Source organism: Apium graveolens, chromosome 2, assembly GCF_009905375.1.
Source record: "Apium graveolens cultivar Ventura chromosome 2, ASM990537v1, whole genome shotgun sequence".
Classification (NCBI taxonomy): domain Eukaryota; kingdom Viridiplantae; phylum Streptophyta; class Magnoliopsida; order Apiales; family Apiaceae; genus Apium; species Apium graveolens.
This window is the reverse complement of record NC_133648.1, coordinates 320460833-320530726: the sequence shown is the minus strand read 5'-3', so window position 1 is coordinate 320530726 and position 69894 is coordinate 320460833. Positions and strand designations below refer to the sequence as shown.

At 35.1% G+C, this 69894-nt stretch overlaps 10 protein-coding genes and 1 non-coding gene across 11 annotated transcripts; 5 read left to right on the top strand and 6 right to left on the bottom strand.

Moving 5' to 3' along the window:
- Window positions 1–14710: 14710 nt before the first annotated feature.
- On the bottom strand, window positions 14711–17810 carry LOC141709061 (F-box/kelch-repeat protein At5g42350-like). Its single transcript, XM_074512955.1, has 2 exons — window positions 17527–17810; window positions 14711–16791 (listed from the first exon to the last, which is right to left on the bottom strand). The coding sequence occupies exon 2, from the start codon at window positions 16712–16714 to the stop codon at window positions 14978–14980; it is 1737 nt and encodes a 578-aa protein (XP_074369056.1). The 5' UTR covers window positions 16715–16791; window positions 17527–17810; the 3' UTR covers window positions 14711–14977.
- A 465-nt stretch (window positions 17811–18275) lies between these two features.
- Window positions 18276–23564, bottom strand: LOC141709060 (putative protein phosphatase 2C 27). The gene is made up of 4 exons (XM_074512953.1): window positions 22741–23564; window positions 21561–21761; window positions 19513–19718; window positions 18276–19161 (listed from the first exon to the last, which is right to left on the bottom strand). The coding sequence occupies exons 1-4, from the start codon at window positions 22921–22923 to the stop codon at window positions 18603–18605; spliced, it is 1149 nt and encodes a 382-aa protein (XP_074369054.1). The 5' UTR covers window positions 22924–23564; the 3' UTR covers window positions 18276–18602.
- A 347-nt stretch (window positions 23565–23911) lies between these two features.
- LOC141709059 (serine/threonine-protein kinase/endoribonuclease IRE1a-like) lies at window positions 23912–30208 on the bottom strand. The gene is made up of 6 exons (XM_074512952.1): window positions 29888–30208; window positions 28860–29076; window positions 26578–28040; window positions 25575–25747; window positions 24854–25100; window positions 23912–24586 (listed from the first exon to the last, which is right to left on the bottom strand). The coding sequence occupies exons 1-6, from the start codon at window positions 30061–30063 to the stop codon at window positions 24136–24138; spliced, it is 2727 nt and encodes a 908-aa protein (XP_074369053.1). The 5' UTR covers window positions 30064–30208; the 3' UTR covers window positions 23912–24135.
- A 1083-nt stretch (window positions 30209–31291) lies between these two features.
- Window positions 31292–34608, bottom strand: LOC141706455 (uncharacterized). Its single transcript, XM_074509216.1, has 5 exons — window positions 34452–34608; window positions 32962–33076; window positions 32714–32813; window positions 32324–32395; window positions 31292–31855 (listed from the first exon to the last, which is right to left on the bottom strand). Exons 1-5 carry the CDS (start codon window positions 34507–34509, stop codon window positions 31727–31729), a joined length of 474 nt encoding a protein of 157 aa, XP_074365317.1. The 5' UTR covers window positions 34510–34608; the 3' UTR covers window positions 31292–31726.
- Window positions 34609–34708: 100 nt separating this feature from the next.
- On the top strand, window positions 34709–34780 carry TRNAD-GUC (transfer RNA aspartic acid (anticodon GUC)). Its single transcript has one exon. It is a non-coding gene; the product is annotated as a tRNA-Asp (tRNA).
- Window positions 34781–35538: 758 nt separating this feature from the next.
- LOC141709056 (MLO-like protein 9) lies at window positions 35539–40712 on the top strand. The gene is made up of 15 exons (XM_074512950.1): window positions 35539–35888; window positions 36668–36725; window positions 36805–37067; window positions 37627–37743; window positions 37824–37878; window positions 38015–38103; window positions 38456–38530; window positions 38613–38701; window positions 38811–38860; window positions 38947–38987; window positions 39077–39250; window positions 39426–39461; window positions 39545–39612; window positions 39814–39874; window positions 40057–40712. Exons 1-15 carry the CDS (start codon window positions 35763–35765, stop codon window positions 40249–40251), a joined length of 1497 nt encoding a protein of 498 aa, XP_074369051.1. The 5' UTR covers window positions 35539–35762; the 3' UTR covers window positions 40252–40712.
- Window positions 40713–40756: 44 nt separating this feature from the next.
- On the top strand, window positions 40757–43233 carry LOC141709058 (peptidyl-prolyl cis-trans isomerase FKBP18, chloroplastic). The gene is made up of 6 exons (XM_074512951.1): window positions 40757–41068; window positions 41708–41778; window positions 41866–41952; window positions 42163–42312; window positions 42392–42451; window positions 42841–43233. The coding sequence occupies exons 1-6, from the start codon at window positions 40843–40845 to the stop codon at window positions 42901–42903; spliced, it is 657 nt and encodes a 218-aa protein (XP_074369052.1). The 5' UTR covers window positions 40757–40842; the 3' UTR covers window positions 42904–43233.
- A 4760-nt stretch (window positions 43234–47993) lies between these two features.
- On the top strand, window positions 47994–51206 carry LOC141709055 (outer envelope pore protein 21B, chloroplastic-like). Its single transcript, XM_074512949.1, has 5 exons — window positions 47994–48170; window positions 49001–49075; window positions 49171–49323; window positions 49857–49955; window positions 50978–51206. The coding sequence occupies exons 1-5, from the start codon at window positions 48078–48080 to the stop codon at window positions 51059–51061; spliced, it is 504 nt and encodes a 167-aa protein (XP_074369050.1). The 5' UTR covers window positions 47994–48077; the 3' UTR covers window positions 51062–51206.
- A 1181-nt stretch (window positions 51207–52387) lies between these two features.
- LOC141705014 (RING-H2 finger protein ATL8-like) lies at window positions 52388–52942 on the top strand. Its single transcript, XM_074508094.1, has one exon. It carries the CDS (start codon window positions 52388–52390, stop codon window positions 52940–52942), a length of 555 nt encoding a protein of 184 aa, XP_074364195.1.
- Window positions 52943–55636: 2694 nt separating this feature from the next.
- LOC141709053 (monosaccharide-sensing protein 2-like) lies at window positions 55637–60597 on the bottom strand. The gene is made up of 6 exons (XM_074512947.1): window positions 60491–60597; window positions 60191–60317; window positions 59350–59910; window positions 57735–58678; window positions 56831–57018; window positions 55637–56292 (listed from the first exon to the last, which is right to left on the bottom strand). The coding sequence occupies exons 2-6, from the start codon at window positions 60267–60269 to the stop codon at window positions 55848–55850; spliced, it is 2217 nt and encodes a 738-aa protein (XP_074369048.1). The 5' UTR covers window positions 60270–60317; window positions 60491–60597; the 3' UTR covers window positions 55637–55847.
- A 4420-nt stretch (window positions 60598–65017) lies between these two features.
- Window positions 65018–67578, bottom strand: LOC141709054 (uncharacterized). Its single transcript, XM_074512948.1, has 3 exons — window positions 67300–67578; window positions 66142–66440; window positions 65018–65928 (listed from the first exon to the last, which is right to left on the bottom strand). Exons 1-3 carry the CDS (start codon window positions 67499–67501, stop codon window positions 65251–65253), a joined length of 1179 nt encoding a protein of 392 aa, XP_074369049.1. The 5' UTR covers window positions 67502–67578; the 3' UTR covers window positions 65018–65250.
- Window positions 67579–69894: the final 2316 nt, after the last annotated feature.

Below are 69894 nucleotides of genomic sequence, written 5' to 3'. Positions count from 1 at the left end.
TATGGCATCAAAATTACTAATTTTCCCAGAGAAAACCTTTATGAAGGCATCCCCAAGAAAACTCCATTCTTTCCTAAGGCCTTTTCGTCTAATACCCCATAAATTAGCAGAGTTAAGAGAGTAACCTATGGAATCTAACATGCTGGATACATCACTATCAGTGTGTGGTGTCATGGCATTGTTCTCAGGTAATTTAAAACATGCTTGTAAGTCATCACAGTTAATACAGTGATTTTTACCTTTGAGAGTGAAGGAGATAGTCATATCCATGGAGTTGAACTCAGCAGTTGTCCAAATCTCCTCAACTACTTCACAGAAAATCGTTGGGGCTTCCAGCATTGCATAGCTAAGTTTACAGTTTTTGATGAAGTCCATCATTTTGTGATAATCTGAGTGGGCTTCATTCTTTTCTACCAGAGCTATGAAATTGTTCTTCTCGTAGATGAACCCAGATTGAGACATAATCTTCACGACTGGTGCCATTGTTGTGAGTAGAAATTGCAGAGAATAACTTGAAGGTTTTGCAGAGAGAAAATGGTAAATGCTTGAAATTCTAAGAAAGCGTAAAGTAATAATGAACAATCAGAAGGGCTTATATGCTTTCAAAGAAAAAGAAATAAATAAAGGATTAATCAATAAGTAGGTGTTAGTGAATTTCAGCCGTTTAAGAATAAACTGTAAGTATTCTAATAACTACCTTTAAAACCAATACATACAGATGTATGTATGGTATCAACGGTTAAGAAAATAGAATCAACGGCTGTGAAACACCTCAAACGTCTGATGTGACATTTCAACGGATAATGTAAATTGTCATCCGTTGAAAGGTACTTCAGCTTTATCCGTTGACGGATAAAAGTTCCAGAGATATACTTGTCTTTCAACGGATAATGAATATCCGTTGATAGAGCAATTTTGACTTTCAACGGATAGGGAACATCCGTTGATGGAATAAACTTTGTTAAAAGTCAAATTTGTTCTAGCAACTAATATATTTCAGGCTTCTCATCAAATTGCAAAGAAGACATGAATTTTAAGAGTAATTAAGCATACCTAGCTCACTTACCAATCTTGTGAATGTTGATTCATCAAGTGGCTTGGTAAATATGTCAGCAATTTGTTGTTCACTTGGAACAAAATGTAGTTCCACTGTACCATTCATGACATGCTCCCTAATGAAGTGGTACTTGATATCAATGTGCTTGGTCCTTGAGTGCTGTACAGGATTCTCTGTTATGGCTATGGCACTTGTGTTGTCACAAAAGATAGGTATTCTATCAACATGAAGTCCATAATCAAGGAGTTGATTCCTCATCCATAACATTTGAGAACAGCAACTTCCAGCAGCAATGTATTCAGCCTCAGCTGTAGAAGTAGAGACTGAATTTTTCTTTTTGCTAAACCATGATACAAGCTTGTTTCCCAGGAATTGGCAGGAGCCTGTTGTACTTTTCCTGTCTATTTTGCAACCTGCATAGTCTGCATCTGAATAACCAATTAGATCAAAGCCAGATTCTCTAGGATACCAAATTCCTAAATTTGGTGTACCCTTGAGATATCTGAAAATTCTCTTGATAGCAATTAAGTGAGACTCCCTAGGATCAGCTTGAAATCTAGCACACAGACATGTAGCAAACATTATATCTGGTCTGCTAGCAGTTAAATATAAAAGTGAACCAACCATGCCTCTATAACTTGTAATGTCCACAGACCTTTCAGTCTTATTTAATTCAAGTTTGGTGGCAGTGGCCATGGGAGTTTTTGCAGATGAGCATTCCATTAAGTCAAACTTCTTTAAAAGATCATAAATATATTTAGTTTGACTAATGAAAATTCCATCACTAACTTGTTTAACTTGTAAACCAAGAAAATAGGTTAGTTCTCCCATTAGGCTCATTTCATATTTACTTTGCATTAGCTTAGCAAACTTTTTGCAAAGTTTATCATCTATAGAGCCAAATATTATGTCATCTACATAAATTTGAACAAGTATACTAGAGCCATTAACATCCCTAAAGAAGAGAGTTTTATCAACAGTACCTCTAGTGAAGTGATTCTCCAAAAGAAATTTTGATAAGGTTTCATACCAGGCTCTAGGTGCTTGCTTCAGTCCATAGAGTGCTTTCAACAGATAATACACATAGTCTGGAAAATTTGGATCTTCAAATCCTGGAGGTTGACTTACATAGACTTCTTCCTCTAATTTCCCATTTAGAAATGCACTCTTGACATCCATTTGATAGACTTTGAAATTGGCATGGGCTGCATGGGCTAGAAATATTCTGATGGCTTCAAGTCTTGCAACAGGAGCATATGTTTCATCAAAATCTATTCCCTCTTGCTGAGAATAGCCTTTAGCAACCAGTCTGGCTTTATTCTTTATGATAATGCCATTTTCATCCATCTTGTTTCTGAATACCCACTTTGTGTCAATAGGACTCTTGTTCTTTGGTTTGGGTACCAGCTTCCAAACTTGGTTTCTCTCAAATTGGTTTAGCTCTTCCTGCATAGCTAATATCCAATCTGGATCCAATAGAGCTTCTTCCACTTTCTTAGGTTCCTCCTGAGATAGAAAACTACTGTACAGACATTCATCTTGAGTAGCTCTTCTTGTTTGCACTTTAGATGATGCATCACCAATGATCAGTTCAAAGGGATGATTCTTGGTCCATTTCCTTTGTGGTGGAAGATGTGCTCTAGATGAGGTGGCCTCAGTATTGTCATGTTGTGAGACAGAGTGTTGACTAGTTGAAACTCCCCCTGAGTTGTTGGTCCTTTGCAGGGAACTTGGAGTTCTATCAACTGATGATGTAAATCGATTATCCGTTGATGAACTATGATCAACGGATGCTTCATTTTGTACTTCAACGGATGATGCACTATGTCTTTCAACGGATACTGCATTGCTTCTATCAATGGATGCAGTATTTTGTGCATTATCCAGGGGCATGTTTTGAATCCCTTTTGAAGTGTCATCTCCATCAGTCTCCTCTTCACTATCATCACAATATATCTCAATGTTGTCAAATTTGAGTCTCTCATTATGTCCCTCATCTGTTAGTCCATCAATCTTTTTATCATCAAACACAACATGCACAGATTCCATAACAATATTGGTTCTTAGATTGTAGACCCTATAAGATTTTCCAGCTGAATAACCAACAAATATTCCTTCATCAGCCTTTGCATCAAACTTCCCTTTATGGTCAGATTGATTCCTCAGTATAAAGCATTTACATCCAAAGACATGAAGAAAGTTTAGAGTTGGTTTTCTTCTCTTGAACAACTGATAAGGAGTCATGCCTTTAGCTTGATTGATCAAAGAAATATTCTGAGTGAAGCAGGCACAATTAACAGCTTCAGCCCAGAAATATGTTGGTAACTTTGATTCTTCAAGCATTGTTCTGGCAGCTTCAATTAAAGATCTGTTCTTTCTTTCAACAACCCCATTTTGCTGAGGTGTTCTTGGAGCTGAGAACTCATGCATGATTCCATTTTCTTCACAGAACAGCCTTAATGTCAAATTCTTGAACTCAGTTCCATTGTCACTCCTGATATTTCTAACCTTCAAGTCAGGATGATTGTTGACTTGCCTGATGTGATTGATAATGATTTCACTTGCTTCATCCTTTGATCCAAGAAAACAGACCCATGAGAACTTTGAGAAATCATCTACAATCACTAAGCAATATCTTTTTCTTGCTATTGACAATACATTGACTGGTCCAAACAAATCCATATGTAGCAGCTGTAATGGTTCATCAATTGTTGTTTCAAGCTTCTTCTGAAATGATGCTTTCCTTTGTTTGCCTTTCTGACAAGCATCACACAGACCATCCCTTGAGAATTCAACAAGAGGAATTCCTCTTACTAAGTCCTTTTTGACTAGATCATTCATTGTTTTGAAATTCAAATGGGATAGCTTCTTGTGCCATAGCCAACTCTCAACTGAACTTGCTTTGCTGAAGAGACAAGTAATAGATTCTGCATCTGTAGAGTTGAAGTCAGCTAAGTACACATTTCCTTTTCTAACTCCAGTTAGAACCACTTTGTTGTCTTCCTTACTAGTGACAACACAGGCTTCAGAATTGAAGGAAACTGTATTCCCTCTATCACATAGTTGACTGATACTCAGTAAGTTGTGCTTGAGACCATCAACTAATGCAACTTCTTCAATGATGACATTCCTTGTTGAAATCAAGCCATATCCCATAGTAAACCCTTTGCTGTCATCTCCAAAGGTTATGCTGGGGCCAGCTCTCTCTTTAAACTCTGTGAGCAGGGAGAAATCTCCAGTCATGTGTCTTGAACAGCCACTGTCCAAGTACCATAGATTTCTTCTATTTTCCTGCACACCACAAAATCAATCAATTTGATTTTGGTACCCAAGTTTCCTTGGGTCCATTCTTGTTAGCCTTTCTCCTAGACTTCATTCCTCCTGCATCTTTAGACTTAGGTGAGTTTGAGTCAACCTTGGTCTTAGATGTGGTTGGTTGAGGTGTAGGGTTAGTCACAACATTATCCAGCACATTTATAGAATTATTAGGCATGGATTGTGCATACATGTTATTCCACATTGGCATATTGTATGGCATTTGAGGCATACTGAATGCAGCAAGATAAGGATTGTTAAAATATGGCATGTTTGCAAAATGTGCATAAGGATTTTGTTGAGACATAACAGGCATAGCATGTAGAGGTGATACAGACATGTTAGGCATGGAAGAGGGTACAGTTATGGGAGATTTCTTAATAGATTTACAATTAGCAGATAGATGATTAACACTACTACAATGCACACAGCTTTTTCTAGGAGCATACTTGTCAGGTGTGTAATTGTTATGTTTGTTAACTCCTACCTTCCCATTTCTGTTGGATTTCCTTTTGGATTCCTTTTTATCCTCAACCATCTTGAGCCTATTGTTTAACTGTTCTAAGGTCATGTGCCCTACATTCACCTTTCTGACATCTTTGGATGTGCTTGCTCCTTCTTTGACAAAGTTCTTTGAAGTTGAACCAAACTTTTTGTTGAGTTTCTTTAGATTTTCTCTTTTAGAAACATCTGCCTGTTTTAATTGAGGAACCTTCAACGGATGTTCCTTTTCTTCCTTCAACGGATAACTTTCATCATCCGTTGATTCCACATCCGTTGACAGTCCATCAATTAATTCCAGTTTCTTTTTATTTTTATCCCAGGCAGTTTCACAGAATGATTCAATTCCTTGGACTTTGGCAATTTGAGCACTTACATCCCTAGATGTTTTCCAGGCTTTAATCACCTCTTGCTCTTTCTCTAATTGATTGGAAAGTATTTCTACTTTCTTAACAGATTCAGCTAGTTCATTTTCAACAGATATACAATGCAATTTGGTTTTCTCTAGGTCAATCAACTTATTTTCTAACACAGTATTTCTATTACTTAAAAACAGATTGTTCTCTTTGATCCTACTATTTTCTTTAGCAAGAGATTTAAGAGACACACGCAAATGATACAATTCAGTAGACATGTCATTGAAAGCATCATTGCACTCTTCTTTAGTAAGCTGTGTTAAATCAGTAGTGATTACCTGATTGCTTGATGAACTAACTTCGTTTTCTTCAGAATCAGCCATGAGAGCAAGGTTGACATAATCCACATCTTCATCCTCTTCATCTCCATCAGTTGCCCAGTCCTTTTCTTGAGTAATGAAAGCCCTTTCCTTCTGTTTGAGTAGATCAAAATATTTCTTTTTGTAATCTACTTGTTCAAATTTCTTTTTTTCAGAGGTTGGCTTTCTGCACTCACTTGCAAAGTGTCCACTTATACCACAATTAAAACACTTGAACTTGGATTTGTCCACCATGTTCTTATAGGGTTTAGTGGCTCTAGTGTTTTTCCTGAACTTCATCTTTGCAAATCTCCTGGACAGAAATGCAAGATGCTCATCAATACCATCAGAGTCATCTTGACTGGAGTTGTCTTCATTTTCAGCAACTTGCTCTTTACCCTTGTCGGATTCTGGATTTCTTACACCATCTTTGGAGCTTGATGTAGATCTCACAGTTTCTTTTCTGCATTCTTTCTCATTTTCAGCTACCAATGCAACTGAACCTCCTTTCTTTCTCCCCCTCTCCAATACCTCATCCTGTTCCAACTCTAGTTCATAAGTCTTCAAGATTCCATATAATCTTTCAAGAGTAAAGTCCTTATAATCCTGAGAGTTTCTTAAGGAAACAGTCATGGGTTTCCATTCCTTTGGTAAGGATCTCAAAAATTTAAGATTTGAATCCTTCACCTGGTACACTCTACCATACAGCTTCAGTCCATTCAACAGCTTTTGGAATCTATTAAATGTGTCATTTAAAGATTCATTCTCTTCAAAATGAAAGTACTCATACTGTTGAATGAGAAGCTGCATTTTGTTCTCTTTTACTTGTTCTGTACCTTCACACAGCAACTGAACTGTGTCCCAAACCTCTTTGGCAGTTGAACAATTTATCACATTATCAAACATATCCTTGTCAAGACCATTAAACAAAATGTTCATAGCCTTCTTATCCTTGTGGACTTCTTCTGTGTCTTCCATTGTCCATTCTGCTCTAGGTTTTGGAATGGATTGACCAACAGCAATTGTGGCCGTAGCAACTGTGGCTACTTTGTGGGGAATGTGAGGACCATTCTCAATGCAGTTTACATAACCTTCATCTTGGGAGAGTAGATGAAGGTGCATTTTCACCTTCCAGTGGTGATAACTGTCTTTGTCAAGAACTGGGATCTTTACTCCAATATCCTTCTTACTCATCTTTGTTAGATTCCAAGATCTTTAAACTCTTTGTATGTCAAGAGCCTGCTCTGATACCAATTGTTATTCCTAGAGGACTAACAATGAGATTTACAGAAGGGGGGTTGAATGTAAATCTCAAAACTTTTTCAGGTTTTGAGAAGTTTATTAAAGCAGTGTGTTCTAGATGAACAAGTGTATGAATTGCTTTGAGCTAATGCAGACAGATATATATTCAAACACAAAATGTAAAGAACACAACAAACTTTAAAAACTTTTCTGGTGGATTTGTTGTTCCACCAGAGATGGTATATTAGAAAATCTGTGTTCAACAATGTTGATCACAGCTGCATCCTAGTACAAACTAGATGAATTTTCTCTCAAGATATTTCTTAACAGCTCTGGAAAATCTCTCTCTAATTACTAGCTTCTTCTTGGTTTATATATTACCAAGTGTACAAGTGAAAAACAATATAAAATTACAATAGTAAAATAAGTTCTTCACTTGCTTCTTTTCCTGTTCACTCAAGTACTTTGTTGACTATTGCATCTTTGTACTAAAGAAGAACGGCTGTTTTTTCTGTTGATCCTGAAATTCGGCTACCACATCTCATTTTTCTCTGTCAACCCATGTGCCTCTGTTTGTAGGTACAACTACCACTTATCAACGGCTAATTAGCAGAACATCCGTTGAAGCTTTCATCCGTTGATGACTTCATCCGTTGAAGGATGTTATCCGTTGAAGCTTTCATCCGTTGATGCTCTCATCCGTTGAAGGATGTTATCCGTTGAAGCTTTAGAGACATCCGTTGAAGCTTAGCTTCTCATCCGTTGAAGGTCTTTAAGTCATCCGTTGATACCACTTCATTTATACAAAATTACAAGGCATGAAATATTTACAATTGGCCTTCCTATCTGCATATCATCTAGTAGTCAACATGACTTATAGTTTCTCTCAACTTCTAAGAATTACATTTTAAATACAGAGACTGAAATATGCTACAATACTAGACTTATTTCTAAGTAAAGCTACACCATCAACGGATAGCCAAAGTGGTCTTATCCGTTGAGGCTACAGACACTAAATTTCTACTTAAGTGTTTTGTTAAACATATCATCAAACTAATGCACATATATTCCTAACAAAGCATACAACGCTGAAGAAAATGAGGAAGGACAAAAGTTAGTCCTGGATCTAATTGATGAGGTACGGGATGAGGCACATGCCAAAATAGTGGAATATCAGAAAAAGACTTCTTTTTACTACAACTTAAGGGTGAAAGAAAGGTTTTTCAAGCAAGGAGACTTGGTTCTGAGAAAGGTGGAAGCTTCCGGCGTTGGGCAGAAGGGGAAACTTGCCCCAAATTGGGAAGGACCGTACAAGGTCAAAAGTGTTCAAGGAAGAGGATCCTACAAGCTGGAGACTATGGATGGTTTTGAAGTCCCGAGAACCTGGCACACACAGAACCTGAAAATTTACTATGTGTAAAATGGTTAAGCACGATTCTCACTTGTCAAAATGACAAGTAGGTTGAAAAGCACCTTGAAGCTTTGTTTGCTTAGGATTTCATGTTTTAGTTTTATAAGAATACTCTTTAAAGTTTGAGGTTTATTAAGACTTGTGTAAGGGATGAGTCCCAAAAGTTTATGAAATTTATAAAGTTTCCGAAATATGGTTAAAATCCCTATGACATGACAAATAAACTAAATGCATGAATTCCAATAAAAGCGTGAAGTTTGATAAATAAATCAAGTTTAAATAAGAGATACAAAGTTTGATAAACTAGATAGTCTCAAGGATAAAATAAAGATAAATAAGCCACGTAGGGCTAGTAAAACTCTAATGAGCGGAGGTGCCCTCGGCATCTATATCATCATCCCCTCCACTCTCGCTGGATGTCTCAGTAGTCTCGGTCTCGGAGGATGAAGAGTTGTGATCATCTGCTAAGGCCTAGGAGACGACTCGGGAGGAGGAAGAAGCGGGTCCTGAGGGATACGATCCGAGACAACTACACGGGTGCGGAACCTCTGCAGTAGAGTCTCATCATCAGGACAAACGTAGTCCACCGGGTTAATGTCAATGTCAGGACAAGCCTCGTTCACGGTCCCAAGGGTTGTGTCCCAGCCCGTCCTAAAAAAACCAGTGAACACTGTGTCGTCCCTCACCCTCATGGACTGAGTACACTCCTCCGAGTCTAGATAAGAATCAATCGCCCTGTCCTTCTCGGCCCTCAGTGTAACCAGCTCAGCGTTTGCTTCTCACAGCTCCTCCTCCTTACGCTTCATCCTCCTCTCCAACGAAGCGTACTTTCTCTGCTGCATCCTAAGGGCATTATCAGCGTTATCTGAGGCCTTCTTCCACGACTCAGCTTGCCTCACAGCCGCTTGGAAGTAAGCATTAGACTGAAACAAAATAATAAAAAAATGTAAGGCAAGAGAATGCTGTAAGTATATGAGAAAAAAAGAGTTTGAGAAAAAATCATACCGAGGCCAAAGACTGAGCACCCATGAGCTGAATCCTCCCCAAATCTGGGCCAACCATGATGTCAGTAAAGTCCTTAGGGGTCACACTATGGTAGTACCAATCCTAAGCATGCTTCATGGATCCAACCACGGTGTCCCACGGCGAAATCCCCAAAGAGGTTGGAAAGCACCGATGGCGACAGAAGCGGGAGCAACAGCAGAAGTAGGAGCAGTTGGGACTTCAGTCCCCCCCAGAGGAGCCCTCCACCATAGGCTCTTTGTGCTTCCTCAAGAAGCTAGGCTCCAAAGCCTTTCCCCGGGTGTCCAACCCTGCAAGCCAAGCTTTCTTCATCCTCGCAGTTTCTTCAACGACAGGAACGTTATCCTCGTTGATTTCCTTAGCAGCTGCAAAGATAAAAGAGAAACAAAAATAAGTGATGTCAATAGTGCATGAAAAAAGTAAAAACAAGAAGGGAAGAAAAATACCATGTGCAGTAACTGAGGAAAGCCCCACATGGATCAGGGAAAACTCCTCTAATAAAGTCCAGCTGGTGGTAGCACCTTCATCCTGGGTGAGATCATTATAAATAATAGTCTCCTAGGGGGTTAGGTGAATGGATTTGAGGCTACCATCGTTGACCTTCCCGAAGGAAGATCTGAAGAGGGTGCCCCAGTCTTCATTCTCCCACCTGAGCCCGGCAAAACTACTCCTCCAGTTTTGGTTATTGTCAGGGATGGAAGCACTGTTAAAGATGTGTTTGCATTTGGGCCTTTGTCTAATATAGATCCAACCACAAGTATTTTGAGAACTATTGTAACACTGAAAGATTTTCCTAAAGACTGCTACTGACAAAGGGAAACCGCTCCTAAGACACAAGACCATGAAACATAAAATATTTCTCCAAGCATTAGGAGGAAGCTGACAGGGACTAATTTGTAAGTTTGCTAATAAGACGGGAATGAAATCATGAAAAGGAAACCTAATCCCAGTGGTAAGGGGGTCTGCATAAATGAATAGAGTGTCGGGCTTCCAGTGGCAAGTACGGTCACCACCTTCAGCGGGAACTAGCCTAAGAGGGGGACGAACGTTATAAAGTGTGTTCATTTTATCAAAATCTATATTGTACCATTTGTTACAATAATCGAATGAATCTAGATGTGCATTAGAAGGGTATTCATCCCCTCTAGTGTTTATCGTGTCTAATAAGGACATATAAGAAGAGCGGATTTCGATATCGTTACCTCGTTTTGAAGCAGAAGCGATTTTAGCCGCTCTCTCAGAACTTTTATCTGCCATTGATGAAGATAGAAGATAACTTGAAAACTTAAAAGGGGAAGGAGAAGGCCGGAAAAGGCTAGGAGATCACCGGGAAACTCTGAAGGCATGAAGAGAAGGGAAAGAGGGGAGAGCTTTGGAGAAAAGTGAGAAGTAGATAGTAAAATGAGAAGTGTGAATGAAATCACACTCCCCCTCCCACTCTTATATAGCCTTACCAACCAGTAAATGGGTCGGTTAAAAGCCCATTTAGGCCCAGAAATTGGACAATTCTTGAAGATTCTAGAAAAATCTGAAAATAGAACTTGATAAATATAGAAGATGCTTCAGAATTCCAGAATGTTCAGGAATTTGGATTTGAAGGTCCACAAAAAATAAAGGCCCAGCCCAAGTTATGGGCCCAAATTCTGGAAAAGTCTGGAACAAAGAATGTATATATATAAAGACAAATATGTATATATATGTGTTCTATAAAGTTTTGGAAAAACCTAAAAAGCCCAAATATTTTTGGGTCTGAAGAGTATAGCAAGCCCAGTATCAGGGCCCAAAAACCTAGAATTTTCCAAAGAAAATAAAGAAAAAAGGGGTCCAGAGTCAAACAGGCCCAAAGGATGAGAGCCCAATAAGAAGACCCAAAATCCACAAAAATATATTATCATAAAAAAATCCTGACCGAATTCGATCAGGATTTGTACTAGATTTCTGGTCGAATCCGTGTGGTCGAAAATCCCCACGACCAAACCTAATTGGCCTTTAATTAGGTCAGAGAAAGGGATGAATGTTAGCTTTTGACCGAAAATTCGATCAGGATTTCTGATCGAAGGTTTCTAGTCGAAAGGTTCCACTATCAGAAAATACAGAGCCATAATTCGGTCAAGAATCTAATTCAGCAAAAATAATCCTGACCGAATTTCGATCAGGATTCTGGTCAAAAATTTCTGGTTGAAGGAGCATACGATCAGGATGAAATGAGGGCTTTATTCGGTCAGCACAAGAAAAATCCTGACAGAATTTCGGTTAGGATCCTGATCGACTGTTTCTGCTCGAGATGGCTTTCGACCAGGGCAAACTGGAGGCTTATTCGACCAGGATCCTGGCCGAAAGGATTCCTGGTCGAAAATGGGTATTAAAAAAAAGAGAAAAAGAAAAAAGAGAGAGCAGGAATTTCAGGAAAAATCAGAAAAATACAAGAAAATTCTTGAATAATTCCAGTAAATGCAGAAAATTCCTTGGAAATTCCTGAAAATTAGGAACATTTTCTGGGAAATAAGGAAAAATTTCTGTAAATTAAGGAAAAATCCTAGAAATTAGGAATAAATCTTGTAAATTAAGGAAATTCCTTGAAAAATTCCTGAAGATCATAGATGTATTCTGAAAAATTAAAGAAAGTTCCTGTAAAACCCCGAAATTAAGGGAAAAATACCAGACAATTCCTAAATAATAGGAATAAAGGTAAAGAAAAGTGATAAAGGGATTTCAAAATATCCCTGAAGCCGTATACAAGGCAAATCGTTGTAAATGTGTAGGTCGCTCCACACTTTACGCAAAAACGATACACTGCAAGGGAACAAATGAACTTAACTTCTGCGAATTTTTTACGGTTTCCCAGAACTTATTGGGAAAATGATAGGGAATAAAATAAACCCTGATTGCGTAATTAGTATCGCATTAATTATATTAGAATTGGGCTGACGGTTGAGCTCATTAGAAAGGGCCCAAAGCCCTGGATATTAATTAATTTCGTAATTAATTGATAAGAGGTAAATCAGCTGATAAATAAAGTCCAAGTAAGGAGACAATTCCTTGGAGATTGGCCTCCAAGAAATCTCATGGGATAAGGAATCAGTTTCCTACTTCCTATGACTCCAAAGTCCATTCTAATTCAGAGACTTGTCCACCAAGTCTCCTAACCCTAGTCCAATTCAAGGACTCCCAACATCTATATAAGGGGCCTCACCCTACATAATAGAACTATATTTTTTGACTTGATTCTCTAACTCACAGAGATACGTAGGCATCTCGTAAAGGCAGAGTTAAGCTACGAAACACGAGAGTAGCCATTAAAGGCCTTGAGCTCCCGAACCCTAGTAAAAAATACAGCAATTAATATACTCTAGTTTTTAACCCATAACAGTAGCTAATATATTTCTTTTCTAAATAAAATTTAAAAAGTACACAGTTTTAATATATACATGAAATACACATGCAATATTATTAATTTTAATTTATTTAGCGAAATCTCGTAAAATCCTCTTTTCATTACTTTTTTATCCTCATAATATCTACGAAACAATGCCCTTTAAGAAAAAATCACAGTACACATGTAAAAAATTACAGTACACGCAAAATAGTTAGAAAAGATGTATTCAACTATGATTTAATGTGTTAAAATAATTAGAGAACACATAAAATAACATTAGTAAGAACAAAAATAAACTTAATTATAGAACACATACAAATTATTGTACACAAAATATTAAAGAACAGTTAATAAAAAACGTATAAAAATATAGAAGCACTATAAAAAAAATTATAAAAAGTACAAGATAAAAGATAGAAAGAACAACAAAAATAGTAAATGATGTAAAAAGTTAGGTGTAAACGTCGTTAGTGGGTGAAGAATGTGTACGGTATAATGTTATATACGTGGACCTATCAAAACTAATTATTTAGTTACATTAATGAATTAGTTATCCACTGAATCTGATCATATATATATAACCATATATATATATGCGATTCTATTTTCAGCAAACTTCAAGAAAAAAAATAAGAATTTGTAGATTTTAGTTTATGTGAAAAAGGTTTAAAATATATTTTTAAACGTAGGAATTAGTAATAAGATATTGATTTGTTAATGCATTATGTTTGAACTTGTATTTAAATCCAATTTATTAAAATTAACTCCACAAATAATCTAGCATTTATGTTTAAATTTAAATAAAATTGTCTCAGTATTAATGATACTCACGTATTATATATATGGTGAAAAATAAAAGTGATGATTTGGTCTAATGGTTTAAAAATATATTAATAAATGAGAATACTCAGGTTCAATTCCCATTAACAATAATTTTTTAAAAATAATAAATATAAGGACAAATCTGTCATTTCATTAAAATGAAATGTCTCATTAATATTATGGTCGTGGGCTATTATATATAGAAGAGATATAAAGAAAAAGAAAAAGCACAAAATGAAAATCAAGTGCCTTTTACATAGATGTGTAAAAGTGGGCCTTGAATATCACTGTTAAAGTAAGCCCATATGCGAAGCCCAGGTGGAGCTTTTAATCAGGCCTGACAAAAGACACTTCAACAGTTTCAGCGTAAGATTTGCTCTATTATATATATTTTTTTATTGTAAATTCTCTAAATTTTATGAACGAATATGTGCAATTCACTATGATTTGCGTAAAGTTCTGTGCTTTATCTGTAATTGTTTTAATTTTTTGAATGTGATTATTAGGTCAGATTAAGAGTTGCAGTAGAAATAGAAATTGGATTAATGAATCATGAATTGTTATTTAAAATTATTTTTATTTTATTCATGACTTCTAATTCGTATGTTAATTTGACACTCAACTGTTGGTTTAGAAATAAATGAACATATTAGCTACCAAAGGATTAAATTGTTACATTTTTAAGCTGTTTGCACTTGCATTAACATACTTCTTTTGGGGTGTTTCCTGCATACATTTGAAGCTCTATAGTGTGGGAGTCTCTTGGCACTAAAATGATATACTCCTCGTCCCTAAAAACGTTTCCTATTTGTGTGAGACACGTTTGTCAATGCACATTTTTGATTGTTAATATCTTAAATTTCGTATTAGTATTAAATATAAAAATTTTTTTATATTAAAGTACTCATAAATACGAATCCAACAAAATGACTCATGACTATGTTTGATCTTATACATTAGATGTAAATTAGTAGTCAATCGTTTACCATGAATCGTTTACCATGAACAGTACGAAAAAATCAAAACGGGAACAAAATGATTCATGACTATGTTTGATCTTATACATTAGTTGTAAATTAGTAGTCAATCGCTTACCATGAACAGTACGAAAAATCAAAATGGGAATATCCTTTTGGGACGGAGGAAGTAATGAATTACTGCTTAAACTGGACACTCATCTGTGGACTTATGTGCTAAAGCATTCCCTGATGAAACAATAGAGCAATCATCAAACAAGCACCGACCACCTTGTTTGAACCTATTATCACGTAGTATTATAAAGACAATAACATGCTAAACCTGCTATTAACACTGCCGATTAAAGTAAAAATGAACTCGGAGAATACTTGTTGCGGATCAGAGAGCATTAGACATAGTTGAAGAGTTAAACAAAAGAGGACGGAAGAAATACATTAATATGAGAACAATTTTATCTGATGGAATGTCAAAGAGTCTCCGGGAGAGCTAATCGAAGCCATATGTCTTGAAAATAATTACAGGGTCAGCTATCCAGCACTACAAATGCAGCACCGCCAATGATTTTGTCAAACAGGAGGAAGCATCCACCTCGTGAGCCACATGATTCCTTGAAATATGATCCCAATTTGATTCCACAACGGAAACATCGCACATAGTTAAGAAGTCTAAGACCTGCCCAAAGATTTTAAACATTTCAACCCCAAATATCAGATTCCTGTCAGCAACAAAGGTAGCATTCCAGTCCAATGGAGCGTCCGGATGAACTGAAATTTCAGTCCAAGTAAGATACATGAGATCAAGCTCCCACAACTTTCGAACAGCTTTATTTCTCCTGCCAATTTGCCCATCCCCTTCACACCATGAGACAGAGAGCATGAAGAGGCGATGGTTGCAGGATATGAGTTTTGGGTAGTATTCCTGGACACGAGGAGGGAATGGAGTCATTTGGACACCAACCCAAAAGCCTCTTTCTATGTCATAGCCTGCGAGCTTATCGTTTTCCGAATAAACATAAAACATCCCATTACAGACCACTCCAGAACAAACAGTCCCAAAATCTACAGGAAGCCTTTGAATTTCCATCCATTTATTTGATACAGAATCATATATCTCCCCAGAGTCTAAGGGCTCATCCCAGTTTCCAACACCGCCTACAGCGATGAGCACAAACCTTTTACGAACTTTTGGACTAGAATGATCACTTTTTGGTCTAACAAACTTGTTTGGCTTCATACTAGAAAAGAATGAAACTTCATTCTCATCTAAAGAGCTCCTGACCTGACGTCTAACAGAAAGCCTGTGAGGATCCTCATAAACATCAGATACGCCACCAACACGTGACCTGAGGAAACGTCTCTCCTGCCTAACATGCTGATTTTTCACAATAGAGCAATCTGAACTGATTTCATATGTCCCCAAAATAGGTGCTGATCTCGCATACCTCATAGATGCAGCTTTTCGCCATGATTTTGTTAAGGGGCTAAATATCACCACTCCTTTGTGGGTCTTGTAGGAGCTTCTGTCCATTTTACCAAAGTTGTTCAAGCTAGAACAGCCTCCAATAACATAAATATCATCCTGAATACTTGCAACAGAAAACATGAACCTTCCTTTAAGGACTTCAGCGTCTATTTTGTGCCACTGCTTGAAGGAAACATCAAAAGCATGTATCTCGCCTGAACAAAAACCATCTTTGATAACACCAAAAACAAATAACCATGGGGTCTGATACAAACCTTCACGTCTCATCTGCATGAACCTCGATGTTCTTGTCATGTTTCTCCACTTTTTGCACACAAGGCGTGCAGTCATGAGAGTGGTCACTGGCAGTCTCATCAAACACATCTCCAAAATATCATCAGGAAGAAACACATGCATTCCGCCACTTCTTTGAGATTCTTTAAGTTCTAAAAGCTTTTTGTTAGTTTTCTTCCAAAACTTGTCCTTCACCCCATACGAAAAGCAATCCACAGCAGTTTCCTCAGTTCCGCAAATTGTGTTGAAACCTTTGCCTTCTTCACTGGCATTTGATCGTCTTTTACCAACCATATCACCAAAATCTTCAGTTGCGTCAGCACCTACTTTACAACCTCCACTCCTACCATACAAAGTGAGACATCTGAAGGAGATACCTGGAGCATCTTCCTCTTCTTCACTTCTACAACCTTTCTTTTTCAGTTTTTGGCTTAGGCTTTTGACAACACGCTTTGAAGAGCTCGCCACCTCAAAATCCTGACGGAGTGATGTTTCTTTAGCCGAACTTTCAGAAATCATGGTGTTTCATTATTACTGAATAACCCGACTAAATCATTAGCATCTTTCTCTTTCCTAAAAACCTTGAACTTTAATAGCTGCCAGATAAAAGAAATCCAAAAGAGTTAAGGCCTATAACATCATTACATGACTCGTAACAAACAGACATTAACACGTCAAATTCTAGAGCGACTAAGTTCTAGCTGCATTCTTATTCTGTTAATAAAACATAAAACTTCGATAATAAATTAAGCAAGTTCTAACTAACAAAATCTTCCACAATCTCGACAAAATGTTGTTACGTGCTTGTTATTTAGCTAATTTAGCATTTCAACATAATCACCAAAAGCAACCGCTTTCACTTTATCAGACAGTTATGAACTGCATAATAGCTATCTGTACATTTTACCGGCCTCCAACTCTGCTCTACGAGCAGGATATACTAGCTACGTTTAATTTTGTTTATAATCGCCCTTGTATGAATCATTAAGTCCTAATAACTAAGCTAATACAATATAATCTATTGATAGAACAACATTAAGACATCTAACAGAAAATAAAATAACACAGCGAATCAAATCGAATACATACATACATTATATTAGTCAATTAAAATGAGAACGAAACTAACTGTAAGCGGTGATGTGATTTAAATCGATTTCAACGATTTAAATCGAAATCACAAGTTCTCGCGGTTCTCATTATTTTTAAGTAATTGGAACAAGTCTATATTTAAACACAGGGTGCACAGATCCGTATACAAAAGACAATAAAAAATAAAATGATTAAATTAGAAACAAAAATGAAGCTGGGAGAGAGAGAGATATTATTACCGGAGAGATGGAGAATTAGAAAATGAAGGAGATCGGAGGAAATCGAAGAAATGTAGTGGTAACTGGCGAGTAACAGGAAACGTAACTAATTTATGTGTATGTGTAATGTGTATACTCGGAATATAATGAAGGGAGAGATGAGATTTAAAGAGGGAGAGAGAGAGAGAGATGAGAGAGATTTAATCAGAGAGAGAGAGAGATTTAATCAGAGAGAGAGATGAGAGAGATTTAATGAGAGAGAGAGAGAGAGAGTAAAGGGAGGGAGGGGAGTGGCTGGTGACTTGGCTTTTTCACCGCTTTGATGCTTTCTTTATCCTCTTTTTCTTCACTTTAATCAGTTTTTTAATTACATTGAGCCCCACACCCTTATTAATATTTGTATTATTGTTTTCTTAATTAATTATTAATTAAGCAATTAATTACTGCCATCAATTTACATATGGATCCACGTGGAACTTATTGCTGTCGGCATTCAAATCCGGTAGGTTTGCTTTGCAGTCGTGTTGACTTCGTTCTTACAAACATTTTAAGGAATATTTAGGTATTCCTTTTTTCGTAAATGTGACAAAAAACGATCTTATTTGATGAATGTTAATTCGAACATCGACATCCCGTAAATGAGGCGACAAACAATTTGAGCCCCGAAATTTGAGCCCCCACATAAGCGAGGAAGGTACCGATAAACCAATAGGTCGCTTTGTATTCAAAATGCTATCAAATCTTCTATAACTGCTTTATACCCATTTAAATGAAAATGTAGATGATCAAAACTATGATTACAGCTAAAACAACAAACTATGACAGATAATTTAAGTTAAAGCTCTTGTACAAGGAGGCAACTCAGGACCTAGTACGATACTACACTGCAAGAAGTAACAAAGGATGCAAATTAACTTTATACATGATATATATAAATCAAGAAAATAAACGAAACGGACGCTAAAACAACATTATATAAGTTATATATTCCGCAAAACTGAGGAACCAAAATCAACCCATAGTCTACATGCTCCATCACTCGAACAAATGCTTTTGTACAAGGTCTCCATTCTCGTTAATTTTCTTTCCCAGCATCCTTATGAATTCCTACGTAAAATGCCTTTGAGCAGATTAAGTCCGTCTGCTGATATGCTCCTCTGGACGCCAGTTTGGGGAATGTCAATCTGAGGGGGAGGATCGGGGGAGAAACATATAACGATAACTGTCAGGTTATCACAACTGTTGCGTTTGAATGCTTCCCTTACTAGCTCTCTGGAGCATCTTTCAGGATCATTGTGTAACAGTAATTCTTTTCTTGCTGTTGTTACAGCGCACTGGCTGCTCATGACATCCCACAGACCATCACATCCTATTATTAGGAATTCATCCTCCTCTGCCAGTTGAATCTCTTGCAATTCTGGCTCTGCACTTAAAGGGACGACAGAGCCCTTAGAACCTTTCATGTGCCAATCTCCGATAGCACGTGATACAGATAATTGTCCATTAAGGTATCCATCATAGATGACTCCCCCGAGTTTTTCTATTCTTGTTCTTTCAAATGTGCAATTTGGTTTGTGATCTTTGGACAGCTCAACTGCTGTACCGCGTCTCCCCAGAACAGCTCTACAATCCCCAGCATTTGCTACTACCAACAGTCTGCAATGAGTATGACCATGTTATACTTATGCCTCGTACCCGCAAAATTTCAAGGCCACAAACCATCAACTCAAAAAATACAGGACATTTCAATAGCTACATGTAGAATGATCCATTGACAAAGGCTATTGGCAGTAGACCAAGTAATCAAAGAGTGGTCAATGATTTTGTACAATTGGGAAATATCAATATGTTTAGAGTAATATACTGCGTACATCCAGATACTATAATACACTCCAACTTTGGGCATTCATATAAAGCACGCAATCACAAAAAGATATTCTAGCACATCAACCTAATAGACTAAAGAAGCAGCAAAACCTTTAAGATTTAAGAAGCGCAGGCAATTACCTTCCAAATATAAGAGCAGTAAGTGCAGTAGTCCCAGAGGAGATGTCCACATAATTTTCATCTGCAAATGCATGATCCGCTTTTACAAAGGCATTCCTTATTGCCTTCTCCAGGCAAACAGGGAAATGAGAGTCATCAACTATAAATTTAAGGATGTTTTTTCTAACAAAAGATGCTGCGTCAACCCCACCATGGCCATCAAAAACCTGTTGAATAAGCATGCACTCTAAGTTGTCAGATCAAAGGAAAAAATGAAAGCAAAACAATATGGCAACAATTATTATATTAGTCACATTAATAATTTCTCAAACTACTGCAATTAACAAACCAAGTTCACAGATCAGTGTATCAAACATTCACTGAGCATATAAACTGCTGAGAACGACCTCATAAGAATGAATCATACATTCCCCGCGGATATGCACACAAAGGCATTCAAATTCTATTTGACATCATGATTATCCAAAACAAAATAAATGGAAACAAGTTACCAAAACAAACTATTTCGATTGCTGAACAGCTTAATTAGTAATAGCATTTACCAAAACAATTTATTGCTTATGCAAATATACAAGGCTGAAAAGAACTAAATGGTCATTAATAACTTCACAACAAAGGTAACAACACAAGGTACTTCATATTACAGTTCCAGATAACCATCCTGGACTACGACAAGGATGAAATGCCCATTTCTTACCATCATGGCATCATGGCTAGAGTTGGAGTATAATTCACCCTTCAAACTTAAACCACTTATAAAATTCATCTTCTAGGTATAGTAACACTACATCTAAACTTATCATTACTTTTGTAACTATTCTCTCTTTTTTAAAAATGGTCTATTGCACGTTTCATATACTTACACACTCCTGTTTCCCTGAGACTTGAACCCTCAAAGTCTCATTAAGGAGGTAACCGCAAGATTACAATTTACCAGCTAAATCACCAAATGATTCAGTCATAGATTTGTTATCTTAAATAACTTTGTATTTCACCCAACATACAAAATGCAATCGAAGTTTTTTTTTGCCAATATAACATGACAATATGAGGTATACCATATTTATTATATTGCACAACAAGTTCTAGCACATTAAATAACCCTTACCCTCAATCTTAGGTGAGTGTATGGAATAAAATAGTTAGGTGAAGCTCAAATGGAATTGACTTTTTCTCTAAAGAGATTAGTCTAGAAAAGAAGGTAAAAAACATATTAAATATTTCATAATGCATCAACTATGTCATAAAATGTTAGTTTGCATAAGATGCTAAGAAAAAAAACTAAAAAAAACACACAAGATTTATATGCTGACGTAGTGCATCATAATACAGAACGTGAAATAATTGCAAGCACACTCACCACAGGAAAAGTCATGATTAGTTGATTACAATATACTGATTAACATATGGCTTATTTCATGGTCTCTGAACCTGAAAATTAGCCACAATTTAACCAAGAATTTCTTTTTCGCAGCAAGCAAACATTACATATTGCAACCTTTTCCCCGTACACTGCAGTGTGCTAGTAGTGCCGTGCACAGCATTCTTACACCAGGGCCACACTTACCATACCATGACAAGGGAGCAACCAACTGTTACATATTTAATTTTTATTGTACAATTTAGTTTTGAATTGAAGGGAAGTAATATCTTCCCCAGCAGCATAAAGTAAAATAAGTACAGTACTAATAAAGCTATCTAGTGGACATCGATACATCGTGCAAAAAAGCATTCTTTAAGTGTGGACTACCCATTGTTCCCATTTAACAACCTTAATTGGTTCGAAACCTTAATTATCCCTTGCTAACATGCTAATGCTATAACTTGCATCTTATTCGTATATAATTGGATAGAACTAATCTGAGATGCAACAAACAAATGCCCAGTGTTGGACCAAACACATACAACATAATGTAATAGAAAAAACCAACCATGAACATTAGTTTTAGCAGGAGGCAAAGTGGACGATAATCAACATAGAAACAAGATCATCTAACCCCATAAAAAGTAACAAGTATCACATATAACATAACTAACAAGTTGCTAACCCCATAAAAAGCTCCAGCCTGAGGAAAAATTGCAGATGCACCTGCTCCTAATTCTTCAACAAGATCATCTATACATATGTGTTCATCCTCCATATGCTGCTTCACTCCTTTCTCAGCACAGCTTCCTGACCGAAACACAGGTAAAACGTCTGAGTCTCTACCTGGAGGAGAATTAATGCTATGGACCCCACAATCAGATTCCTGCCCAAGATTGAGTAGGCATGTTAGTCACATAACTTTGTATTTAGACAGTGTAGGGGAAGAAAGGGAAACATTGTACACACGCCTTTTGTATACTTGACAACCACGAGGATCTAATTCGTGACAAATTGATGACACATTAAATATGGATTGTATAACGTAAGGGAATAGTGGACCCCAAGTTCTTTTTTTCCCCACATCACCGGACCACAATTGAACACTTGGAGTCCTGTGATTGTTGGAATTTTTTCAGAAGCTTGTTGCAAGATAAACATCATTAAAATACAACATAACTATATTACTATATACAACTCTGGAGCAGCAAACAACAAAAATTGCATTGAATAAGCTTAGAAACACTACTACATGTCTACAATAATCTACTTTATAGTTTATTCATTTGAAAACATTAAAAGATGGTTTTAACTGTTAAGTACTGCATAAGTTAAGTTTATGTGTTCTCAAATATAACATAACTTTCATGAATAATATGTGTTTAAAGAAAGTTTACAACTGAGAAACCACAAGGCAAATCAACAACCATCACACTTCACGTAAAAAGATAATCAGAAAGGATTGAATTGAACATGCACATTCTAGAAAATTTCTTTGGTACTAATTTATGCATATCATTAGGTCAGTAATTTACAAAACCAAAAATTCAAAAGCGTCGAAATGGCCATCTTAAAGCACCCTTTCCCTATCAAGTTGAAAACTATAAACACCCCAACAAGTAATACAAATCACAAAACATCAACAATAAGGCACTAAGTTCCGATGCATCTCATTTCTAAGATACAAAAAATCAGAGCATGTATAATATTCTCATATCATACATCCAACATATACAGATAAACATAGTAACCCCATTACTCTAACAGCTTGACAATTTGCTCTGCTTCACAGAATCACAAAAAACAAATACATTTGCATTACAAAATTTACACAAACTAAACTTCCACAGGGAGGTCTCGCTTACCAAATCACCAGCACCTCCTGTATTTGCAAGAAAAGTCACACTATTTTGCACAACGGAGTGATGCCTAGGAGGTCTCCCATGTGTAATCTGCCTCAAGTCAGCTGAATTATCGGAGATTTCATCACTTCTAATAGTCACCTGATTATTATCTAAACCACTGTCTAAAACCCTATATGCTGCCATATTGCTATCCAATCTAATCTTTTTCGATATTATTCTAAATCGATTCGAAGATCATACAGCTCAAAACCATCTAGACAGAGTTTGAAAAGGTCAAATCTTTGATGATTCCATCATCTATGATTGAGTTGCGAAAACTTTCCTCATATACTAGCTAAAAATTATAAATTACCTATGCAAAATATATAACTCTTATGAATCTAATCAAGAACATGAACTAAACAAGACCCAGATCAGCTCCAGTAATCACCACCGAAGTAAGTAAATTGACCCATAATACTAATCAACCTAGCAAGATTCATCTATTATCTATGTCAATCTAAAAGATAGATACCTATAGGTAGAACGAGCAGATAATCAACATAAAGATGTAATTTTTATGCAAGAAATGGAAAAAGATGCAAACTTGATGGAAAAGGAGGTGACCCAGATGAAGGATGATGATTGAAAATGTTGAAGAATTCAGATATTTAAATGGGTTTTGAGTTTTAGAGAGAGAACCATAGATATGACTTTAGCTGTGTGTGTGAGAGAGAGAGAGAGAGAAAGATAGAGAGAGAGAGAGAGAGAGAGATTATTAGAAAAAGGTATCTGCTTTAGAGAGAGAAACATACGTGGGACGAGAGAGAGAGAGAGAGAGAAAGGGGTGGAGGAGGAGGGGGTTACTTTAGTGTATACGGCGGTGGATGACCGGCGGTTGCCGGTAAAAGTGGGGGGAGTTTGGGCACGTGTCAAGACAGGAAATTATAGAATATCTGTAAGTGTATTTAAGATTGGACCATAACATCGTATTCGTATCTTATGTAACTACGTAGTATGTATTTATGAGACTATGCTCTGGTTTGGTTAATGGGTAGCCTACGTGTTGACCCTGTTTAAGAAGAATCAGTCCCTGCTGGGCTCCCCGCCGCATTCTAGTAAACAGCAGCAGCACCCTGATTACTGATCTCGAAAATCAGAACTAATCTCGAAAATCAGAATTAATCGACACTTATTTATAATTTATCGGTATTATTGACCGATTTATGATTTATCGACAATTTTTAAAAACTGACCGAATTCTATAACCATGAACGTAGATTTCATGACCAACAAACACTATAATTAATTACATTTCTAGTATAAATCAGAAAATATACATTTCTTGTATATTTCATGGCTTGACAAACATGAAAACCTTGTAGAGTGGTCAGAATAATATAGTTTTTCACCCTGTTATACATGTAAGCTTGTGAAGTACTTGCTGAAAGATTCTTCCTCCGAACAGTACTGGTGCATGACTTTATAGACCTCTATCAGGAGCTTTGGGAACCGCGTAGAGAAATAGGTATCGAATCCTCCGGGAACGGTCCCAAGAATTCCTCGGATTTCTTCAGAAAGTTCTCGATAATGATTCAGCTTGTTCCGTATAACCCGTAACAAGTCCCGCACGCTATCATACTTGTAGCGCCTGTAACGGCCAATGTCGTTAAGAAAGGCATTCTCCAGTTTCTCGTCCCATTTGCCATTTAATGCCACTGATCCAATACCTTCCAATGCCTTCAGTATTTCAGATTGACTCTCCCTATCCTCTAGTTCTACCCGATCACTAGCATCCCGGAGAAATGAGAGCCTCATCTCAGAATTCCAAAACAAAGGATGATGCAAAACGTCAACAGCCTTGGGCCTAGACAACACCCAACATGTACAGATCATTATTTACAGAAAGAGTAAGCATTCCAATGTTATATGCATCATTTATCATAGAGAAAGAGTGTATGTAAATGTTGTAAAACGTTCACTGCCCACCGTCATTGTACCGGTCAATACTAATGATGTAGAGCGTAGACATTTAATTTTCGTTAAAGTAAGGCATGCTACTGTCGTTGGCGTTGTGAGAAAAAAGGGGCAAATGTAGTTTGCAGTTAAATGGAGTAGAAAAACATTGTGATACCTCAATGTTGGGTTGGGATCAAGGAGGCCAGATACAAGATCCATTGCTTCTGGAATATTTTCTATCAAGAAAAGGTCCTTCTTATCATTTACTATATTTAAATCGCGCTCAAGACAATCTCCAAAAGGATGGTTTCCACCAGTGATACAGAAAAAAAGAACGCAGCCTAAACTAAATAAATCCACAGCACGTGACTGTCGTTCATCACGAAGTTGTTCAGGAGCTTGCCAGCCAGAACTACCATAACCTGCATCAGACAATCTCGTAAGTATGCAGAATATAAATATGTATGGTTTCTTAATCAGTAAGACACCCAACATTACAGGTACCTAGTACAGTCACCTCATTTCCTTCAAAGATGTAATATAAATTTAAATTGTATCTTGTGGGTTTTCAAGTTATGCTCCCTTTACTTCAAAGTTAGACAAGAATTAAAATACGATAATTCAAGGACACATATCTATCCAAACAAATCCTTCTACTAGCTAAAATTATCTAGAAATGTAGTAGAAACATGACAGCACACAGACTACACTATACCATTGATATAAACAATGGCATATATGAGTTTATAGTCACTTTATTTAAAGTCTAGATTATAAGTTTGTAAGTCAAAAGATAGATGCAATTTAATCTTGGATAAATTTGAGCAAACGTAATACACCACTTTCAGAAATGAAAAAAAAAACAAGAAAGAGTCAAAGGACAGAAGGACATTTACCAGTTGTCTGCTTAGATAATGAAGTCATTCCACCAGAAAGACGCTTGCTTATGCCCATATCCGAAACCTTGGCACACAACGATCTCTCCTTGCGGATCAGCACATTTTGAGGCTTTAAATCCCTGTGTATGATTCCAAGTTCATGCAAATGTGCAAGTCCATGAACTATATCCCTGCAGTTATAATTTCTTATTTAGATTTATTTTTAATTATATCCTTCATAAATTTTAAACCTAACTTGGTGGTCAATCTAACTTCATCTCTTTTATTCAATTTAAGGATAATGTCAGTTTCGTCATTGGTAATACTTAGTAAACAGTTCTTGCAGGTATATACATACTATTAAGTAACATTAAAAAGTGAGTAAACAATTAATATTAAGAATCACTATCAATAAAATCAGTTATATGTTGCCGACTTGTCGCTGAGGTCTTAGCCGCAAACAAGGCTTGGAACCTGTGTTAAATAGGTCTCTGGTTTGACCTCCCCCTCCCTCGATTGTAATTTAATTGCCTTAATGACTCTTAGCATCTATAATTAATAACAAAACCAGTAATATGTAATTCTGGAGCACCTGTCCAAACCATTTCAATTGGATCCAATTACAAGACTATGTTCAACTAGAAATACACTGGAAGACCATTAACTTTTCTCAGGAATATTGGTTTCATTCTGCGGAGAGTTTTAGAGTGAAAACTGAAAACATATGAAAACAAATGAACCAGTCCTGCACTTTCTGTATACATTGTTCGGCAAATATACTCTAGTGCTGAACCATTGTTCTCACCTGAACGCAAGCCTACCAAGTACCAGCGGCAGAAGAAATTAGAACAAAACTTATTATAGAGTATAGACATCCTAAATATGGGCGTCCCTGGGAGGATCATATACAGATAAGCATATGGAGTGACATTAGCTTTGTTATGAGTAAATTTGTATGATATGGAAACTCCTAGGTGCAATTTTCAAATGCTAAAAACAAATACTAGTGCTCTTAACTAACCTCATGAGCTTTAACAACTGAGGCGAAGGATAACCATTGGCCTTCCACAATTCTATGTAGTGGCTATCATCTACTGCCCAATTTAAACTAGTAGTGAAATCATTTGAACTCTTTCGAATTGATTGAATTTGAGAACTATCTGAATATGATGATATCAACTCATATAAGCTGCAGGTGCAACGCTCCAGAGATAGGTAGACAAAATCTTGGTCAAACTCCACCCCGAACCATCGAATGATGTTGGGATGTTGATCAGATGCAATTAGGTTCTGAATTTCTTTCAAAGCCACATCATGATGGGCCCGTACCAGGCGCTTAACAGCTACTGACCGACCATCATGATTCCCCTCCAGTACAATGGTTCCATTGCTTCCTTTAGCTATTTGTTTGCTGGAAACAAGAATTTTACCAACCTTGCGTCCATCTATGTCACTATCAACACAATCAAATGCACGCTCAAATTTCCTTTCAACTTTATCAATGTGCAGAAGTTCACTGCTGTTATCAGATGACTTTTCATTTGACTTTTTGTTAGTACTACCAGTAATCTTATTTGTACTTGATTTTCTAGTTTTTTTCTTTCTATAAGTTGCAGTTTGTACAGTGAGGTCCTGAGCTTGAAGATTTGACTTGCTTTTTTTCCGGGTATGAGCACGGAAAAGAACAGCTATAATGGACAGTATGAAGACAAACAGTTGCATAATGAAGCTCATATTATATATTGGTTGGCCTTGTGGAGATATTCTTTCGGCAGCTTTAATATGCTCTCCTTCAGAAAGAGCAAGGATCCGGCCTTCAGTATCAGACTGAAGTAAAACAGGAAGAAAATTATCTTCAACATCCAGACGGCGTCCTGGTAATTTCCTTTGCTCATGTCGACTAAAATCAAAAAGGTCGTCACTCTCCGAGTGGAGCAAAGCAGGAAAAGTTTTTCCCCTAGAGTCCTGAAGCTTCTTACTAGGAACTGGCAGAGAAGGGTTTCTACCTCGAGAAGGAAACATCCCTAGCCTATCAGAAAGTAATATAGACTCTAAAGTAGCACGATTGCGGATTCGATAGACAAGGGGCTCTGGCTGACAAATCTCATCTCCAGAAGAGACTCCACCAAACAGTTTCTCAATCCTCTGGCACTGGAAAGAAGCTTCAATATCAGAAAAGGTTAGGTACCATAATACTTGACCAGTCTTTTGAGAAGAGTACTTCAGTGCATAGTCTGTCCTAGTAATATAAAGAGGCTCAAGACTGTTAGGTTCATGCAATCCATCCTTCCTAGCCACGATAGGTTTCTTAGCACTAATCAGATCCACAGCATTGAGAGGGCCAGCTGATCCAAATGTATGAATAACTGAACCAGATTTAGCATCAACAAGGAATACAGTGGTGTTCTTCGTCCCTAACAAGACTGCATCAGATGATACATATGGCGCACGCCTGACTAATTCTTCCGCACTGAAACCGAGTTTCTGGAGGAAAAAAGAAAAAGGAAAAAGGGTTACGGTACATTAAAAATTTACCCTGTATTTTTCACCGAAAAAATGTACTGCTTATCATGAACACGCCATGTTCTTTGCTTAGAACTTGAAATCTAACAAAACAAGTGATTTTCTATCAGATACTTATAAAATGGCTTATAAGAAAAATACTTATATGAACAATTTATAAAACATCCGTGCATTGCACGGGTATAAAGCTAGTTTGTTTATAAAAGTTGTTAATTAATAAATAAAACTTATCTACAACAGAATAAACAAATTAAATGATGATAAGTATTAAACTCATATCAAAGTACCAAAATAGAATTTTGAAAGTAGACAAACTAAAAACCAAAATATTAGATATGTCAAGTACAGAATGACATTATTCAAAATTCAGCAGAGCTACTGATCTCTTTTTAGCCCCACATCTATATAAAATTGTTTTAAAACTTATGCATAGATAAATTTACACTTTATTTAACTCCAACTCTTTATTTCAACTTGAGTTAGAGTGTTAGACACTCGATACTTGTCTGAAAATGTGAAAATTTCAAAAATATTGCAGGTGGACACATAAAGACGTAACCATTTTGGACATTTTCAGCTAAGTCCCAGTAGCATATTTTATGAATTCACATGATACATATAAAGCGACTAATTTTACTTAACCTTTAATTCCTTTTTCTTCTCATATTTAAAGGAAAAAGGTTGTTACTAAAGCAATTTTTACTAAATACTATCAAAATTTACTTAAAGCAAGTTGAAAACTTGCTCATTTGTACATGCAAAAAAATTGTAGTCCAGTACCACAGCTGTAGAGTCATTAACATGCATGTAGAGTTCCCAATCATCCTGTCCGAGATCAATAAAGAAGCTACCATTGTCACCTTCGTGATTGGGAAGAGCCTGGTATAAAGAATATATAGATGGTCCTGAAGCAAACGACCAAATGATCTTTTTTGTGCTCATTTCCATGAGAGATATTGTACCATCTGGAGCAACCACCAACACCTTATCATGTTTACTGAGTCAATACCACAAATAACACAGAGCGCATCGTCAAACAATTTGGAGTCCGCCAGGTCAAAATCTAATTAGTGGGCTCAAAAATTTTAAAAATATAAGATCAAAAATTTAAACTAATCAGGGTCTTCAACTTTTTATGTGTAAAAATATTAACTATAAAGATTGAGTAATTATGCAATCTCAAGTTCAGTACCCTGACTATTACTAAGGTAGATGCCCTCTGAAGATGTGCAAAATTACGATTCTTTCTTTAATCACTGAAAATCACTACAAGGCTAAATAAAGAATATAAATTTCCTCTGTTCAAGAACTAAATCACCTATGATGCTCATAATAAGTACTGACACCAAAATTAGCTTGAATCTACCTTGGGCATCTAGAAATGTATAACAATACACAAGGTACATAAATACGACACCACTCAAATTACCTTAAATCAAAATGTCTGTAACTCCTAACCTACTTAAATTCACCGGTAAACCCAAAAATGCACATTACTTTAACTTACGGGCCAGTAATACACTAATTCCAGACCTACTAAAAGAATGTAACATTATTTCACTTTTACAACACATACATTCAAACCAAAAAAGAAGTTAACCAATAAAAGACTGATCTTTCGACACATTGTAGTTAATTTTGGGGAAACAACAAAACACCGATAATCCTAACCGTAAATCATTCGACAACAGCATTCTCTCCATAAAACAGTTTAAACTCACAATCATAACCACCAATCAATCAAAAACAATAAATAACAATCACATTAAAATATCGAAATATCGAGACGGTAGAATTAGTAAACTCACTTTTTAGCAGGCAATAGAGAGGTGGTATGGAACTTTTGAAACCCGTTTACACCGTCGAGACTCTGATCGGCGACGGAGATCTCCGATCGGCCGGAGTTCGCCGATAAATCGGCATATCCGGCATAAATACAAGCGATTATACACAGAAAAAGAGTTAAAAACTCGAGAATTGCCATCGAAAGACTGTAATTTACATCAATTTCATGAGATTTTAGTGAATTTATTTGGATTAAATTGGGTTTTTTTGGCTAGGGTTTATTGAATTTGGTCAATGGAAATGAAAATAAATAAGTTAATTATTTAAAGATATTTATTTTTTTAGTTTTTAAGCAGCGATGTGAGGCAGATAGGATGGATATTGGATATCATATAAAGAGTCGTGGGGCCCACTATGTTAAGAGCCAATGAATACATGACATGTGGAATAGTTGAAATGGTGCATTTTAGAGCAATTGAGATAAATATTTTGGAGGTCCAATAATCAATTTTGGACACAATTTTGTTATATATATAAATTATGAAATGATTTTAATTAAGTTATGTCTACCTATTTTGTTAAATCAAATATATAGCTTTAAAAAACAAAAAATAAAATCAGAAAATAAAATATTAAAATGCAAATGATAAAGTAGAAAATTTTAGCTACTTACCTGGCAAAATGGATCTGAATTCCTATTTGCTAACAAAAAATAAAAGAAAGTAGAATTAGGGAAAAAAATATTAAAATGCAAATGATAAAATAGAAAAATCTAATTACAGACTTATCAAATGGGTATGTATTCGAAGAAGCGAACCGAAATTTATGTAATCGAGATCCGATTTTATATTTAAAACATATAATTCGATAGTGATACGAAATCCGATTAAACCGGTCAAAAAATTACCTTTACAAAAAATAATCTAAAACACTATATTTAATCATAATTTGAACCGATTAAAATCAAATAATAAATTATCAAAACCGAATATGATCCGATATAAAGCCGAATAAAAAGGAAATCTGAATTGAGTTTCAATTGTCATAACTTAGTGTACATGTAGGTTAAAGTAGTAAAAAAATGCTTAACATAATAATTTATTAATTTTTAAAAATGCGTTATTTACATTAATAGTATTATGTTTTATAATAAGATATTTAAAGTATTACATTTTGAAAAGGATGAATAAATTACGGTTCAAAAATATTTGAACTGAATTTGTCCGATTTCGATCTAAATTTCATCCGATTTAATCCAAATTAGATCCACACTATATTAGATCTGATCAGTATGGTACCCGATTATATCATGATCCGAAACTGATCCGACCCGAAACCAAACCAATTCTCCGAATACATAACACATTTAATAATAATCTAATAATGTAATTGGTACAAAATTATTTAATATGCAAAGATCATATATAGAAATAGTAATCAACAATCTCATTATCGAATCAAGAAAAAAGTTAAATGACAATTAAGTTAATGCCATTAAAATTAACCGAGTAGCCTCTTTCAACAGAGGAAAATTAAACACAGAGTCTCCATTTTCATTCAGCTTTGGTGATCCATACAACTCAAGATGTCACACTTCTTAAAGCTTCACTTACAGAAACCAACTCACTACCAGGAGATAGTCCATGCAACGGCTCGTTAACCATCATCATATCATTATAAACTATTTCGTATCTTACTGAAATTATCCAAATAATCGAGGATGAGTTCGTACATAAGAGAAAGCAACAATGGCATTCAACAGAAATGAAAAACGGTGAAGAAGGTTATTTCCCATATTCAACTGAAATGAAAGAGGGTGAAGAAAGTTATTTTGCGTCCAACGTTGATGGGTAACAGCGACTCTAAGCTTCAATTTCATCAGAATGGATAGAAGCTCCATTTGGAGAAACTTCTGTTCGCAGGTGAGCAGAAATATCGTCTATGTCAGCATTAAGCCCATTAATAGTAGCTTCGAGTTTCTTGCGAGTCATCTGTAAATAATATATCTTGTGAATGTCTTGTGCAGCAAAAATGCAGTATGTAAAATCTATAAATGGCGCATTTTTGCTCCAAAAAGCTACTACAACTGCACATCCATATTCAAGGTTGTATACGCTACATGTATCTAAATTTCAAGATAAAAGGAAAGGAATTAAATCCCCCCCCAACAAAAATACAAAAAAAAACTGTTAGGTTGGCATAAATATTGTTTTGGATGAATTCGTGGTTCCTTTAGTAATTGCCCATCTATTATCAGTTTCACATTCTACCAGTATACCAAGCACTAAGTAATCTCAGAGAAACCGCTGTTTGATTAAAAGAAATGACACTGCTACTTATGTCCTGCATCTAATCACGCATAATAGTCAATTTACTTGTAGCAAGACAAAGTTTTATTTCTGAAAATGGAGCATATGCAAAACAAACTCAAAAGAGCCCAAAGATCGAGATTTATTTACCTCCAAAGCTTTCTCCTCGCCATAAATGAGTGCAGGCAGCTTCTTGTCAGCTTTTGATAGTGCCTTGCTGATCTGCAAGAGATTAAATTCAATTGAATGTGAAATTTATAACTTTGGAAGGGATTATCCGCGCACTAATCATACTCTTAAAAGGACAAAAATGTCTTAGCAAGTTTAATGATAGCATCACACTCTACAATTAGTCGGTTCAGATAAGAAGTTTATATAAAGAAGTTAATTGACAAAGTAACTGAGGTGCATATCAGCACTTGTGTCTAAAGTAAAATGCATGAAAAAACGATCAACCACAAAGGTATTAGGTATCATCTTACTCTTACAATCAATCACTTGTCCAGATGAGACATTTGTTTAAGTAGGTTAACAAAGTACCTGAGGTGCATATACAGCACCAAGAGCGCCAATAATTATTCCACCTAATACAAATCCGCCAATGAAGATGCTGTTACCGCTGCCTGGCCTTCCACCATCACTGCAATTAATTAGAAGATTATTGCTATAATTTTCTCAAACATACACCATCAAGACATATTAGTATTCTCCAAAATCGACCGCTGCTTCAATTTAAACTTGCAGAAATTAGGCAAAGCAAAACCAGTGAAAACCGTAAATGTTAAGACCTGTAGGCTGCTTGCACACTGATTGCCCTTTTAGCAGTAGGCCGGGTAGTCTTGTAAGACACATTTGTAAAATTTCCACCTCCAATACATTGGCCAGCTGACCTAATATGTGAACCTATGCCAAACACGAAAAAAGGACTTTATGATTGTTGAAAGAGATTATCAGCCAAGCAATTTACAGTCAGAGCGCAGTACATCATATTCAATTATTCAGTATTTCAAACTGCTACACTCACAGAAAAAAAAAATTCACTATATGTTATTGGTTCATAATATAGCATTGGTAAACTTATAGCAAACAAACACTTGACCATTGCGCTAACCACCATCTTATACCAACTCCTTTTCCGAGGAAATAAATCAATAATAATTACTTTTATAACTTCAGAACAAACAGTCTCATTATATTGGCAAAAACATATTTTTCCACTTGCTCGAGTAACAAAATGGTGTAGCCGTGTAGGTCACCAGTCACCTCGAACCTGGATTAGCACAAGGTGTTTTTCATCAATGAATGGTTCAATAACTAGACATCTTAAGGCAGGAAGCTTCACTGCTCTATCGGCAGTATAGGGTAATACAACAAGGTTTTTTCGGATGTTATAATCTGCTGTCATCAACATTGAATGCAGAGGAGTAATACAAGTACCACTGCAAACAACTTAAACAACTTCAATAAGCTCATTATGTTATGGACAAGAAAAAAAATTGTTTGGCAATGTTCCTAGCAACTTGCAAGTCAAAAAGTCCAAATTCAATTGTTTGGTCCTTTTTTGTCATATAAATCTTATGACTTAAAATCTAATTTATAAAATTCAAAAAGGAGAAAATAAATCTTTTTTTCCCGCTAATTACATATATTTCAATTTACTTGAAAATTACGTTTTTTATTATAAAAACAAAAGAATTTGGTAAAATATCTGAATTTCGAACTTATGAATCAAAAACAAAATCTATACTGGACCACCAGAAAAAATGCCCGTAAATACTCCATCCATCCCAAAATACAATTTTTTTTTGACTTTTTACGTCTATTTTAAGATGTATAAAAATCTTAGCTCCGCATACTTTTTTCTAAAATTTCTTTTCTTGAATTAAAATTTAATATGTATATTTTTATTCAGAAAAAAAACTTTTTATTCACCTTAAAATACCGTAAAAAGTCAAAAATGATATTTTGGGACGGAGGGAATACATACTTAAGGGAGTTATATCACAGTTTATTTTAATGATTTTAATGATAGAATTCTAATTTTAATGATACAGTTCTAATTTTTTTAATCAAATTAAAAAATATGTACTGAGGAACATTAAGCTCGTACTATTATAACCGAAATCAACCTAGTGCAACCATAACTTATTTAATAATAGAGTTTAATGCAATAGTAGAACATATAGGCAAAAGAAAAGAAAATAATAGAAAAACAGATGGATATGAAGATCTAAATAAAGACATAAAAACTAAAAAAAAAATGAAAATGAAAATGTACCTGGTGTTGGTGAATGGGTTTTGTTGACAAGAACTGAGTTGGAGAGAGTAGTTGTCATTTGAGGATGTTTTTTGCAAACTGGAGAAGAAGATGAATGCAACACAACACAACTAAACTAAATTGCCCAAACACAAACAAAACAAAACAAAACAATCACCTTTGATTTTATCGATGTCTGTACGATGACAACTATAAAAACTCAGCTGGTTGTGGTTGTAAAGGGGTCATTATAGGAGAAGTGTGACCTCGAACATCAAGTCGTTGTAGTATAGTGGTAAGTATTCCCGCCTGTCACGCGGGTGACCCGGGTTCGATCCCCGGCAGCGGCGCTTCTTTTTATTTTTTGGAATATTTTACTTTTCTTGATCAGGATATGTGCATATTGTTAATTAGTACTTTTCTTGATCAGGATATGTGCATATTGTTAATTAGCGTAATCATTTGATAATAACGGATACAGGAATCAGATAATTAGCGTCATCACAAGTTTATAATGTGATATCTCTCATTATTTTGTACTCATTTTTTTCCCTTTTAACTTTTCTTGATAAATAATATGTGCATATTGTTAATTAGCGTAATCATTTGATAATAACAGATATAGGAATCGAATAATTAGCGTCATCACAAGTTTATAATGTGATATCTCTCATTATTTTAATGGATACATGATTCGGATAATTAGCGTAATCACGTTAAATTTCCACACCGTGATCCAAAAAGAAAGAATTATAATTTGAGTCAATAAATTGTGAAATTGTTGTGACAATAACGGCACCTACTTTCTTTCCAAAATTTATAATGTGGCGGTCCTTGCTTAGTCCACTCCTATGAAATCGGGAAATTAGCGTAATCAGAATTGTGACTAATTAAATTTTAACACCAAGAAGTGATAATTTGTGAGTCACTAATATGTGAAAATTGTTTGTGTGACAATAACTTCACCTACATTCTTTCTAAATTTAAAATCTGGTGGTCCTTGCTTAGTTACACTCCTATAAATACTCTGGGGATGATAAGTTTTCATTTAAAACCAGGCAAGTGTGCAAATGTTTGCCTCCAGTTTAGCATTGATATCTTACTAAAAACTGCCATGTGTTTGTTTTTTAGTTTCTTCCCCACAAACAATCTCCAATGTGATTTTCTTACAAACTAATGAGCCATAATTTTCTGTCCCCGTAACACAACCGTACTCGTATTTTTTGTTTCTTCTCATTATCATTTCCAATTTCATGCATGATTGTTTTTTGGCCTCATGTGGTTTTCATGTTAGATGTAAATTTCCCATAGGAGGATTAAGGTTTACGAGAAATGTCTGGAGGAGACGCGTCTGGGAGGCAGCTCGATCAGACGCCCACGTGGGCAGTCGGTCTTGTTTGTGCTGTCATTGTTGTTTTCTCTATTTTGTTAGAGAAGATTTTGCATCATTTCGGAGAGGTAAGTGTTTATTCTTGTGCAAGAACTGACTCTGTATTTATTGATTCTTATTGCTGCTATTTCAAGAAGCACATTTTACATGATTTTCCAGTTTGCGTTTCTCATTTCAATCTTCATGCAACCTATCTGTGGTTCTATTTTTTTCTATTGCTGAACATTGTGTAGTTTCTTGGATTGGTAATAGTACAACCGATGACAGCTTGTGTATTTTTCGTTATATGTTGGATTTTGTTGTGGTCGAGCTCCAAAACTGCTAGTCATGGAGCATTAAGAGAAAAATTTATAAATTTGAGATGAGAAATGCATGTATTGAAGAGAAGGCAGACACCTGCTAGCCTCGAGGGTTATTGTACGGATTTACATGTTATACTTTTTTTTCTAAGCATTTCCATGTCCTGTACATTTGGCATTTATCATGATTTTCTGAAGTTAAAATATAAAAAGATCAATCTATTCTGCACAAATATTCAAGACTAATGCTTCAGTAATCGCTTTCCATTTTCCCATGTATCTCCATCTATCTCTTCTCGTCTCATATTTTGGTATATATCGCCATCATGTCTGACCTGTTGTCGTCAAAAATTTCTAGCACTTTGTGATTGTCATGCCCTCATGAGTAGAATTAGAAAAAAGATGTTTATTTAGTCTCGCTATCCTATCCACACCGGTCAAATTTTGGTCGATAGCAGAGAAGATATTTTTAAGAACAAATGTTATTTTAAATCTTGACTAATCTTGGTTTAGTATTTTTGCCACTAATAAAATATTTTTCTTTACAGTATTTTGAAAAAAGGCACAAAGTGGCACTATTTGAAGCTCTTGAGAAGATTAAATCAGGTACAAACACCGGATTGTATGCAGCTCCAACTAAAATGATCTTGTGGTCCTTACGGACTCTCCTCTTTCACGTTTGCAGAGCTCATGGTTCTCGGATTCATATCATTACTTCTCACGTTTGGGCAGAGCTACATTGCTAGAATCTGTATTCCTGATAAGGTTGCAGACTCAATGTTGCCATGCGCAAAGCATGCTCAAGGTGCTCATAAAACTGAAGGTGAGGCTAATAAACCTGAAGGTGGAGGGGAGAGTAAAGGTGAGGGTGGTGGGCATCGGAGGCTTTTATGGTATGAGCATAGGATGTTATCAGGAGGCGGAGGGGGCACATATAAGTGCCATGAGGTAGGTACATCCCGTTATATAGAAATTAAAAATGTCGGAGTCTTAAACTATTTCACTCTATAAAAACTAACAGGTGGAAATAATTCTTTCTTCAAAGTAAATTCCAACTGACATGCACTTGCACAGGCAGATAGGCTCAAATCATAGATGACTTAAAGTTGCATCCTGAAAAAGAAGGGATGCGTTGAAAAGGATTATCCTGAAATTAATATTGATTAATGAACTTACTGACAGGAATCAACCTGGGTCCAATCTCTCCATTTCCAGAGATTGATGTGATTTTACTTATTTTACTGCAGTAGCTAGTCGAAAATGAGTCAAGAACACAAGTAAATAAACTAGTTTAGCAAAGAAATATTTCCTGATAAATCTATAAGCTACCTTATAAACTTAGATGTAGATTTAACATGTAAAACATAAAATGTGAAAAAAAATATATAAAATATTTTTACATTGTAGCTCTAGTTTCATTTAAAATCAGGCAAAGGATAAATGAAATTTGTTATTACTTATGAGCAAAAAGCACTGACTGAATATAAAGATGCATTTTCTGATATAGGGTCATCAACCGCTAATATCTGTTGGAGGTGTTCATCAGTTACATATCTTCATCTTCTTCTTGGCAGTGTTTCATGTTATCTACAGTGCCATTACAATGATGCTTGGAAGGGCAAAGGTATCAACACTGTAGTTACAATTTAAAGCTCAATCTTTCTATGGAAGGAAACTTTTACAGCCTTCTTTTCTTTATTTCAGATTCGCAGGTGGAAGAGTTGGGAGCGTGAAGCTGATCAACTTGACCCGAACAATGGTCTTTTCTTTAAACTGACCAAATTTCAAAATATTATCTCTCTCACGATTCTAACAATGAACTGAACCAATTTCTGTAATTCCAACAAGTAATTAGATTTTGTTTGATTAATTCTTACTATGTCTTAATAATGTAGAGCAAGCAAAATTCAGGCTGACGCACGAGACATCTTTCGTGAGGGACCACACTAGTTTCTGGACAAAATCACCTATCCTCTTTTATATTGTAAGAGAATTTAAAATATTATGTCACCAAGCTTATATGTCATGAACTATCGTTCTTTCAGTACAGATTTGTCTTTCCATCATTGACCTGAATCCATTTTTGGCAAGATGATGCATCATAATTCACCTTCATTCTGCTGCTATTTAATTTAATATTCAAATTGTGGTAGTTCTTCTAGCTTCATGTATCTTCGTTTGAAATTAGGGCAATTATTTTAACTTACTCGTAGCTCCGCTCACTCAACAATAGAAATTATAATTAGAATCTACATCAACCCACCGAATTGTTCAGTAACTGACAATAAATTACCTAATTCTCTACTCCTTTTAACTGATGCATTCACCCATTTCAGGTATGTTTCTTACGACAATTTTTTAGGTCTGTTCGCAAAGCTGACTACTTGACTATGCGCCATGGATTTATCTCCGTAAGTTCTACAAAATGTATAACTTTCGTCAATCTGTATCAAGTTTTTATAACACTTCTCTGATGTTTCATTGATCTTATAGGTTCACTTAGCACCTGGAACTAAATTTGACTTTCAAAAGTATATCAAAAGGTCTTTAGAAGATGACTTCAAGGTTATAGTGGGAATCAGGTACAAAACATTCACAATATAAACATTTGAATATAGTACTGCATATCCATGTACATCTTTTTCTTAGCATATAAAATCCATTGAACTGAAGTACTGCATGATATTTCAGTCCGGTGTTATGGGCTTCAGCAGTCATCTACCTGACTCTTAACGTTGACGGTACATCATTTCTTCAAAATACTTTTTGTTTTTACCTGAACATTATATTTAACATTCAGTCATTTATGTTCATTGAACATTTTCAGGATGGCAAGCTATGTTTTGGCTCTCTGTCCTGCCGCTAGTTGTAAGAAACTTATAAGTTGCATATTTGTCGTCATCATTATATTTGATAAGAACATTAGAAGGATTAACCATTTGGTTCGTTGACTGAAGGTAATTTTATTAGTTGGAACAAAGCTACAAGCAATTATATCGCAGATGGCCATTGAAATCACGGAGAGACATGCTGTAGTACAAGGCATACCTTTAGTCCAAGTATCCGACCGTTATTTTTGGTTTAGTTGGCCTAGACTAGTTCTCCATCTCATTCATCTCACACTCTTTCAGGTAACTTCTGCCTCCTCTTTAAAAATCTTTATGTTTTAGTGTCTTGTCAATATTCTAGTTTGCCCTTTCTCGAGCAGCAAATTTACAAAGCGTTTTGATGGTCTGTGCAAGTACTTTTCACAATGCTTTCAGAAATTTTCTAACTAGTGCAATTAATACTTTTCTTCAAGTGCAGAACGCATTTGAGATAACATATTTCTTCTGGATATGGGTAATGAAGTGATCTTTCCCTTGAACTTTTCCTCTTCATACACTTAAGCACTCTCTGTAAGAAGTGATATTTTCTTGATGCAGTATGAGTTCGGGTTGCATTCTTGCTTTCATACTCACATGGGTCTGCAGTATGTTAGACTTTTCATCGGGTAAGTCTGATTGTCGATTCATTTTTTCTCAAATAGACTCCAGAGAAAAACTAATGCCTTCCATGCTCTAAAATTTGGGGCATAATAAACTGAACTGCGAGTGCTGATGTGCTATAACATAAAGTCATGTTGTACGCGTTATGCAATGATGACAATAACCAAAACTTGGACATTCTAAATGATCAGTGATTTATTTGGCAGGGCTGGAATTTTGGTTATGTGCAGCTATATAACCCTCCCGCTGTATGCCCTGGTCACACAGGTACTCCTTTATGCTAGCGCCTTCTTATTATGTGTCCCTTCCCGCAACAAAGTTCCATTCACCAGATAATTTATGTTAAGAAGAGTATTTGCATTTGTAGTATCATATTGTGACACGATAATTATAATCTTGAATTTGAGCAATTCCTTTTTTTTTCCTCTATCCCTTTGTGGGAATTTCAGATGGGATCAACCATGAAGAAGTCTATATTTGATGATCAAACTAACAAGGCACTAATGTCATGGGCCAAACATGCAGTAAAGAAAAAGGCTGATGGAAAGCCTGCACAACCTCCTATTCAGAACATAGCCACTCCGAATGATTCAGTTCTCGATTCTACATCACATCCAAATTCTAAAATGCAAACAAGCCCATAGAAGACACAGCAAACATTGGTGCAAGTGACGCCATTCCTGTACCAAGTCCATAATCTAGCGATAATAAATTTCAACCTGGTGGCCTGCAAATTACCATACTTGTATATTTTTTTGCTGATGTGAATAGTAGGAGACGATAGCCTGTGGCACGCGCTGAGCTGACTTTTTTTTCACTAGCACCTTATAAACATTAACCTTGGGAGTACTGTTAGTTTTTACTTTTATGTGTATAAAACAGAGAAACATAGGATCTTATAGTACCTAGTGCACAAGTCTCCGAAGAATTTAGGAAAAGGTCATGATAAACGCAACCTTACCCTTATTCCGTAGGTGTGTAACTTTCAGATTCAATAATGTATAGATTAGTACATTGTTTTGAGTGGTTCTGTACAGTTGAATTCTTTAAATGTAACAAGAATTTACAGTTCATGTAATTCATTATATTTGCCCACTTCTTGAAATCAAGGGTATAAAAGGAATCACATAATATAAGTGGATATACTTTGGATAATTTTATGCAACTGCTGTACTAGAAAACACACACATACATATTGTCTTGCAAAGATTTATGTTGTGTGCAAATCAGTGGCCATGGCTTCATTACAAAGATTTGGAACATGGGCAGTTGAATGTTCGAAACCCAGTAGCAGCAATGTCGAAACAAAGCAAGTTATAAGGCCAATAATACCCATATCAAGAAGGTCTGCAATTCTCATATCTGTTCTTTCTGTGGACCTCATTGCACCACCATTTCAGACACTAGCTAGGGAAAGGCGCAACCGGAAAGTCATCCCTCTCGAGGAATACCTCACAAGCTGTGAGTTAATTCTTTTCATTTCTTGCAGTTTGATCATTTTGGTTCTCAGTGTATTTTTTTAGAATTTTAGTTTGATTGAATGTTACTTATTGACTAATTTGTAATAGTTATGCTTTTGATTGAGTTTTTAGTGAATTTAGTTTTATATTTCAGCTATGCATTGGACTTGCTCTTAGATTAATTGTATTTGTAGAGCTGTTTTACTGTATTTTATCTTCTGAATTCTGCTGTTCTGTTGCATTTTTGCTGAAACTTCATGTTCCTGTCCTATAAGATTAGGGTATTTTGTATGCAACTCAGAATCTCAGACCTTCCGAGTTTGAAATACTAGGGTCATGCTCAATTTCTCGATAACTAAACAGCATAATTTTTTTTTGGGTTTACATAGATGCTGAACTTTTGGAATTGATACGAGTAACCAAGTAATTACAAGAATGAGAACTGAAATGATCCAATTATGCCCTGCTCTGAACAACTTGAAGTTTTAGGAACGCTGATAACTTAACAAATTATCTGTTTAGATGCTAATTAATGCGCTTATTATTGATTCCGGACTGTGTCACTTAATGTCTGATAGTAAGCAAGATAATTGACAGAATAATGACTATCTCTACGGCATTAATAAGTTGTTTTGAACAGCTGATGGACTGAAATATTTTGATATTGTTGAAGGAAAGGGTCCAGTAGCTGAAAAGGGGTCTACAGTTCTGGTCTGTTTATTATGGAAATCAACAATAATTTGTATGTTGTTGACAACTTAACTTGAAGTTCTCTAAATCTAGCTTACATCTTCATAGGTCCACTTTGATTGTGCCTATCGCGGTATCACAGCAATTTCTAGTCGAGAGTCAAAACTATTAGCTGGAAATCGCAGCATTGCACAGGTTATTGCATTTTTTTATACTCCAGTAGCGCTCTTTTCAGCCTGTCTTTCTTCTTAAATATTTATATTGTTTGCATAATCGAACATGTTCTTTTGAATGCTGTCAAACAATAGCATCTCCCATCATATGATTCATGGTGATCGGTGACAAATGGTCTTAGCAGTTAGCACCCGACATATATACTAATCAAATGTCTACGCTTGAATGTAGCCTTATGAGTTTAAGGTTGGAGCTACCCCTGGTAAAGAACGAAAGAGAGACTTTGTAGACAATCCAAATGGATTATTTTCTGCACAGGCATCACCAAAACCTCCGCCAGCCATGTATTCAGTTGTTGAAGGGATGAAAGTCGGGGGAAAGGTAATATTATCGTGATTCCTTTCCTTTATGTTATCGTACTATTTACATGAACACTTACAAATATCTCATTGATATGCAGAGGACTGTTGTTGTTCCCCCTGAAGCTGGCTATGGCAAGCGAGGAATGAATGAGATTCCGGTAAATCTGTAACCATTATTGTACCATCTTCATATTTGAATGTTCTGTTTTTATTAGGCCATCTATGTGTAGCTATGCAGAATGCACTTCTGCAGTAGAAGAAAAGATCTTAGAAAGCATTTGTTATAAGAATAATCTAAAAGCTCTGTTAAATGTATAAAAGATATATTCAATCAGAGTCCACTTATTGTTTTACAAAATATCTAAGCTACTTCTACTTATTGTTAAGTAACCAGTCGCTCTAAAACCTTAAGGTGGTAGAGGAAGACCCGAACAGAATCTTATACTCTTTAACACTCCCCCTCCATCGTACGATACGTTTCGCTACGATTGACAACAACAAATACAACCAATTCCAATACTCATTCTCTTTAACACTTATTTTGCAGCCTGGCGCCACTTTTGATCTGAATATAGAGCTCTTGGAAATAATGCCACCTGAGGGAAAGTAGGATGTGAAGAACTGAAATTCGGGCAAGCATTGCACAACAATCTTCTTTCGACCTATATTTCTTATTGCAATGAAAGTCGATATTTCTGAGGACCGAGTTCATCTTCTATTCCTTTGTGTTCTGTTTCTACTTCAGTTCCAAAGTACGGTTACCAGTAGTTTCAAGGTGATAATTATAGAGTTCAATAGCCTCTTTAAGCTGTAACCATTCCCTCCATGAGCCTTTTCGGATTTTTACTTTATTCTTTCTGTTCACAAACTCGAATTTGTACAAAGAAAAATTATGCTTTGACAACATTGGAATGAATTAGTTAGTTTGCTATTGAACTCCCCCTACACTTCTTGCTTGTTCGACTTATGACACAACCGGTACCACGCCGCACCACCTCAGACCCAACACGTGACAATGTTCTAAGTACGTGAAGTTCCTCGAGGCAGGGTACTCAGTCTCTCAGGTTCCAATTTATTGGCATAATATTTTGAATACATTAAGAGAGTGTTTGGAAATTTGCATTTCATTTCAAATAATGGATTTCAAATGACAGGATTTTAGTTGTCATTTCAAATTCTCATGTTTTGGATTTCAAATAAAATCCAAATATAAATCTCCAAACAACTTATTTGATCAAATCCAGAATTTCAAATGAAATCCAATTTACCAAACGGTCCACGAAAGAAAAACAAAAGTCAAAAACCATCAACCTGAAATGTGCAACCTCAATCAATCAAACTGATGCCTAGTGCCGGCAATTTCATATATAATATTTACAGAAAATAGATACAAAATAGATTTAAATTTATATTTCATAACATTTACTACACTTGAGTCTTTATAACTTATTGACTTAAGACTCGACTAGTAAAAATTTAATATTTAAATATATATTTTATTTATCTTTATTTTTATTATTAATTTTTAATTACACGAAAAACGACACGAAACGTACATGAAATGAAGATACACGAAACGAAACGAATCCTTAACGGTTCGGGTTTGGGTTAGGCATTCATGACACGAAACACGAAAGTACACGAAACGAACGAATTGCCAACTTTAGTGATGCCCCCTCGTATGCGATTTTCACCATATTTTTTCGACAGAGATTCAAAATTTTGATATTTTCAATAAATTTAGTAGCTATTTTATAAGTAATCTATAACATATTATAATAATCGGAATTGAATATAATTTAATTCAACGGTTATCCCCTAATTTTAGTTATTAAATAAATAAATAAATATTGTTATATATCTGCTAAACTACTAAATTGTTATACTAGACTTAGAGTATTTATACTACTAAATTACGACCACAACTTATCGTATTATTAAAAAGAAATTAGTGGTATATATTCGCTAAACAACTAAATCTTAAACTACTGGACATAATCTACTTATTGCACTAAACTACGACCACATGTTATCCTATTATTTTTATTATAAATTTATAATTATTATATATTTATATAAATATTTTAAAATTATAATATAATGGGATATATAATTTTTTTAAATAATAACGGAACCGTGCGATTAGACCTGGCCACTTGTGCGGTCCGTGCGTGCCGGGCCGGGCCGCACACGGGTTGAGCACTGGATATATAAACACTGAACCGGCCTGCTTAATTACGAACCGGGCAGGGGCCGGGTTTGAACCGTTAAAACAGGACTCGTAACCGAACCGAACCAATTCGCGAGTTTTCTTTGGAATTAGGGTTTAAACATTAGGGTTTAAACATTAGGATCACCAGAGCTTTCTTTGGAAATATTGCAATGAGTTCATTTAAAATTACATCGTCCCAGCAGCGAGATGTTATCCGATGATCTTATTTGCGAACTTCTGTTACTACTTCCGGTGAAGTCACTACTCCGTTTCAAGGCAGTGTCTAAGCAGTGGTGTTCCATAATTTCAAACCCTAATTTCATCGAATCTCACCTCGCTTTCAAAAGTCGACGAGATAATTTAACATGTGGCGAACCGTAGTTGTTTGGTGGTCATGATTTGACCGATCATCCGTACATGCAATGAGTTAAGTATTTGTGTTCATGGATTTTTTTAGGAAAATGCTAGAGACCCCATATTTCTCTGCCAAATTTTTTTCACAAATCTGATGTGTCACATGAATAATTGGCAACCTTCCTGATAATAATATGGCATCACCGACTTGTATGATACGATTGCTACTATAGTTTGGGACGATAGGCGAGTATTCAGAGATATTAAGTTGTGGAGATTGGATGATGTTGAATGCCTTGGTGCTGGTGGGGTTGAGCCATCCTGGACATTGATGCTAAGTATCAATCCGGATTCCTTCCCGTTTGTCTGTAGCTACCTCACTGCTAATGATCTCCTCCTAATGACTAATGGTTACAAATTGGTAGTATACTGAGAGTCTAGTTTCAATCCAGGATTCAAACAAGAAAGCTGAATGCTCATCAAGCTGATAATTAGAAGAGATGCAGTCACTATGTTAGTGTTTTTGTGTTTGTTAGCCGGCTACATTTGTTTGGTTAATTGACTTATGTTATGTTTGGTTGAAATGAATGAAATTTGTAATATTTTGTGGGTAAATATTTCTGAATTCTATTTTTTCCTTCGGGTTTTTTAATGTGTGCCAAGGATCACACAATAAGCACTAACTCCCATGAGTTTGGTGCATTTTGATTGATCCTCTGATCGTAAATATTAACGCACCCCCTGCATTTACAACAACTCCACCAATAAAAATACACAAAACTCATAAAATTTAGTATTTATTGTGTGCACTTAGGCACAAATTAGAAAGACCGTTTTTCCTTTACTACATTGATATCAATCTGAACAAAAGCTTGGTCCAGTCAATTTGGAAATGAGCTATTAAAGAACTTCGTGCCCTTCTGAAGCTTAAATAACTTCTTTTAAGGAACCATCTCGGATAGCTCAGCTGGTTGAGATTGGGACTTTAAGAGTTACCATCCCAAAGTCCTAGCTAGGTTGAGATTGGGACTTAAGGGTTATCAACCCAAAGTCCTAGGTTCGATTTGTGTTTGTTAGCCAGCTACATTTGTTTGGTTAATCAACAATTATGCTATGTTTGGTTGAAATGAATGAAATTTGTAATATTTTGTCGGTAAATATTTCTTAATTCTGTTTTTTCCTTTACTACATTGATATCAATCTGAACAAAAGCTTGGTCCATTCAATTTGGAAATGAGCTGTTAAAGAACTTCGTGCCCTTCTGAAGCTTAAATAACTTATTTTAAGGAACCGATCTCGGGTAACTCAGCTGGTTGAGATTGGAACTTAAGGGTTACCACCCCAAAGTCCTAGGTTCGATTATAAGTGGATGCAGAGATGTAAGTATGGGGTAATAATCACGATGGATGTTGTGCTAGCCCTTTACAAGATTAGTCGAGGTACGCATAAATTGCCCCGGACACCCGTTTATCACAAAAAAAAAACCTTTTTAAAAGGAGAACTACAAAGAAATCAAGGGAGTTACTTACACAAAATTTTAGAGTATGTGTTATTATATAACAGCAACAGGAGAAGCTAAATGTAACGCAAATGGAAATTTCAGGACTTGATAAGCATCTTGAAATATTGATTTAAGCAGCAACAGCTTCATCTGTATCTTGGGCCCTGTTGCCTAATGACTGGTTGAACTAGCTGATTTTTTCAAATTCTGTTTTGACAAACAGTTTGAATGTGAAATAATCTAAATTGCCTCTGCTGGAAACTATTTATTAGAGAATCATCTAATATTTTTTTTATTACGAATGTCATTTTAATTACTAAACAATGATAATATTTTTAGCATTATATAATGGATATTCTTTTATCTCGGGTTGAGAAATGATAACTAATTTATACCTGATTCTAAACATGATTTAAATCAGGCTAAATAAAAATGATCCGATGAACCATAGTTATTATCAGAATTTCATGTATTAGGGCAACTCTTGTAGTTACTGAACTTTAAATTAATAATCTAATAGGATTCTACTAAAAATATTAAAAGAATATAATTTCATTTTGGGTTAATTATCAAACAACTAACTTAGTATGTTTCAATATATCATATGAGTCACCATAAAAATTTTGGTCTCATTTAAATCATCCAGTTGATGACATGTTTCATTTCATTAAATAATTTAAAAGATATTGACGGAAAAAGATAAAAAGATATTCTGATTGTTGATTGTGCTATACTAGAGTCCATTTCAGACTATACCCACATGTATATATGATTTTCAGTCGAGTTTTTACGGTTATTCATATTCCAAAAATATTTATTTTAATGATTATACTCGCTCTTCAATAATATGGAATAAAGGAGTATGACATGTCCACATAGATAACACAACAACCACCTTATCAAAAAACTTTTGTTTTTAGTATTGACTTTCGAAAACTTTAACGGGATGACCCAAATTTTTATTTAAGTAATTTAAATGAGACCAAAAATTTTACAATGACTAATTTGATATATTACAATGTACTAAGTGATACATATGATAATTAACCTTTTTATTTTGTACTTACAAAATAATTTATTAAAGAAATTCATTAATAAATAAAACAATTAATAAAATAAATGCTAATACATATAAAATACTAAAAAAGGTCGCTAACTTAAAATAATACTCTCTCTATCCCTTCCATTTGTTTACAATTTTCTTTTTGAGATGTCCCTTCCAATTGTTTATATTTCAAAATTTTCCAAAAATAGTAAAAATTTTATAATTTTTAAATTAACTACATCCACTACTTTCCTCCACTATATTCACTTTATACATATAATATTAATCGGTTCCACTACTTTACTCATTTTTTTAATTTTTTTCCACTAATTTATAATTTTTCTTAAACTCCGCGCCCCACCCAAATATAAACATTTCGGAGGAACGGAGGTAGTAACATTTCTCAAGTGATGAATAGTTCAAATGATCAAAAATTTATTCTCTGGTGTCATGTACAAGACTTGCTAAGAAATTTTCTTAAAACATGTACTCAGCTGAGAGCTGAGTAAGCCATATTTATAAAAAAAATTAAAAACACCTCCTTTTCAAATTTAATAAATCACAAAAAATAAAAAAGAGAAAAACATGTTTATAATGGAGACAAAAACCATGTAAATATGGATAAAGAGTGTGGTGCGAAGAAGCTAGGGTTTTAGAAACAGAGAACCCCAAATGGAGACTTCTTTGAGATATGCCGGAGATTCCAAGATTCTCAGAATCCGTGCCAAACAGAAGATTCCCTTTGATTCTCATACCCATCTTGAGGTATATCTGTATCTATATATGTATCTATATATATTGTAATTGTGATTTTTCATTTTAGTTCATTGTTATGCCCTTTGAAATCTTATCACTTTATGTTGTGTTTGTTGAATTTGCCTCATTTTTGTTGCTAAAGTTGTTAAATTTAAGGTAAAAGGTTTGACCTTTTCGATATTTATTTGTACACTATTGTCTCATATTGAGGAATGATTGTTGAATTCAAAGTAAAAATATGATCTTTTGATATTTATTTGTAACACCCTGGTCTCACATCGAAAAATGTTTGTTGAATTAAGTAAAAATTTGATATTTTCGATATTTATTTGTACACGATAGGCTCATATCGAGGAAAATTGCTTGTTGAATTAAGTAAAAATTTGATATTTTCGATATTTATTTGTACAATATAGGCTCATATCGAGGAAAATTGCTTGTTGAATTAAGTAAGAATTTGATATTTTCGATATTTATTTGTACACTATAGGCTCATATCGAGGAAGGTTGTCGAACTCAAAGTGAGAATGTGATCTTTTTTATATTTATTTGCAACACCCTAGTCTGGCATCGAGCAATGATTGTTGAATTCAAAGTAAAAATTTGATCTTTTCGATATTAATTTGTAACACACTAGTCTCATCTTGAGGAATGGTTATTAAATTCAAAGTAGTAAAAATTTGATCTTTCAATTTTTATTTGTAACACCTTATTCCCAAGTCGGGAGATGTGTATATCTCGAAGATTTAGAATTGAATTAAATTACATGCCATTTTGATATTTATGGAAAGTTTTATTATGGTTGTTTGTGTATTTGTATTTATGCAAATTGGTGACAGCTTCATGGAGAGCTAGACACGAAGATTGGAGCTCCGAGTCACTTGAGTGGAATGATAAGGCACTTTTATCCGGATGTATGCTCTATTTATATGTTTTGGTTTTTCTTGATGTGTTTCGGTGTTTTGCTCTGTTTGTTTGTTTTTTTTATGTATTTGGTGAAATTTTGTAGTTATTGGCTAGTCTTGGTCTCGGTGCGCAATATGATAAACGGCAGAAACTACGTTATGTTGTTCGTGGAAAAAAGGAATTTCCTGTGACAGCTGATGGGATGGTTAAGTTTCATGTCAAGGGGAGATGTGATATTGGTAAAGATTTTATACAGGTGCGTGTTTTGTGTATTAATAGAGATGGATTTTGAAGATGTGCATATAGATAGGATTTTTACCTATTGTCAAATTGAAGTATATGCAAATACTCTCGTCACTCCTCTGTCATGGTCCAAAAGTTCTACGACCATTGTTTGATGCGGAGTTTAGATATCCCTGAGCTTTGACACTTAAGACTGGAGAATGCCTAGCAATAGAATAAGTTTCGATATCTATGTGATGCATTTTCACAAAAAAATTGTTTATATTTGAAGGACAGTTATATAGCAAATTCCTAGGTGTAAGCATCTTTGCTAAATTTTGAAACCCCTCGTGTCAACATGTCATGGACTGTGGGATGGAAGACTAAAATTTTTTAACAGAAGGAGAATGAAGTTGTACATGCTCTAGATTGGTGCATATTTGTATTTATTCTTTATATTATTTTATTACAAGTCCAGCAACGACCCCTAGGATTAATAAATTCGAAGATGAGTATAATAGTCAGAAATGATTCACTTTTCTGCTTCTTAATAATGTTTTTACACAGAGGAATACCAAAGGGGGTGCTGAACTTACTTGGGACATACTTAATTTCCGGAAGGACCAGGATGTCAGATTGAAGATTGGCTATGAAGTTTCTGATAAGGTATCTTTCCTTCAGCTACTGTTTGTTTTCCATTGTCCAGATTAGGCTGGATCAAATATTCTAATTAGTTCCAGTTCTTGTGCAATGAAACGTTGTTACTCTTTGTTGACTCCTAACAACAAAATGTAATTAATCAAGTTTTTTTAGCTGTACCTAGCAAATGTTTCCAGCATAAGGTACTCTACATACGTACATATTACATTTTGAGTTGTCAATCTTGTATGAATTTATCCCCAGCAGTACTGGGAAAGTATTGCAAATCATACGTCATCGGTGCTGTCGATGAAAAATGCTCCTGGAACATGAGACCTGATTGGTCGTCAAATAATAGTTACCTTTCTAATTATTACCGGTAACGATTGCCAATTACAGAAAAAATTTGTAATATGTTCCAAGATAAAATACTCCTGCAATATGGAATCCAGTTGGTTAGATGATTGTTAGCTTATTATTATAATTTTGATTGCAAATCATTCAGCTTTGAAGTACTCTAGTGAAAGATAGAAACTTTTAGAACGTGTAAGCGACTGAATGAATTGTGGCTTGGTTAATATTTGTTCTAGATATGTTAATAATAGGATGCCCCCGTCTGCTGTCTATTAGTTATCTGCCTCAAAATGATAGTGAAGAATATTGCCTTGTCAGTTTCGTGGATCAGACGGTATCTGTGTCACTGTGATGTTTAAGATGCAGTAATGACACATGTAACTTTCTTTTAAAATCAAGATCCATTTTAGGATCCCTGTACCTTGTCATGTCACAACTATAGTAAAACATAACTTTCAAGCTACTAGTGTTATGTGAATATGCAGTTTTGATTCGCTGCTATATATGTGTATCAAGATTTGCATAACAATATTTCCTACTTTCAAGGCAATTGATCATAGCAAAAGCTTGGTGTTTTTATGCAGGTTTATGGTAGGTTGGATAGTGTAATGATATAAAAGCACGGAAATAATCTTAGCATGAACATCTATTGCCTACCTTTCCGTGTCTCACTAAATTTTGTTATGTCATTGCAGATCCCGTATATGCAGATCAGAGAAAATAACTGGACATTCAACGCTGATGTGAACGGCAAATGGAATGTAAGATATGATTTGTAATAGATGAAACGATTAATTTTTGTTGAGCCGAGGGTATGTTTGCAGAACGTGTCTGCAATTTGTGTCTCGTTCTAGTTAATAACTATGAAATCGGCTCAAGAATCGTGAAACTCTTCTTTAGCTTTCGGAAAAATTGTTTGCTATATTCGTTCTTCAGGAACTAAAATAGTTTAAGCTGATCATGAATGTGTACGTGTTAGTTGTACACAGTCTTTTTGTGTGCTCAATTTTAGGCAAGTTTGTACTATAACAAGATAAGAAATGAAGATACAAAGAAATACGTTCAACACCTGATGAAAACAACGGCACGAAGAAATGGTTTTGTACGGACAATCTACTTTTTCTGTTTTCTTTTTTTTAAAAAAAATAAACGAGTGAAGAAATAAAATTTAAAATTATAATCAGTATATCATGTGGCAATTAAATTTTATTGTTATGTTAGCTTTACATATCCATTTCGTATATACTAATTGATTAGTCCCAATTAGGGTAATTATCGATCCGAGTCGAATACTGACAGTCTTGACTCAAACTCAGTTAAAAATGTTAGAATATCTAGTTCGAGCTCGACTTGATTATTACTTAGCCGAATTCTAATATTGTGCGGGTTGAGATTCGAATAACTCGAGTTCGAACTCGACTCCATTATTACTGAGCAGAATTATAATATTATACACGTTGAGCTCGAATAGTTTAACTCATTTACGAAACACAATTGCTTTGTCTACATTTTACGGGAGGATTAATAATTTGATATGACACACCCAAATTGCTGTTAAATAACACGATAATAATCAATTATCTATAGTTGTTATAATTAATCCAGTTGTATATCATTTCTTTAAATAACTAGACATGATTAATCAATTTTGTGTACATTTATCCATTTTTATTAGTAAAATTAGCTTGATAGTCACTTTAATAATTCCGTTTGCGTAGAATTCTCATCTACAACTAAACATATTTAGTCTATAATAATCGTGACCCCAAATAACAAAAACCTTCTCATTTCCTAAGCTATTCTCAACTCCCCCATCCTAACTCTCTCTCTACTCTCTTCGCACGTTCCTCACTCTCTCCAGCTACTCTCTCTCTCTCTCAAATCTCTCCCAAAGACATCTCTCTCTCTCTTAAACACTCTATCTCTCCCTCTCTTAAATCTCTCTCAAAGACATCTCTCTCTCCCTCTCTCAAATCTTTCTCTCTCTCTCAAATCTCTCCCAAAGACCTCTCTCTCTCTCTCCCTCTTAAACAGTCTCTTTCTCTTAAACACTCTCTCTCTCTCCCTCTCTCAAATCTCTCTCAAAGACATCTCTCTCTCCCTTCATGACTCTTCTACAGCATAATTCCAGAAAGCTCCTCACCACAACGGACTCACCAGACTCCACCTCCGACGACGCCGCAGCCTCCGACTTCATCGTCATCCTCGCCGCTCTTCTCTGCGCCATCGTATGTCTCCTCGGCCTCATCGCCGTCGCTCGCTGCGCCTGGATTCGCCGCTTCTCCGGCCGAATCACCGGAACCTCAACCTCTCCACCTCATCTCCACCCTAACAAAGGCCTAAACAACAAAATCCTCAAAAAAATCCCTAAATTCACCTACTCCGGCGAACACGCCGGAAAATACCTCGACTGCGCGATTTGCTTGACGGAGTTCGTCGCCGGAGACGTTCTCCGATCGTTACCGAACTGCGGTCACGGATTCCACGTCGGATGTATTGACACGTGGCTGAAATCTCATTCTTCGTGTCCGTCGTGTAGACAGTTACTCGTGGATAGTAGTTGCCGGAAATGTAGTGAATTGACGGCGCCGGAAATCAGAGTCGCCGGAATTGAGACGCTGGGACCGAGACAAGACGATACGTATCGGTTCTTGCCTTGATTTTTTAAATTAATTAAAATAAATTTCGTTTTAATTTTAAATTATTGTGAAAATTAGGTAGTGTTACGTAGTTACTAGCGCACAGAAAAGCAAGTCAGTTAGAAGATGACGATAGCTACATTTCACGTGTATGTATATATACAAACTTTGTTGTGAATGTTTACGTAAGTTTATATTTTATATTTTCGTTTTAAAATCAATCAATTTGAATTTGGTCTCGAAAACGAATACTCGAAAAATCAGTTTCGCATTTTTGGTCCTTGATATTTTCATATGGTGATGTATTATATTTCCGTCTTTAATACAATGATGATGTTTGTTTTGTGTGGCAATCAAACAGGCAGTTGTCATTATTCCTTGAGTTTTATTTGTTACAACCTCGCACAAATTATATGTTTTAAATTAAATCCCGGAAGTGTGGTTGAACCTAATCCCGTATAATTTAATTTGGTAATCGAATGTTACTTTTATTAGTCGAAAAGGCGATTTTTCGAGAAAAATATTAAAAAAAGTGGTTCTTAACGACCTATTTTCCTAGAATAAAATTAGTACTGAATATTCGGGTCGATGATTATATAGTTACTATGCCTTGCAAAAAACGCCCATCAGGCCGGGCTTTATCCGGTTTTCAAAAAACTCGGTTTTTTTTTAAACGGATCGGGCCGAGCTTTTTTAAAAGTCGGGTCGGGCCGGACCGGACTTCCTAAGAAATATAAGGCTCGTTTTAGGTTCGCGGGCCGAGCCGAACCGGGCTTTATCCGGGCTTTTTATTTATATATTAAAAAATATATTTTAATATTTTACAACTCGAGTTATGAGTAGTTTAAATACCGGAGAAAATAATATTTTAATATATCAGATAGAGTAGTTTAGACACTGAAATAAATAATTACTTTTAATATAATATAAAAATAATCATATATACTTTAATTGTTTCTAATATTATGATATATTATTTTTAAAATCATAAAAAATATTGTATATTTTCAAATTTTATATAAAAAACGGTTTTTTAATTAGGCTTTTCAAAAAGCCCGATTTTTATCCGTACCCTGAGGGTTTTCGATTCGGACTTTTATAAATCCGGGCTTTTATTCAGGTTTCGGTCCTGGCCGGATTTTCGAGAAAAAAGGAGGCTCATTTAAGGCCCGCGGGCCGGGCCGGGCTGGGCTTTTTTCCCGATCAGGCTTTTCGGACTTTTTTCCCGAATCGGATCGAATTTCGGATTTCGGATTTTCTGAACATCTCTCCCTCGCTATCAATTGCAAATTTGAAATCACGGTTAATACATATTATACCGACTAAATTCAGTCAATTTTCCGCAATTTAATAACTAGTGATAGTAGTAATTTTCCATTCGTATGATGGAGTATTAATCATAGTTATGTACAAAAATGATTGATTTAGCAGTTGCACCACCGAAAATGCTACTAGTAGAGAATTTTACTTAAGAGTAATAATGATGATTAATTATAATTGATGGCGCTTAATAACACTCAGTGGACAGTGATACTCTACCATATTCTAGTATTGAATATAATTATCTTTTTGAAGCATATTGTTTAATTTTGTTTGTATCACTAATCGACTGATTCCCTTTCCAGTTCTGAATATTTAAATAATAATTAAGCATATGCTTTACAGCTTAAGTCACTAAATTGCCACTTAATCTTAACTTCTTATCAACATAATAAACAATTACTTTTGTCCAACTTGTGTGTACCCAGGCATAATTGGTGAGTAATTTCATTTGGTGGTTTGTTTTGCAACTCTGATTAAAGTATTAAACTGAAAATCAAATATATTTTTTAAAAAAGTTACATTTCTAAACTATGCATAATGCTTTCGTTCACTTGCCGCCATAGTTAGGTAAATCATTTGCGGAATATTTATACCTAGTATTTAGTCTCTTGTAAAGTGTGACGTGAACTCCTGCATTCACATCAATTTCTCGTGTTAAATTTATCCGCGGTCATAGTTTATAAATTATTTGTTCGTTGAAAATTTCTGTCTAATACTTAAACTCGTGATGTCATGCATTCACGCCAATTGGGACGTAACTTCCTGCATTTACGTTAATTTCTCATGTTAAACCTATATGATGTCGTAGTTGGTAAATCATTTGTTTGCAGAAAATTTCTATCTAATACTTAACATGAGACAAAGTGACGTAACCTCTTACATTCATGTCAATTTCTCGTATTAAACATATCCGCGGCCATGGTTGGTAAATTATTTATTAGCAAAAAAATTATACCTAATATTTAACCTCGGATAAAATGACCTGACCTTCTACCTTCTACATTCACGTCAATCTTTCGTGTTAAACCTATTCGCGGATAGATGGTTAAACTTACTGCTTGTCTATAAGTGTAGTGTGCAACGCCAACAACTGAAATGTTCCTTGCAGTACACAGAAATGTAGTTAAACTGGGAATATCTTCATCTTTCCATTTTAACCAACAAGCATATCCTGCATCACTCTAATTGCACAAGAACTGTTTTCTTGAGACATTTTATTAAGGTATAGGCTTCTGGTCTCTTCGAAGAACACGGTAAATGGGAATTCTACTAATTACAGAAATGGTAGTAATTCTATATGTTGGTGACAATGGTGGACATATGCATGAATATTTCAGGATATGCAAGAAAAAAACAAAGAAAAACATGTAGTATTTGTTTCGAAGACAGAACTAAGATAAAGAAAAATTACTATGAGATTAACTTTCAAACCAAAGTTCAAAATTTGTACGACAGGAGTGCGATTCCTAGCCTATTAGTTGAAAAACTGCTATGCATTTTCAGTATTCCCAAATTACACTCCAGTTCTAGACAGCAAGGACCTGCACTGCCCGATCAGCAAAGAAGTCGTCGAATTACTGAAGAACAGTTCACATGTCTTCAGTTACTCTGCTTTAGCAGCATCGGTTTGCCTAGCACCAATAGCAAAGAACTCTGTAATAACTTCCAGGGGCATGCCTTTGGTTTCTGGAACCTTTGCATACACGAAGAACCAGGAAATGACACATACAACCGCATATATGCCAAAGACGCCAGCTAGTCCAATCGAGGTGAGCATCACAGGCAATGTGTAGGTCACGATGATGTCACAGATCCAGTACACAAGAGCACATATGGCAATGCAAAGACCCCTAACTCTTGTAGGGAATATTTCTGAGCAGAGGATATTCGGGATCGGTCCATAGCCCATGACGAAGCAGCAAAAATAGATTATGACACAGATGGTCGATATGATTGCATGAAGAACAGTACCCATGTCGAACACATTACCGATGACTAGGACGACAAGTGAGACTATCAGCACAGGGATAGTTGTGAGCAGCAATGTCCTTCATTGAGTGGTAGAACAAAGCATTAATATCGTAATCATAAGGATAAAACAATTAGCAGCTACTTAAGAATTCCAAATAGTACAGGAAAGCTTATCACAACGAATTTGCTTTGATGAGGTAAATCAGCATCTAACAAGGCATTTAAGGGTAAATAAAGATATCAAGACAGCCATATTAATGGTTTAAATATGTAAAACCGAACAGTCTGGCATAATTTTTTGGTCATAACCCCATATATACAAGTTTATAGTACAAAGTTAACTTTCTGCTTGTCTTGAGGTGTCATGATAAAACATATTTGCACAATATTTTCATGCCAAATTAAATTGATTCACATTAATAATGAACATGTATGGTAGTGACATTTCAAAACGCGAGAAATATAATACACATACGAGATATTGGCTTGCCTTTTTATATAAAATTTTGCAAATTCTGCTATGTTTAGTTTTCAGAACATGTTTATATTTAAGTTCAAGCCATGACAGGTTAGAACATAAAAGAACAGTATAAAGTTCAAATTAAAACAACTAACCTTCTGCCGGCAACATCAACAAATCTCATCGCTACAGCTATGCAAGGAAGCATTAACAAGGTTGTAAATGCACTAATAAGGAAAGATGCAGACTCAGATCCGATTCCTAAGCTGGAAAGAAGAACTTCAACACCTGCTTGCTCAAGAATTTGTGGAGTGTAGTACATAACCCCATTAATGCCGGAAAACTGCAGCCATTTTAACATAGATAAGAATCGAAAAAGCAAATCTGTTTATTGGAAAATGAGATCAGGCATTATTAATGGTCACAAGAGGAGCGTATTTCACGTAAAATTTGAAAATCACGCTATCAGACTATCAATAATACTCTCTTATAGTAATGGCATGATTCACAAATATATTACTCGGACTCTTCATTTTACCTTCGAGTACCGTGTCAGACACTCAACACTTGGACATGGACCTGGACTCGGACACTTATTTCAGGCCAAAAACATGTGTATTTTTCAAAATGTTGCCGAGTCCGATTCTTGGACATGTGTTCATGTCAGACACTTCTAGCCGAGTCCGAGTAACATAGTAATCACAATGAAGATAGCAAAGTATCTTGAAAAGAGATTGCAGAATCTTATGGTCAGATTCAGTGAGCATGATTTACAACATGAAACAAAAGTGAGCAAGATGTTCTATTTGAAAAAATAAAAAGACAAGGAAGTTTCTAAATTACCTATAAAACTACATTTAGAAAATATTAGAAACTGACACGGTAGCCGGCAAATTTTATCGAGCGAAAAGAAACAGTATTCACACACACAATAACTGCGGTAGTGCTGAGTAGGACAAGTACGTCTTAGAGTCCATTTAAATAAAGAATAGAAGAGGCACAAAAATCAGTAAAACTTAGTGAGAAAGGACATTAGGATTCCAACAAAGAATTTCATACCTGTTGAAGGATCTGAATCCCAACCCCTACGATCAATGCACGCCTCACTCCTGGTTCTAGAAGAGCACTCCAGCCCACCCCTTGAGAAACAGTTTCAGATGGATGTACCATTGCTGGTCCAACTGGATGCTGATTCATAAGGTCCTTTGAATAGAGAGCAGTTTGGCTTACAAGAGCAGCAGCCTGTACGTAGTCATTTTCTGGATTAATTTCACCACCAGGAAGTGAAACAATAGACCCACGCCTGGATCCAGCAATCCCTTCCTCGTGCAAATAAATCCTGTTGAAACCTCCCTCTTTCTTTCCATCCTCACCTTGTCTCTCAGACCATTTCCATGCCAACTGCCAGCCACCCCCGATGCCCATACTCTCTTCTCCTGCAATGCCTTGCAAGAGACTGCTATTGCGCCTAACACCAAGGACGCTGCCATGTGCACGCGGAGCACCAATGTCCTTGTCCATGCTTGTTGCTTGACGTGAAATCAATGGGCTCTGCAAGTTATCGTCAGAGTCTTCTCCACCAGCATCAGTTGTATAATCTTCACCTTCTCTCTGTAGGCTCTCTTCATCCCACTGTTCTTGTTTAGCATGAGGATCGGCCATGCTAAACATGCTGCCAAAATTAGGAAACAGCATGCTTCGCATACTTCCATTTTCTGGGAGCTTTTCATGGACACTGCCAAAGAGAGTCACAATAGGATCCACAAGGGGCATACCCTGGTTTACAAGACTTCCATGGCGCGATGCAAGACCAATAGTACTCTGTCCTGTGACAGGTTTGGCAATCCATGAGAGTCCTGCTTCATGTCCGTACAATTTGATTTGCTCCTTTTCCACCTCTGGATCCTGATCCTCAGTAAGCTCATTGGCTGGGCCAATAATGTATTCTTCAATGGATGTATCACCACCAACTGCCAGACCTTCGACTAGCAAAGCCATCTCGGCTGTGAAAAAAAGAAGCAACAAAGATTTAGCACGGCGACTTTGCCATCAAACACAAAGTTACGGAGTTAAGTTGACAAACTTGGAAATGATACTCTTAACAAGCAAATAGAGTATATGTTTCATTAAGATAATAAGGGAAAATTTCGATAATTTACATATTCATCAAGATCATAAATCAGCGAAGCTGTAATATAATTTTAGAAAAGTTGCTTTTAATCAAAAGTTGTGGTCAATTATATAATAATTTAAATATAAACAATTACGTATTTACGTTAGATGACGAGCTACTCATAATAATATTTGCATTATACATATGCTGAAAAGCATTGAACATACAGGATTAGATCATAATGAACTGATACATCACATTAATGCACCCTTCAAAACTAAAGGATATAACAATTTGCAATTCTGAACATAAAATTAACTGTGTTCAGTTGTAAGAATAGTTTTATATTAATTTCTGATTCCAAAAATGGAAAGTAACACCTCTGGAAATAAAAATCGTTAGCATAAAAAACATAACCAATTGGGCGCCAGGACCTGCATGAAAAACTAAGAGTACCGAACACGTAACGCAAAAGGTAGGTCTGCGCTATATAGTAAAACCAGATCTTAGCCACTAACAATATCGAATCATTAAGGAAATAACTTAACAATGCAAATTTACCTGAAACATCTTCTCTGCCCCGCAGCTTCTGTAAGACAAGTTTAGCCTCAGTCATCTTTCCTTTACTCACAAGCCATCGAGGAGATTCAGGTAGATATAGTACAACTAGTAAGAAATATATAATAGAGGGGGCAGACAGAACTCCTAGCATCAATCGCCAACTTGGTGAGTCCAAAAGTGACATTCCAAAAACCATACAATACGCAAAAAACATTCCAGCAGAACCCAAAAATTGCGGTAAGGTGTTCAACAATCCCCTTATCTCAGACGGGGCAGTCTCAGAGATGTAAAGCGGAACTAGAGTAACAGCCAACCCTACTCCGAATCCATCCAAAAGTCTTGCTAAAAGTAGTGTATAAATGTTAGGAGACCATAACATTATCAAACCACTGACAAAATAAAACGTCGACGAAAGTATAAGCATTGGACGTCGACCAATCCGATCCGATATACTCCCAGAGCACGTTGTGATTAATGTAGCACCAATAAGCGACATGGCAACAACAAGCCCTTCTGCAGTACTTCCCAACTTAAGTTCTTTCTTCACGTAAACAACCGCCCCTACGATTTCACATTAATTTTCATTAAACACAGTCACTAATCTTCTCTCACTCTCTCTTTACTCAATCTAGCATAAATCAACACAAGAAACAAAAAGAACATAGACATAACAAAACCAAATCACAAAATTCACCAAAACACAAAATCTTGCCATAAAAATCGAATCTTTGACATAAACTCAAACACAATCAAGAATGAATTAATAACATGTGACCATAAAAAATCAAGAATTACATAAAAATTAAAAAAAAAATTGCAGAAGAGATCACAATTCACATACCTGCAATAGTGGCATTATCCCAACCTTGTAACATGTTACCAATTGTGGCAACAATTGCCACAATAACAGCTCCATTCATCTTTACACCAATTTAACACTAAAGTTCCAAACTTTATATATAAATCACCTAAACAAAAAATACCCAGATCATAAAAACATCAAAAAGATCACTTCTTTGATTGGATCTGTATAAACACACACATACATAATTCAAGAACTCTCAATTTTGCTAAACAAAATAAAAAAATACATACATGTTTTATAAATATTCTATAAGAGTGAAAAAGAGTGAAGAATTACCTGAGAAAAGATGGAGACTTGGACAAAACTGAGTTGTTTGCAGGCACAACAATAGCAGAGTATATAGACTGTAAAGTGGGCTTGATGCAAGAAGCCTGTAATAATTTATAATATAATAATAATAATGATGATATTATTATTATTAATTTAGGAAAGACTATAATATTGAGATTAAAGTGAAAATGATACTCTCCGTCCCTAAAAACGTTTACTCTCTTTGTGTTGGACACGTTTGTCAATGCACACTTTTGATCGTTAATATCTTTAAATTTGTATTAGTATTAAATATAAAAATTTCATTGTATTAAAGTACTGATAAATACGAATCCAACGACTCATGACTATGTTTGATATTATAGATTACAGATAAATTAGTAGTCAAACGCTTACCGTGAAAAGTACCGAAAGTCAAAAGAGGAAACGTATATTGGGACGAGTGAGTAGAAAGGGAGATGCAATAATTGAATATTGTACAACCTTGTATTTGAAATAAATATTTATTGCAACAGCAATGCAGGGTTTATTTTGTGTGTGCTGTGACAAATATACCCTTTAACAACCGGACAAAAATTTCCCTTTTTTGAATAATATAAATCCTTAGTGGAGAATATTTTTGGTATAATCTGAATTATCGGATTCATGTTTTAAAAAGAAGGATATACAATCTATATACCTTTTTTACTATCCATATTAGTTTACTAGTGGAATATTATAGCTTGCAATCTCTGTTATAAAAATAACCGATTTTATCGATTATTATTCGATTAATCGTTCTAAGGTGTTCTGCCAATCCAATTCGATTTTATAATCGAATTAATCACTGTATTTTTTCTTAAATTAATATATTACTTTTAATAAATTAAATTATATAAATTTTATTAAACACGTCTGATTAGTGTTTCGATTAATTATTACAAGTTGTATTTACCGACTAATTCCGACTCCCATCTTCACTGCCAGCAATGTCAAACTAATTTTTCGATTAAATTAGATTATTATGGGCCTAATAAGATAATTTAAGTAGAAAAATAATAATTGCTATCATATTCCAGTGCTTGCTATAATTCATCTTTTTACTAATAAAAAAAATCTTTAAAAAATTCCTAAAATCATCATTTACATAATATAACACATATTTACTTTATCAAGGAATATTTTGATACAAATCTTAATTCAAATCTGGGGGATAATTTACAACGTGATTTAGATAATAAGTTTTATGGGCCACAAATGAGCTGAAAAACAAGCCTTAAACTAGAAAATCATGAGAACAAAAGGCATATCGCAGAAACAGCTAATCTTGACCTTTTCTGATTTGTCTTGTAATAATTTATATTACTATATTTTACCTTTGTCTTATCAAATCTAATTATTGCCTTAAACGTATTTGCAAAACCATCCCAATACTTACGAAAGCCAATAATAATGACTATAATATGTAGTTTCATTCAATAATTAACATTTTTTAGTAATTAAGAACGATTTTTTAGTGTATGCTCGTGAACATATGTTGTTAATTTAAAATTATAGATATAGCTTATTTGTATTGGGTGACTTTTAAGAAATCATGAATTATTAAATTTATCGGAAATTTGAAATTTAATGACCTTGTTGATTATTTGTTATTTTTAAGGTACAGTACTAATAATTAGTTTGGCATTGATTCTCTAATTTCAATTGATTCCTAGTGATGTAATCGAGTTGAGCTGAGTTGAATATCGTCTGGCTTAACTTCAGCTTCATTAAAATATTCGGGCAGTAACTTCGAAACTCGGCTCACAAAAAAAAATGATAGATTCGAGTTCGGCTCAAAAACTCGACTAGATTTCATTAAAAATTGGTAAAAAATAAAAATATGTTGGTTTGATTGAAGTTTGATTCAATTAAATATGTAAAATATATATAAAAATTTATTTATATTAAAAAAATAAGAAATAGTAAAAGCTCGACCTTACGAGCCGAGTAATCTAAGCTCGCACTCGGCTCGATAAAGAATTCGAATAATTCGAATTCGAGCTCGGCTCAAATATTATCAAACTAAATTTAAATATTTTACGAGTCGAGTTCGAGTAACTCACTAACAGTTTAGATGCGGGGGCACTTTGCTGTTTTACAAATAAATCTGTACTTAACAGTAATGTCGGTGCCTTGATAAATTTTAGTTAATTAAATCAACTCGTTAATTTTCTAACCCGTTCTTCATACTGTGCATGTTAAATTACAGGGTGGCCTTTTAGGGGTTGAGGTTACAAATTCCTAAATTGTTCATCTGCATTACGTGAATTCACATGAATTTAAATATAAAATCATGTTTTGTCATTTTGTTTATGTTTTTATTGAAGATTTGCATAATTGAAGTGTGCAACAATCCTTCACCATCTCCAACTCCCCTGATGATCTCCCTGTATATAATGTACAGTTAAACTTCTTTAAAATAATAGGGTCGGAACCAATAAAAATATTAGTTTAGCGAGTTTATTATTTTCCGGGAGTAAAATAATACACTGTGTCCATTATATTGGAACTGGAGAAAAATATTATTTAACAAAATTATTACTTCATCGAAATTTAACAGGGAGGATCAAAATTTAATTACATGCCATCCTCAGTATTTAATATAGGCGAGAAGATAGATTATTTTGTAAACAATTTTAATTCTCAAGTTTGAAGGTGTTAATTAAATGACTAAGATGACTAATGAATATTTTATTAAAATTATATTTTCTCAGTCCTTTTTTAGCTGTCATATTTTATTTTTTATCAGTTAAATTGATCATTTTTTAGCAAAGATTAAACAGTATTCTTATATTATTTAGAAAACCGAATATTATATATTAAAATAATTAAACATATTTTTCAATCATATAATTTTTTTATTTTATTTAATTACACAATATTAATAAACTTCGCTTAAATATTAATCACGAAAGTCAAATGTGTCAAAAAAAATGATGGAGGGAGTACTAGGAATCCATAAAGTTGTTCTAACTTAAAAATTTCGATTTCTAGCCCACACGTGAAAGGCCCAGTGAGCTGGTTCATATAGCGAGGAAGATGGGCCTAGTAGGTACAATTTGGGCCTCCAAAGTCCAAATACGGAACGCATCTAGATTTATTTGTGCAGGTCCTATTTAAACGAAGATCATAACATGATTTGGAAGCAAATGGTACATAATACCACATATTTTAAATAAATGAATCTGTTTGGTAAATAATTGTTTGTATTTAACTAACCTCATGTCCATCTTTAAATCAAAAAAACTTGAATTATTTTTTTAAAATTAGTTAATTGAGTTCAAACCGTTATTTTAATCTTCTAATCAACAAACACCAATATTAAAGAATCATGCGGTTACATTTCTGATTTGATTATCAACCGACTAAATCTTTAACGTTGCGTCTTTTATATATTTCACTTAAAAATGTTAAAAAGTACGTAAGTAACAGACGAAAGAATAGTGCTAAAGGTACGAAATTGGGTACCAAAATTTATTTTCAAATAACATGATCGGATAATTTGAAATAATTTTATTGAAAGAATTTATGGGAATGCGGGATGCATTATCGTATATTAATTACATCGCAATCAATAAAATCATGACACGTGTTGTTTGGAGATCCATTTTGGGTATCAGTTTAGCCCGAGTTTCAACCTAAATCGAGTTCTGATACCATGTTATGTATGTTATGTTAGGTGTGATAAAAGAACCTAAATCGAACTCTGATACCATGTTAGGTGCGGTAAAAGAAGACCTGAACCAATCTTATACTCTTCATTTCTTCAGCCATTATACCATGGACAAGATGCTCCATTTGATACATTTCTCGAACCCCATCATATAAACCTCCCAGGTACTCCTTGTCTCTGTCTCTCCCCATACAGAGAGGGAGAGGGAGAGAAAGAGAGATCCTAGTGGCTACACTGGCTAGTACCCGGAGGCAGATACTCACTGATGCACATGCATGCAGAAATGGACCCCACAATCCCATCATCAATCATAGTCATAGAGATAAACATTAATATAAATGTTACGTCATTTTTTAATCCTAAATCTCCCTGAACGGAACAGTACTGGTGTTATATATTCCCATCACCGTGTCACATCCAACAGAACCACCACTCTCCCTACCACACCCGTCCACCCCATAGTTTTACAGCCGGATTCTACGCAGACAATCGATTGTTGCAGTATATCATGTTGTATCACGCTTTTAGTATGAATACTTGGAGAATCATTTTCATACTTATAAAAAATTAGACAATTAATTGTTACAACATATATCATACCGCGGAAAGTTGTCCAAATACATTTAAGATTATGTTTTGGAAAATGTTCAATGCAAATCAACTTTTTAATTTTTAGAGCAAACGACATTCAAAAAGACTAAAATATCCTCCTTGAATAAACATCAATAATTCAAGTAAACATAGCTCTTTTGCTCTGGAAATTAAAATCATGCTCTGAATTTAACATTTATCTGATGTTTTTAGTATGAATATTAACTCCCATATTTATATAACTGACAGACTTAAAATTTGGACATACATTAATATATTTATATCCAGCCTAGAAGGCAGAAGCCTATAATTAACTTAGGAGGAACATGTCTACATGTGTACTAGCTTGCTTGCATGAGCAGCATTACATTTGTCATTACATGTACATGCACTGCACTTAATATAAAATACAAACTACATAAAGATCCATAAAAAAAACTAAACAAGATTTGTAGGTGATATTAACTAAAACAAAAGTACATTAAAAGTGAAAAGGCCAAGATTCTGCTGCTGTTATGTTTGTAGGAGGATCAAGCAACATCTGCTTAAAGCCAGCCCTGTTAAAAGAAGATGACACATCACAGTCTGGGATTCCACAGTTAATCCCCATTAAATTCCTATTACCACTCTCCAAATCACCATAAATTAAGGCATTTTTGTGGTAATTAGTGTTGATCAGTGACTGAAAATCAGGCTCTGGTTTTCTGAAATGGGAAAAATTAGGCTCTGTTTTGCAGATTTTTCTAAAAGGAGGAGGAGTTTCTTGGTCCTTGAAACAATAGTAATCTTGATGTGTTGAGAGGAGAGTGTTGAGGAGTTTAGTGTCTTGATTCTCTCTGTTTCTTGTAGGTGAAAATGAGGTTTGCAGGTCATTTAAGACACTGTTTGGTTGTGGCATTGCAGGGGCTGATGATGATGAGTTGGTTATCAGAGATTCAAGATTGGTATGGTTCAGAAGTAGTTGGTTTTGGTTGTAGAGGGATTCAAGTGTTTTGTAAGGTTGCAATGCTAAAGTTCCTGTTTTTATAGTTTGATCAACTAACTGTGACAAACATGATTTTGTAGCTTCTTGCATATAGCCACTCTGCCCTTGGAAATGCATCATTCCATTTTTCCTTTCTCCCAGTTTCTGATATATTCTACAAATCACCCATTCTTCCTGTTAATTCAACCAAAAACACAAAACATTACTCAATCTTTACCATGTCTAAAATTTAACTTACAAATTAATTTGAACATTTGATTTTGACAATAGTAGTCTCAGTGAATGTACATTATTAACTTACCGGTTCTCGTAAAATTTACCTTACACGTGTGACTAATCTCAATGATTGCACATTATCTTTACATTAACGGTTATTGTAAAATTTACCTTACACGTGTGACGACAAGAGAAGTGACCATCAAGGCGATATTCATGCATGACCCATTTGGTCTTTTCACCTCTAGGAGCTCTGCCTTTGTAGAAAACAAGAGTCTTCTTCATGCCAAGAAGTGTTGCAGCATTTGCAGTATTACCAGTACTGCTGCTGCTGCTGTAAACTTCTTTGTCCTTTCCAGTTGCTTTCCAATAACCAGACCCTGTGGCTCGGTTTGTTCTTAACCCACTTGGGTATTTCCTGTCTCTCAAGCTAAAGAAGTACCATTCTCTCTCCCCCATTTTTGCCACATCTGTTTCATCATCCACATCATTATTTTGCAACTATGAACTACTAATACAGATAATCAAGTCCAAGTCCGTTTGAGATATCTTATAAGTAACTTATTACGACGAAACAAACAGACACTAACTACATTTAGCCTAATTAAATAAATGTACCAAGAAGTTGAACCTTTTTTGTTTGTCCTCTAGCTGTTAGATCATACTTAATCAAGTGTATCTGTCAGGTAGTTAATAATGATTTCTGCAAAGGTGAGATAGATTTTGCTTTTTAGTAGTAAAAGTGAATGGCTAGGGGAAGCTTTTGAGATTTTGGTCATGCTTTATAACTATTCGTGTACGGCAGAACTAAATACAAATGCCATACATTAAATTTCTGAACTGCTTGGGATATTAAGGAAGAGAAATCTATACCTTTTAAGTTTTATGTTCAAAAATTAAAAGATCTACAGGAGAGGACAGAACACTAAATAGTCTTGCAATAGCTACTTGGCACATGTTTGAACTTTAGTGATTGAAAAATGATGCATTGCCTAAAAACCAAAAGTCAGAAATGGCTTGTGCAGTTGTGGTACAACAGAGAGAGAGAGGGAGGGAGAGAGGGAGAAGGAGAGAGATAGAGAGAGGGAGGGAGGGAGAGAGATAGAGAGAGGGAGAGAGGGAGAGAGATAGAGAGAGATGAACAAGACACAGAGAGAGAGAGAGAGATGAACAAGACACAGAGAGAGGGGGAGAGAGAGAGAGAGAGAGAGAGATGAACAAGACACAGAGAGAGGGGGAGAGAGAGAGAGAGAGAGAGAGGAGACTAACACATAAATGAACAAGCACACAAACACATTGCCAATGTAGAAGATGGTAAAATGAAAGTACCTGGGAGTTCCCAGGGCTCGCATCTGTTGAGATCAACCTCAGCAATGTCAACACCACAAAAAGAGCCATTATAGACCTTGGAAGCAAGATAAAAGGTGATGAGCTCTTCATCAGTTGGGTGAAACCTAAACCCTGGAGGCATACCTTGCTCATTCACATCTCCTCCTTTCAGTTCACAAAGTATTTCTTCAATTGCCAACATCTCCTACCACTTCTTGTTTTCTTTTTATCCAAAACACAAAACAGAGCTTTTCAGATGATGTAAAGATAGACTAATAATACATTCACTTATATAGCTGATGTTGTAAGTTGAAATATGACATGCAGAACTATTTGTGTTTACAATATACGTAGGGCCCGGGATTCTTTCTATGGACCTCTGTTTCAAAATAAATGAGTCCCTTATTTTTTCACGGTATTTTCATTTAGAGGTATTTTTAATATTATTTTTTTATTTTTTTTGTTTATATAAGACTATATACTTTATATTTCTATACGAAACAAAAATATCGAAAAAATCTTGAATGCAGAAAGAAGTGATTTTTTCATTGACGAAGGAGATTGTAATATACGTTTGTCAGGATTCGAAAATACATATATATATATATATATATATTATTAATAGGTAAATTATACATAGTTAACATGACTGGAATACATTAGCCCTAATAAAATATTACGACTATCGTAATGTAATATTGTGACAGGCGCAATAAAGCATTACGACTTATATATTTTATCCAACAATAACTAAATAAGTTATCATGTTACTTTTTTTTATCCTGTGTCTGGTGTGTGCTTTCACGCATTTCAATTAATCCGGAAGACTGCTAGCACACTCGTACATACCCACCAAGCATGGTAATCCACTTACTCCCACCGTCCCGTAATACATTTCATATTTTGACTTCTGGCACTACTCATATTAAACAATTGACTATTAATTTACGTCTAATCTCTAAGATAAAACATAGTCATGAGTGATCTTGTTGAATTCGTATTTACGAGTATTTTAATACAATAAAGTTTTATATTTAATACTAATACGAAATTAAAGATATAAACAATAAAAAGTGTGCATTGACAAACGTGTCAAACACAAATAGAAAACGTTTTTAGGGACGGAGGGAGTACTTCCGTGTCTTCTCGAGTGTTCCAACTTGTGACCTTGGGATGTTAAACCTACAATCACACTCTAAACCAACTACCTTGGGATGTTAAGCCTACAATCATACTCTAAACCAACTACGACACCCGTGTTGGGTAGTTACCATGTTACTTTGTAGAGAATATATTATAGAAATATGAAAAGATAGAGTAGATTTTGGAAGGGTGCACTGAAACCGAAGGTGAAGGATGAGGAAGAGATTTGGGGGGTAATAAAAGCTATGACAGGGGGTATGTACAGTGAGCCCATCTGTAAAAGCCATCCAAATTAAGTAAATTATGAATGAATAAAATAACTTAAAATTTCAAAAAATGAAAGAAAAAGGGGAATGAGAAATCGAAATTTATGCGTGTTTGTGATAAAAGAGGCAGGCTTTTGCTATGATATGATGAGCAGAAATCAGAAAGTGATAGACTTAACAAAGAGGAGCAGCTATATATTAGGTGGTCATAGCCTTTAAATATACTGTAATTACTAGGGTGATGTCATCTTTATCTAAACCAACTACAAGAAACCTAGCTAGCTATTTAGATCTCCTATTATGTATAGCATTCCTGGTTGTAAGACTATTTTTAGCTTTTAATTTCACATGAATACACTTTTTACTTATTTTAATTATTACATGTTGCTACTAAGTTAATGATTAAAGATTAATCGGAAAATCGGAAATTAATCAGAGGGTTAATCGAAATAAAGATCGGATATATTTAAATATTTTAATAATATTTAAATATATTTATCTTATTCATTACTCCCTCGTTTCGCCGGATTGTGTACGTTGCTTTTCGGCACGCTTTTCAATGCTTGTTTAAAGTATATTTTTATAATATTTTTTTTAAAAAAAAATTCTATTAAACTTTTATTCAAAAAAAATATTATGAAACTATATTTTATAGAAGACTCGAAATGCGTGCAAATATTGTAAGTAAACTTTTCAGCGGGACAGAGAGAGTATGAAATATATAATTAAAAAATAATTTATAAATATTAATCGGATTTCAAAATTAAAACCGATCAAATATTTTTTAAGAATTAATCAGGGATTAATTGATTTTTTTAAAAAAAGTCGGGATTTTTAGAACATTGATCCGAATGTTAAAATTTCACCATCACAATGTACATGAAATTCTAGAATTTTGTGTCAATATTATGTCATCTTTATATGCTACATTTCAGCTGCAAGTATATTATTTGTATCGAAAATCATCAGCTGGAGAAAATGAAAGCTGAAAATTGTGCAGGTCCTTCTCCTGGCTACTTGAATCACCAAATGATCATGTTGGGGGACCTTTTATAACCCAAAACAACTTTTATGACTGCACGGTGCCTCCTTTTATTTTAAAGTGGATTTTGGCCATCAAAACAACAAAGAAAAGGCTTACATTGTGCATTCTACGGATTTTGTAGGATGATTTTTGGTTTGTTTT

Bases quoted from the DNA above. Each gene is read 5' to 3' on its own strand.
- LOC141709061 (XM_074512955.1), bottom strand. From the start codon at position 16,714: ATGATTTCTGAAAGTTCGGCTAAAGAAACATCACTCCGTCAGGATTTT.
- LOC141709060 (XM_074512953.1), bottom strand. From the start codon at position 22,923: ATGGCAGCATATAGGGTTTTAGACAGTGGTTTAGATAATAATCAGGTG. The intron at 21,762-22,740 runs GTAAGCGAGACC...AATCTTGGGCAG, and splicing joins CAGGAGGTGCTGGTGATTTG to GAATCTGATTGTGGGGTCCA. The intron at 19,719-21,560 runs GTTAGCAACTTG...CTTATTCAACAG, and splicing joins AGGCTGGAGCTTTTTATGGG to GTTTTTGATGGCCATGGTGG.
- LOC141709059 (XM_074512952.1), bottom strand. From the start codon at position 30,063: ATGGCAATTCTCGAGTTTTTAACTCTTTTTCTGTGTATAATCGCTTGT. The intron at 28,041-28,859 runs GTACTGGACTAC...TTTTTCCTCCAG, and splicing joins TTAATGACTCTACAGCTGTG to AAACTCGGTTTCAGTGCGGA. The intron at 24,587-24,853 runs GTATCACAATGT...GGTGTTGTCTAG, and splicing joins GATCCCAACCCAACATTGAG to GCCCAAGGCTGTTGACGTTT.
- LOC141706455 (XM_074509216.1), bottom strand. From the start codon at position 34,509: ATGACAACTACTCTCTCCAACTCAGTTCTTGTCAACAAAACCCATTCA. The intron at 32,396-32,713 runs GTACTTTGTTAA...AATCTCTTGCAG, and splicing joins GTGCTGTATATGCACCTCAG to ATCAGCAAGGCACTATCAAA. The intron at 31,856-32,323 runs GTAAATAAATCT...TATTATTTACAG, and splicing joins GCGAGGAGAAAGCTTTGGAG to ATGACTCGCAAGAAACTCGA.
- LOC141709056 (XM_074512950.1), top strand. From the start codon at position 35,763: ATGTCTGGAGGAGACGCGTCTGGGAGGCAGCTCGATCAGACGCCCACG. The intron at 38,531-38,612 runs GTAAGTTCTACA...TTGATCTTATAG, and splicing joins TGCGCCATGGATTTATCTCC to GTTCACTTAGCACCTGGAAC. The intron at 38,861-38,946 runs GTACATCATTTC...GAACATTTTCAG, and splicing joins CCTGACTCTTAACGTTGACG to GATGGCAAGCTATGTTTTGG.
- LOC141709058 (XM_074512951.1), top strand. From the start codon at position 40,843: ATGGCTTCATTACAAAGATTTGGAACATGGGCAGTTGAATGTTCGAAA. The intron at 41,953-42,162 runs GTTATTGCATTT...GCTTGAATGTAG, and splicing joins GAAATCGCAGCATTGCACAG to CCTTATGAGTTTAAGGTTGG. The intron at 42,452-42,840 runs GTAAATCTGTAA...CTTATTTTGCAG, and splicing joins GAGGAATGAATGAGATTCCG to CCTGGCGCCACTTTTGATCT.
- LOC141709055 (XM_074512949.1), top strand. From the start codon at position 48,078: ATGGAGACTTCTTTGAGATATGCCGGAGATTCCAAGATTCTCAGAATC. The intron at 49,076-49,170 runs GTATGCTCTATT...GAAATTTTGTAG, and splicing joins TAAGGCACTTTTATCCGGAT to TTATTGGCTAGTCTTGGTCT. The intron at 49,956-50,977 runs GTATCTTTCCTT...ATGTCATTGCAG, and splicing joins GCTATGAAGTTTCTGATAAG to ATCCCGTATATGCAGATCAG.
- LOC141705014 (XM_074508094.1), top strand. From the start codon at position 52,388: ATGACTCTTCTACAGCATAATTCCAGAAAGCTCCTCACCACAACGGAC.
- LOC141709053 (XM_074512947.1), bottom strand. From the start codon at position 60,269: ATGAATGGAGCTGTTATTGTGGCAATTGTTGCCACAATTGGTAACATG. The intron at 58,679-59,349 runs GTAAATTTGCAT...TTTTTTTCACAG, and splicing joins GGGCAGAGAAGATGTTTCAG to CCGAGATGGCTTTGCTAGTC. The intron at 56,293-56,830 runs GTTAGTTGTTTT...CACTCAATGAAG, and splicing joins GTTGATGTTGCCGGCAGAAG to GACATTGCTGCTCACAACTA.
- LOC141709054 (XM_074512948.1), bottom strand. From the start codon at position 67,501: ATGTTGGCAATTGAAGAAATACTTTGTGAACTGAAAGGAGGAGATGTG. The intron at 66,441-67,299 runs GTACTTTCATTT...ATGATGAAACAG, and splicing joins CGAGCCCTGGGAACTCCCAG to ATGTGGCAAAAATGGGGGAG. The intron at 65,929-66,141 runs GTAAATTTTACA...TTGAATTAACAG, and splicing joins CTTGTCGTCACACGTGTAAG to GAAGAATGGGTGATTTGTAG.